A 72,089-nucleotide genomic window follows, 5' to 3' on the forward strand; every position below is an offset into this window, starting at 1 on the left:
GCCAACCCCAACCCCCTAGTCCACCCCCCCAACCTGTCCCCTTTGCTAATTTTTAAAAATTTTTTTTAAACTGCAGTTGATTTACAATGTTCTGTCAATTTCTGCTGTACGGCAAAGTGACCCAGTCACACACACACACACACACACACACACACACACACACGTTTTCTCACATTATCCTTCATCATGTTCTATCACAAGTCATAAGTTTGTCTTTGAAGTCTGTGAGTCTGTTTTCTGTTTTGTAAATAAGTTCATTTGTATCACTTTAGATTCCACATATAGCAGAGCTTCCTTTCCTGCCCGTTTGCATCTCTCACAAGCGTCATATCTTAACAAATCTATTTCTTGCCTAAAAAAAAGAGATTTCACATATAAGTGGTATCTTATGATATTTGTCTTTATTTGACTTACTTCACTTAGTATGATAATCTCTAGGTCCATCCGTGTTGCTACAAATGGCATTATTTCATTATTTTTCATGGCTGAGTAATATTCCATCAAATGTATGTACCATGTCTTCTTTAGTCAGTCCTCTGTGGATGGACATTTAAGTTGTTTTCAAGTTTAACTATTGTAAATAGTGCTGTAACGAACACTGGGGTGCATGTATCTTTTCAAATTACGATTTTCTCTGGATATGTGCCCTGGAATGGAATTGCTAGATCACACGGTAGTTCTATATTTAGTTTTCTAAGGAACCTCCAGACTGTTTTTTATAGTGGCTGCACCAATGTACATTCCCACCAGCAATTAACACTCTTGACAGATGCTTGGGTGTCTGCTCTTCCGTGCTGGGCTCTAGCCCACCAGCAACTCTTCTTCCAGGCCCAGATTTTTCTTCCTTCTGATGGCAGAGGCCGCAGCAGACGGGATGACCAGCCCAGAGTCATCTTGTTACAGGGAGGGACTTTCAAAGTGTTGGAACCCCAGCTCTCTGGGTCGGCTCCTTTGAAAGCTAGCCTGGCCCAGCCCCTCTGGCCACGGGAGCAGGCCCACTGGCTCAGTGGTAGGGGTGTCTCCATGAGCATGCTTTTCTTTTTGTCTTTTTTGACCATACCCACAGCATGTGGAAGATCCCAGCCTAGCTGTCAATTCAGACCTGCAGCAGGTAGCCTACACCACAGTTACAGCAATGCTGGACCTGAGCAGCATCTGAGACCTACACCACTGTTCTCAGCAACACAGGATACTTAACCCACTGAGTGAGGCCAGGGATTGAACCCTCACCCTCATGGATACTAGTCAGGTTCGTTACTGCTGAGTCACAACGGGAATGCTCATGAGCGTGTTTTTAAAGTAGTGGCCACAGTCCTGCCGCAGCAATATTTAAACTATCGCTTGCCTCTAACTGGCCAAGGGAAGGGGGTTTTTAATGGGGCCATCAGAGCCTGTGTGCAAAGAGAGGTAATTCTGAGAAAGGAATTTCCTTTGAGTGGCTGGATTTCCAAACACCAGGGAGATGTCCTTTCTGAGTCCTCCTTCTTTGTCTGTGCACACAGCTGTCTCCTTCCATGCTTGTTGTTTAGGGCTAGACTGTGAACAGGAATGCTAATTGTTCAAAAAATTTTTTTTTATTTTTAAAAACTGAAGTATAGTTAATATACAATATTGTGTTAGTTGCACAGCAATATATATATTCTTTTCCATTAGAGGTTATTACAAGATATAGAGTTCTCTGTGCAATACCGTAGGTCCTTGTTGTTTATCTGTTGTATTTTATTTTACTTTATTAAAAGAACACTTTTTTGTGTGTGTCTTTTTGCCTCTTCTAGGGCTGCTTCCCATGGCATATGGAGTTTCCCAGGCTAGGGGTCGAATCAGAGCTGTAGCCGCCAGTCTATCCCAGAGCCACAGCAACGCGGGATCTGAGCCGCGTCTGTGACCTACACCACAGCTCACAGCAACTTGGGATCCTTAACCCACTGAGCAAGGCCAGGGACCAGACCTGAAACCTCATGGTTCCTAGTCGGATTCGTTAACCACTGCGCCATGGCGGGAACTCCTAAAAAACACTTTGGATCTCCATTGTGGGCTCAGTGGGTTAAGAACCTGACTAGCATCCATGAGGATGCGATTCAATCCCTGGGCTCACTCAGTGGGTTAAGAATCCTGCAATCTGTTTTATATGTATTAGTTAATCCCAAACTCCTAATTTATCTCCCCTCCCATCTGCTTTGTTAACTGAGTATGTTTTCTACGAGTTTGTCTGTGAGTCTATTTCTGTTTGGTAAATAAGTTCATGTGTACCATTTTTTTTTTTTTTTAGATTCCACATGTAAGTGATCTCATATGATATTAATCTTTTTCTGTCTGACTTACTTGACTTAATACGATAATTGGTCCATGGACCCTATGCTATAAATACTGGGAGGGCTCCCTTGTCCCACGACAGGATCCTGCTGGTTCTGGGAGGTGAGGAACCTTCTCAGGGGCTGCTTGTGGTTTTGCTTCTGCAGCTGGGAGAGATCTGGGCAAAAAAACTTCTAGTCTGAGGCTCTTGTTAGTGGGCTCCTCTGCAGGTCACCCGTAGCAGGGCTTGGAGGTGCACTGGGGAGAAACAGGATTTGTGGGACCTTCCCGTCACTTTCCTGGACCTGCTGGTTGTGTGTGCTCACCTATCAGCTGTGGACAAGGCTTCTAGCTGATATGCTCTGTGTCTTCTCTGGAGTCAATCCAGGAGAACGCAGGTCCCTGGCTAACTGCAGATGTTGGTACGATGAGGGCAGCATTTCAGCTCTGGAGGATGTTAGGGTCATGTCTTTATCTGATTCCCCCTGCTTTCTATTAACTTTGTGGCATTCTTAAGCCAGATCTGGGGCAACTAAGCTGGATAAAGCTTCTGAAGTGGTTAAACCTTGCAGACCTAGAGGGCTGGCTGAGGGTTACTCTAAACAAATGCAGTGTGTTATAGACGCACAGGTGTCTCTCTGAGAATCCATAGACATTCAGCCTGGAACCAGCCAGAGTCTTGGGCCAACACATCCTTTAGCTGGGTTTCTTGGGACCCTATTGGTCCCAGGATTCATGATTTCTTGAGAAGTAGTGAGGACAAATTTCAGGTGTCTCCTTGGAGGGGGGTGTGGTTTATAGTGTAGGGGAGGTGGAAAGAGCTGCGAATTTGGACTCCACCAACCTGAGACCTATTATGGGAGGCCGCCACCTAGTAACTCTGAAAACAGCTGGAGTTTGGATTTCCTTGTCTCTGGAAGGGGCTGATAATACTATCTGATTGGAAAAGATTTCCTGGAGAGTCAACTGAGAAAGGCGGAAAGGCTATGGAACCTGTCAAATGCTTCCCAAGTGTTGTCTGTATTACTGTCTGCTCTCAAAGTTGTTCCTTGTAAAATTTCTATCAACTGGGATGAGTTCTGTGATATTAAACTCTTCCTAGGGAAGGTCTTTCTTTTTTTCCCATGAGATACCCACAATCTCAAAGAGATGCCTCAGGAGCTCCCATTGTGGCTCAGTGGGTTAAGAACCTGACTAGTATCTGTGAGGATGCCGGTTCAATCCCTGGCCTGGCTCAGTGGGTTGAGGATCCAGTGTTGCCTCAAGCTGCAGTGTAGTTTGCAGATGTGGCTTGAATCTGGCATTGTTGTGGCTGTGGTGTAGGCTGGCAGCTGCAGTTCTGATTCGACCTCTACCCCAGGAACTACTGTATGCTTGCAAGTGTGGCCCCCCCCCCCAAAAAAAAAGGAAGAAATCAGAGTGATGCTTTGGGTCCAAGTGCCAGCCAGCAAGCTGAGTCGCTGTCCTCTCCTAATTTAGGCTAGTTTTACACTTTCTCTCCTTTCTCTTCACTTTTGTTTGAATTTGGACTAGATAGATCCCTACAGCAATAATGGCCCCAGGAAGAGCATTCTTGCCAAAGCTGGAGTATCAGACATGAGGTCAGCAGCACAGCCGCTGTCTGGGGATGCTGGTGGAAGGGGGGCCACCTTGGTTTGGTGCCTCCTTGATGAGGTGTTTCTGCAGGAATGACTTATGTATGCAAAGCAGAGGGATGGAGTGTTGAGTTTGGCTAATGCCCACTAAGGAGATGTCATAACAGCAAGGTTAGCTCATGGCTCAAAACAAGTCTTGAATATCAATTATGTCCTTTTTCTGTGAGGTGAAGCCCTATTTGACCAGTCATGCCAGGAGTGGGGGTTGTGTTTGGGGCTTTGGTATAAACATGAAAGCAACAGAGAATTGTAGAAAGAGCACTGGCCTTGGAGACTCATAACCCGGGTCGACTTGGCCCACCGCTACCTGGGTGACTTCGAGGAAATCCCTTAACTTGTCTGTCCTGCAGGTGTCACATATGTAATGGGATATTAATGTTTAGGGGTAGTTACATGTGTGACATCATATAGCAATGATGTTTTAAAAAATGAATATTGACATATCCACATATAATGTCCACTCAGAAAGCTGCCCAAGTCATAAGAGTGCAGTTTGGTGAACTACCCCTAAGTAAACACACTAGTGTAAGCACTACCCAGGTGAAGAAATGTAACATTATCAGACCTCCTCTCTGCTCTCTCCCTACCACCCCTCCAAACACCATTGACTAATATTGCCTTTGTGTGTATATATAATATATATGCAAAATCATACGGTATGTACTTTTTTTTTTTTTTTTTAATGGTCCCACATGCAGCATATGGAAGTTCCCTGGGCTAGGAGTCGAACTGGTGCTGCAGCTGCCAGCCTACACCACGGCCACAGCAACACCAGATCCAAGCCACATCTGGAATCCATGCCATAGCTTGCAGCAAGCCTTAACCCACTGAGTGAGGCCAGGGATTGAACCCACATTCTCACAGAGACTATGTCAGGTTCGTAACCCATCGAACCATAGAGGGAATTTTTGTACTCTTTTTTGTGTCTGGCTTTTATGCTGGTGTGATTCACTCATGTTATTGCAGATAGCAGTAGTTCATTTATTAATTTGCATGATAATATTTATAATGTATAAATATTATATCATATTTATAATATCCTCTGGTGTGATTATACCCCAACGTATCCATTCTACCATTGATGGAGATTTAGGTGGCTTCTAGTTTGTGGCACTTCCCCATAATGTTATGTCCATGCACTTCTGTTTGGAATATACCTGGTGAGGAATTGCTGGGTCCTACGGCATGTCTAGGGCTCAGCTTGAATTGATCTCATCAAGTAGGTTTGCAAAATGGGCGTGTCCATTTCTACTCCCACCCAGCAGTGAGTGAGTTTCTGTTTCTCTCCATCTTCTCCCGTACTTGGTATTGGTCTTCTTTTTCATTTTGTCACCTGACAAGGGAAAGTGTTGTCTCATATTGGTTTTTTTGTCATTTGCATTTCCCCAGTGGCTACTGAGGTGAAGCACATTTTTTATACCTTTATAAGCCATTTCAATATCCTCTTTTGTGAAGGGCTTGGTCAGAGCTTTGGGTCCTTTTTCTACTGCATTTAAAAACAGGTGTACATGTTCTTACGATATTTTAATCGCTCTGTATTAGTGGATATTTATTGCACAGTATCTTCTGCTTTGTGGCTTGCTTTTTCACTCTTTCATGGTATGTTACTATGAACAGAAGCTTCTAATTTTTGTTTTGTTATAACCATACCCATGGCACATGGGATTTCCCAGGCCAGGGATTGAAACCAAGCCACAGCTGCAGCACTACCAGATCCTTTAACCCACTGTGTGGGGCCAGGGATAGAATCCATGCCTCTGCAGCCACCTTAGCCACTATAGTCAGATTCTTAACCCACTGCACCAGGGCGGGAACTCCGGAAACTTCTAATTTTAATGTAATTTAATATATCAGCATCTTCCTTACCATTAGCTCCTTTTTTGGTGGTGTACTTAGGAAATCTTTTTTAAGGGTGTGAGGCTCTGTGTCCTTGAGTTGCACCCACGGCCTCCTGCAGAATAGACAGATGTGCAGGGGACCTGGGGAAGCCTCTAGGCAGCAACCTGCCAGTCAGGACACCGTCAGACCAATCCCATGATGTTTGATGCTGTGAAAGCAGCCCTGAGCTTGCCGGTCCTGCCTGACCTGAAGAACCCTGGGGGCTCTAGATTCCTGATAGGAATCAGGGGCTTGGTTAAGGGTACACAGGGCTTTATGGTGTCCAGGAACCATGTTATTTGTTCTCCTGATTTTCCTGAGCTAGCATTGGTTGGCACTTTCCTGATGTCTTTTTTTTTCGGGGCTGCACCCGCAGCACATGGAGGTTTCCAGGCTAGGGGTCCAAATCCAAAGTGTAGCTGCTGACCTACGCCACAGCCACAGCAACGCCAGATCCAAGTGCTTGACTGTGACCTATACCACAGCTCATGGCAATGCTGGATCCTTAACCCAGTGAGCAAGGCCAGGGATTGAACCTGCTTCCTCATGGATGCTAGTCAGATTAATTTCCTCTGAGCCATGGCGGGAACACCTGTTGGCACTTTCCTGATGACTGTGTTTCTGGAACCTCTGTGAAAATCAAATCTCTGACTTGGTCTATTGCCCTTAATGTATGAATTAGACACAGGAAACTACTTCCTTTGCAGGGAAACTTCTGTCCTCCCATGGCCTTGTTGGGTGCCCGGGGTCCATGTGACCCTGCTTGCCCTGTCACAGACCATTGGGCCAGGGGTTGACATAGGAGCCAGGAGTAGCCTGACTCTGGGCTGGCCAGGGAACTACCTATAGTGTCTGTGTTCTCCTAAGCCAATAAGATTTCGTCTTTGGGAATCTGAACCAGGTATCAGAAGGATTTTGCTGGTCACTGCCAGGCCCGTGTGCTGAAAGTTCCATGTAGAGTTGGGGATAAGGGGCACCACTTTGGGAACATGTACTTGCTGAAGGTATAAGGAACTGAGCCTTGGGGAAGCCAGTCAGGATGAAGAGAAGTGGGTAGTGGGAGCTGAGAGAAGAGCAGAGAGATCGTGTGTGAGTGAAGAGAGAGAGCACATCCCTGGGATCTGCCCTGCTTCAGGCCCCATTCAATGTGTCCCGGTTTCCCTCAGGACCCCTGAGTATCCTTGCAATAACCCTAACCTTTCCTTTGAGCTCCTTGGAATCTGACTCTTGCAATGAAAAGAGTTTGGGCCAAGATAGACCATATCAAAGGTAAGGAAAAAAGAGAGGAAGAGCGTTATGGGTTGTATTTTATTCAATAAACCTTATGGAATTCTAGTACAAGTGGATTCCCCTACAATTGAGATCACTGTCTTACTAACTAGATTATGTCTGTGAGTGTAACAGTGTTGCTCGTTAGCCATCGAAGGTGTTCATTCTGGAGGTGTGAGCAAAGAGGCAGCTTGGAGTTGGATTTCGGGTCTTTACCCTGTAAATGAAACAGGACCCCCAGTGTGGAGCTTGGAGGGTAGGAGGGTTGAGGGTGGGACCAGAGGCACCTGTGGCCTCTGCGCGTGCCAGATTCCTCACCTCTGTGTATGCCAGGGAGCCTCCAAGGTTGTCAGTTTTTTTTTTTGTTGTTGTTGTTTTTGTCTTTTTTGCCTTTTCTAGGGCCGCACCTGTGGCATATGGAGGTTCCCAGGCTAGGGGTCTAATCAGAGCTGTTGTTGCCGGCCTACGCCAGAGCCACAGCAACACGGGATCTGAGCCGTGCCTGTGATCTACACTACAGCTCACGGCAATGCTGGATCCTTAACCCAGTGAGCAAGGCCAGGGATCAAACCTGCAACCTCATGGCTCCTCGTCGGATTCATTAACCACTGTGCCACGACGGGAACTCCTAAGGTTGTTAGGTTTAAAAATGGTTACAACCTCAATGGCCAAGGATAGGAGAAGAGTGAAATAAATTAATGGTCGCCAAATGAGGGAGAATTTATAGTCATTAAAGATGATGTCATTAATGAGGTTTTTTAATGGCATGGGAAATTAATTGTATAATAATATGTAACAACTGGAAAACAAAAGGAAAATGTTCTGTCAACCATGCAGGTTGATCTGAATCTTAGCATAAACATGGGAAACTTGTGACAGAATATATATATATATATATATATATATCTGTATTCTTTAACTTATAATTTAAACTTATAAGTTTAAATTATAATTTATATTACATATTATATATGTAATATAAATATAATACATATAAATATATAAAATACATATTTACCTTTCTGTATTTTCTATAACTTTTAAATTTTTTTATTAAAGTTTTTTACTATGGTTGATCTACAGTGTTCAGTCAATTTCTGCCATACAGCAAATATGATAATTTTTATAATCAGAAAAAGTAGTTTTAAATTAAAATACAAATGAAAAATTAGTTTACTCAGATCCTCAAAGTGTGACACGAAGTCTGTTCTGGAGTTTTCTTCAAATATCCATTCTTGGTTATCAATCCCCAAACCCTTGCTCTCCAAAGACGAAGGGATTTGGACCATTTGCAATGAAAGACAGACTTTCTTTCTTTCCTTCTTTCTTTATTTGCCACACCTGAGGCATGCCAAAGTTTCCAGACCAGGGATCATACTCGAGCCACAGACAACGCTGGACACTTAACCTCTGATCCACCAGGGAACTCCCATGAACAGCTCTTTGATGACCTTCCCCCGGTAGCCCACAGCTGGACACCACCTTCAGGATGTGTGAAGATGCTGATGGCTCCATTTGTCCAGGGTGTGAGAGAGATGACACTTCAGCTTGGCAATGACAGAGCCAGTCTGGGGGTCCAGTTTGTAAAAATCAGTAGTGACAATGCTGGTATAATTTCTGTTCATATGGTCATGGAGCCAAGGAAAATCGTTACAAGATCCTTCTAGGTAGATCTTTTTTTTTTGCAGCCTGGGGGTCCCTGAGGATCGGGGTTGGGGGAGCGGGTATCGCTAGCAAGTGGCCATCTAAAGGCCCTATTCAAGACCCTAGTCCCAGGGAACTTCTTGCAATAGAATTGCACACCACTGGAGAATGGACTGTTCTCTCAGCCAAGGCAGGCTCCTTGGCCTCAAGGGCTGGCCCTGGATCTGGCTGGATGGAGTGGGCCTAGAATCAAAGTTAACAACTCCCCTTCCCTGCGGTGGCCACAGGTCTTATGTCCTTGGGCCAGGAAATTTGGTCTCCCACTTTCTTTCTTCCTGGACCCACCTGCCCACGGGTGCTGTGTCCATAATATCGGCAATCATTGACAAAATACAAGTTCCCAGGCCTCGCGTCAGCACTGCCCTGCACACACGCAAAGACCTTTGAGTCGGCCGCTCTGTTTTATAAGGTTGCTACTTCCTGCCCTTGCTTTATTACATCTGTTCTTTGGGGCACGGTGTTATAAATTGGGTATGTGAGGATGTGTAATCACTAACTGAAAAGCCAATACATTTTCCCAGTACCGGCAGCAAGACAAATAAAAGGCAAAATGAAAGCCTTGTGCTCTTTTGACAAAGGGAAAAGCACACAACACACATATTAAAGGGGAAAAAAATCAGAATGCAAATTGAAAATGTTGTTATCTTAGGGGGCTGGTTTTCTTGGGGGTGGTCTGGCTGGCGTTTGCCTCCTAGGAGTGGAGTGCCTGGTGGCTGGGAGGTGGGGAGGGTGGAGGACGATGTTTTAGTCCTCTTGGGGAACACATTATTATTAGACTTTGTAAACCTCAGGCTATTGCTCCCAGCATTATGAGATCTAATTCTGGGCAGCCTTTGATTGAGGACAACTGGTCTGTGGTCAGAGTGTATGGGACAGGGAGGGCCAGTTGGAGAGAGAGGGAAACAGAAAAAGAGAAGCATCTGTGTTTGAGTTTTTTTGCTTGTTTGTTTGTTTGCAGCCCTGTGGTATTTGGAGTTCCAGCCAGGGATCAGATCCAAGACACAATGGTGACCTACGCTGCAGCTTCGGCTATGCAGGATCCTTTAACCCACTATACTGGGCTGGGGATTGAGCCTGCGTCCTGGTGCTGCAGAGATGCTGCTGATCCCATTGTGCCATAGCGGGAACTCCTCATGTTTCTGTTTAGATGGGCGTACATCATAGAGCACCCCCCACCAGTAGAAGTTCAGTAAACACCCTGGATGGTATTAATCTACACAGGACAGTGTGATGCATATGCTCAGGGCTTAGTAAACCCTGATTCTATGTCTGCTCTGATTCAGTGCTTTCACACAGTAGGGACTAGATGGGAGGAGGGTGTTTGCACAGATGTTCAAAAGCTTTTAGGAAAGAAGTCATCCTGCCAGTTCATATTCAGTAAATACTAATATTTATCCGTCTTCCCCTTCATGACCCTGCAGAAATATTGTCTGCAGGCTGGGGAGGTTTATTTTGCTTTGCTTTTTTTCTTCTCCAAAGTCTGGAGGAAAATGCAATAGAAATGGGGCTTGGGGGATAGTTTTTCGAAACTGATTAAAGGATAATAGGAATAATATATATTGTCAGTGTATAAAAGGATTAGCCAGAAAAAAATAAAAGAGGAAAGAAATCTTTAGGCTTGCTAGCTAATTATGTTCATGCACTTAAGATGAATATATAGATAAGAGATAAAAGTCCTTCTTCTTCTTCTTTTTTTTTTTTTTTTTGCTTTGTAGGGCCACACCTGCAGCACATGGAAGTTCCCAAGCTAGGGGTCGAATTGGAGCTGCAGTTGCCGGCCTACAACACAGCCACTGCAACGCCAGATCTGATCGGCATCTTTGACCTACACCGAAGCTCATGGTAACCCACTGATCGAAACCAGGGATCGAACCTGAATCCTCATGGATACTAGTTGGGTTTGTTGCTGTTGAGCCACAACAGGAACTCCAAGAGTCCTTCCTTTGTGAAGAGGATCCAAATGTGTGAACATTCTAGAAATTTGGACTTCAGTAGTTCTTCCAACACATTGATATCCTAATAAATAACAATAGCGACAATAATAATACCAATTGTAATAGCCTGGCTACATTCTTACATTTATAGATTTATACTACAGGTTTATAATAGGACACTGGGCTGAAAAACCTAAGGACCCATGCAAATAAGCAGTGCCCAGTGAGCTGGAGGGGGCCTACGGCCACGTTGCTTATCGATACAAATCTGTTCTTTCTGGGGCCCTCCAACTATTTTCTGGGGCCAAGCCAACACTCAGCAGATTAATTTTCACAACTCTGTCATTATTTAGCTCATTTGGTTTTCTTCAGAACTCTGAGAGAACCAGGAAAAGCATTTCTGTCATTCCAGAATTATAGATGGAGAAACCACGACTCAAACAGGATGCATCCACAGTTGCCAGGGGCAGAGCCAGGACCTGGCCAAGGCCTTACATCACCTCCAGGCCATCTATGAGGGGCTGCGGAGGAGCCGAGACCACCCAGCCAACAACACCAGCACATCCTAGGTCACCTGCAAGCCCCAAATATGGCACCCAGTTTCAGGTCCGAAGCCTTCATGTTTTGGCCACACTGGTACCTAAGGAGTCCCAGATGTGACAGCATGGGGTGGCGTCGGGGGCTCCCGAGGGACTGGTGAGCAAGCTTGGCTCATGTTAGGCTGACCTCTCCTAGTGGCAAAACCAAACACACCTTCCCTGTTTGCTGTGGTTGAATTCTTGCAGAGGGTAAACAGAACACTTCTCTTTGGGATGCGATTTCAGAATCGAGGATCATTTTCTGAGATGAAGAAAAAGAAAGTTTCTCTCTCTCTTTTTTTTTTTTTCTTTCTTTTTAGGGTCTCACCTGCGGCATATGGAAATTCCCAGGCTAGGGACTGAATTGGAGCTGCAGCTACTGGCCTACACTACAGCCACAGCAATGCTACATCTGAGCCTAATCTGTGACCTACACCACAGCTTGTGGCCAGATCTTTAACCCAAAGAGCGAGGCCAGGGATCCAACCCACATCCTCGTGGATACTAGTTGGGTCCTTAACCCGCTGAGCCACAATGGGAACTCCCTGGATGCTGGTTTCTTAAGTTATTGAACATAGACCATTAAAGTAACACCAGTGATGAATTCGTATAACTATTACAATATTTTTTATTACTCGTTTCTGCCGCTCACTCCCCAATCTGAATGTAAGATCTGTGAAGGCACGTTTTTTTTGGGGGGGCGGGGGCCTGCTTTTCCCACTTAGGATCTCAAGTGCTCAGAACAGTGCCTGACATATGTAAGTGCTCAACGATTCTTTGTTGTTCAAATGACTGAATGGTAAAATTAAGAGAAAGCAGCATAGGCTGACCATCTTAAATGATATGTTCATGTCCAACAAAGGTAGAAAGATGTCGCTTGCTGAAAGTCTCCAGTTCAAATAGAGAAAAGAAATAAGAGGACAGAATTGCCACATGGCCCAGGGGACCACAGGCACCAGAACCTAAATGCACTCCCTTAGAAGGTATTTTGCTCAGATCCTGCTTTTTTCATATCGACTCTTTAGCAGCAATTGAGTCGTAAATAGGCAAAAAATTTGTTCTGTTTAATTTCTTTTCAAGGTTAAATTTTAGAGTGAATGATGGGATGGGCCGGTCCATAAAAATAATAAATCAATAGTTAAGAGCGAAATTCGTTGTTAAAAGGCAAAAGGCCAAATGATGACATAATAAAGATGATGGATGAAATCAGGAGTCAGCAAACTCTGGCCTTTGGGCCAGATCCTGCCTGGCACCTGTTTTCGTAAATAAAGTTTTGTTGGAACACGGCCAGGTCCATCCATTAACCATTGTCTCCGGCTGATTTCATGCCACCACGGGAGAGTTAGTAGTTTGTGACAGAGCCCATATGGTCTGCAAAACCTAAAATATTTACAATCTGGCCTTTTAGAGAAAACATTTGATGACCTCTGGATTAAATGATGGTCCATCATGTTAAAGTCCAAGGAATCGAGCTGACAATGGAGCTGAGGGCTGAAGCAATGATATCTCTCTGCTGGTGAGCCCAGCATGGGGCCTCCTTTCTACAGGACATCATTATCCATCACAGTAAGTTAACACGGTTAATTTGAATTTTATTGGTTTGGGAGTTTTAATTGTATTTATTCTATAAATTTGTTTTTATTTGAGATTTGCATAATTGCTAGAAGCATAGGATTTATATCTCGGTGAATGTTTGTATATATTAACTTTACCATAAAATAACTTAAGTCAACCCTGTGGGGACTGGTGAGATTTTTTTTTTCCCCTTGATTTTTCTTTTTTTTCTTTTTAGGGGATACCTGTGGCATATGGAAGTTCCCAGGCTAGGGGTCAAATCGGAGCTGCAGCTGCCGGCCTGTGCCACAGCCACAGCAATGTGGGATCCAAGCTGCATCTGTGAACTATGCCACAACTTGCGGCAACACTGGATCCTTAACCTACTGAGTGAGGCCAAGAATGGAACCTGCATTCTCACAGAGGCAATGTCAGCTCCTTAACCCACTGAGCCACAATGGGAGCTCCCCCCCCCCCCAATATGCTTTCATTCTTTACTACTTAAGTTAGAAAATTACTGGCTTAAAGGCATCTGGTAGGAGCTCATATCTAGGTTTTGCTAAGTTATACCATAGTCTCTGTTAACTATCCTGCTCTAAACTTGTTTGTTCAGGGGAACAGCATCACTAAAATTTCTGTCCTTTCTAGTTTAACTTATTAAATGTTTATCTTATACCTTGGAGAATTCAAAGAAAAGAAACTTTACCTGAGTCCTTCTGTTTTGTTCTTCCATAGTTTTAGGATGATTGTATTCTGATCATCGCCCCCATTATTCCTCATCTTTGAAACTGGGAGGCATATTGTCATGGTTATTGATTTAAAAGTTTGTCTTCTGGAGTTCCAGCCAGTTAAGGACCCGACATAGTGTCCGTGAGGATGGGGGTTCGATCCCTGGCCTTACTCAGTGGGTTAAGGGTCTGGTGTTGCTGTGGCTGTGGTGTAGGTCTGCAGCTCTGATTCGACTTCTAGCCTGGGAACTTCCATATGCCACAGGTGTGGCTGTAAAAAGAAAAAAAAATTATGTCTTTTGCTCTGAGCCAGACTCCTAGGGCCCAGAGGACCTGTGTTTGGGGACCTGGGGGCTAGAAGGCTTTTCTGTTGTTTGTTCTCTGGAATATGTCTGACCGTAAATTCCCAGAGCTTGAAGTTGACAAGCATTCAGTGTCTGATATAAATACGTCTGTCACGTATAGAATCTCTGCATGTCATGGCCTCATAAGATTGTAAAGTCAGAGGAAAGACTGAAGTTCAAAGAAGTTAAGACTTTTGCCTCAGATCACAAAGGTGTAAGAGGCAGAACTGGGATTGGAGCAGATGCATTTAGGAAACAAAAGACAAACTAAAGCAAACCATAAGGAACCCTGGACAAAACAAAATGGTGGTTATCTTAGCTCGGAGGGTAGAAGGTAAAAGCACATGGTGCTACAGAGCTAAAGACATTAACTCTGAAACGTTAGACATAACATTGACATTGTTAGATGACATTAACTCTGAAACGTCATCTATTTTTATCTTCAGAAATGCGCTTGGATTTTTGTCCCAAGCTGATTTTCATAGCTCATGTTGTAGAACTTCTTCTATCTAGTCTTTGTTCTAGAAGTCTGACAGCGGCCTTTGATGGTGAGCAGTCTAATTCTGACTTCCCATTGGTAGCAAGTAAATATTCCCATGAAGACACACCATAATGCCTTATGCCTGCTTGGCCCCTGATCTGAACACAAAGCTCAGCCTCCAGGCCACCTAAACTCAGCCTGGTCTTCAAATCCACATAGGATTGAGACTTTGTCACACAGCCCTGAGCACATCCCTACCTTCCCTGCTGAATCCTTGTGATGGCTTTCCCTAGCTTCCTAAGGATGGAGAGAAGCTCCCTGACTTGCTGGTTCAGGGCCCCCATTTCTCTGGTCTTCTCTGACAGCTGCTTCCTTCACTTCCTCTTCCACCCCAGCCATGTCAGCTGCCTCCAGATCCCGGCCCCACTGCACAGTCATCCATCTAGCTGGTTGGCACTGTTCCATTCTTGGGATGCCCATTCAGGTCTTCAGGGAAGCCTCCTCTGTCCTGCCTGACCCAGACAGCTCCCCTTCTCATGGGACAGTGCCATGCATGCCCCCAAAGCTCTGAGTCACTGCTGCAGTTCATTCCATTTCGTTTATTTGTGTCCAGTGAGCTCTGTGAGGCAGAAACAGCATCTTATTCTCAGTTGGATCCCCAACCCAGTGCCTGACACCTACAGAGGCTCAAGGATACTTGCTGACCCCTGAATGAATGAATGAATGAATGAGGAGTTCCTGTGGTGGCTCAGCAGGTTAAGAACCCAGCTAGTATCCTTAAGGATGTGCGTTTGATCCTTGGCCTCACTCAGTGGGTTAAGGATTTGGCATTGCCATGAGCTATGGTGTAGGTTGCAGACATGGCTCAGCTCTGGCATTGCTGTGGCTGTGGTGTAGGCCTGCAGTTACAGCTTTGATTCAACCCCTAGCCTGGGAACCTCCATATGCTACAGGTGCAGCCCTAAAACTAAAAATCAGTAGTTCTTTTCTTCCTTCACTCAGGGAGACGAAGCCAGGGAGGACTTCCTATTTTGGAGAGGGACTCTGCCGACCTCAGACAGCTGTGGTCCCTGGGCTCACCCAGGGTTTGGAAGCTGATGGTGACACACATAGGCAGAGCCCCTGGGCAGAGCCTGGCTTCAGAGGTGGCTTGGCAGGCCGGGGCTTGGGGAGCAGATGAGCCAGACTTGGGAGGATGGGGTTAAAACAGGAGCCACTTACGATGGGCCCTTGCCGGGGTGTACCCGTTCATCATGATCAGTGTCATAGTAAAATCAATTCTCTGTGTACTTTTGGGAATTACAACGATCATTTTGGTGTGATTTATTTGGTGTATAACACGAACACGGCCATTTCTTTCATCATTCTGAAAGTTCATCTAAAATTGCTTTGAGTTTCTGGTTTTTGGGAGTGACATGGCCAATTGTTATCATCTTTCCTACGAAATATGGATCAAAGGGGGATATATGGCTGCTGGCCTCGTTTCCTTCCCGTTACCTACCTCAGGGGGCAGGGGAGGTTTTATGGCTTAGATTTCTCTTCTCTCATTGCTCTCCTCATGCAGGAATTCCTCTTCAGGTCAACACAGGGTTAAACCCTGAGGCCTTGCTTCCTGCCAGCCCTTGGGAACTTCTTTGTTCTTCGAGGAAGGGAGATGATCTTGGAAGAGTCCCAGGCTCTCCACCTGCTCCTGCAGCTTCCCCTGGGGGCTCTGTCCCTCACACCCAGCCAGGGACCAGATCTGGCCATTAAGCCTATTTGCTCCTGGACCTATGGTTGAAAACTGCCCTTGAGTCCAAATGGATGGGTTTGAGGGTTTTCTCTACCCATCAACTGGCTGTATGACTCTAGGCAATTCCCTCAATTTCTCTGAGGTTTTTCATCCATAAAGGGGAGATTCTGATTAAGGGGAGGAGTGCATAACGGAATAGCCTTAGCTTGTATCTAGGACTAAGCTAGGGTGCAATCAATGTACCTGTTACCTTTATCATCACCCCTGGTTTCTGCTTTGAGCTATAAGCTCAGTGACTGCAGTCTCAGTTTCCCTAATTGGAAAATGGCCTTTGAGGTGAGGGGCAGACCTGCAGGAGGAGGGGCAATGGAAAATATGGAGTAATACGGCCGCCCTGGTGGGAGACAAGCCTGGAGCAGAAGCTCTGGGCATTGCTGTCTTGCTGTTTCTCCCGCCTCTGATTTGCTGACAGAGGTACGTGGTGTCCGGGTCCCTGGGCAGGGCTTTAGGGGGATCCAGGGATGCTGGGAGCAAGCAAGGTCAGAATCCCCCCAGTCTTCCCATCTGGCCGTGACATCTGCGGGGAGGCCTGTGGTTTATTCCTGACATCTTTTTACAATAATAACACCACCCACCACGTATCACATGCACAGACCCCTTAAAAATCAGTGTCGGGATATTCCCCCCTCTCCACCCCCCGGACACCTGTTCCATTTTCGGGAAATGGAGCAGCTATCTTTGTAGAAATTCCTCCCGACTTTTAGGTCAACACCTGGCCCATCCACAGCGTGCTGTCATCAGAAACACTCCGTCACGCTCTCCCTCTCCGGGATCCTTGCATTTTTAGCTCTTTCTGTGAGAAATGTGCTGTCCCTGTCGCCTCACAGACAAGTCTTCTCATCCTTCAAGATTCAGATGTCACCCCCTCCGAGAAGCCCTCCCTCCTTCTCCTCGTGGGTTAGGGTCTCTATTACTGGTACTAAGGCTCTCCCCAGCCCACCTGTAACTTCTCTCTCTCCCCTTGGAGCAAAAGAAGAGGAGACAGAGAAAGACAAATTGCCCTTTAAAAAAAAAAAGTTGACTTACGATGTTGTATTAGTTTCAGGTGTGCAGCAAAGTGAATTATACATGTATAATTATACATCTTATACATCTCCATTCTTTTCTCCCATATAGGTTATTACAAACTATTGAGTAGATTTCCCTGTGCAATACAGTAGGTTCTTGTTAATTATCTTTTTTTTTGTCTTTTTTTTTTTTGCTATTTCTAGGGCCACTCCCGCACGGCATATGGAGGTTCCCAGGCTAGGGGTCCAATCGGAGCTGTAGCCGCCGGCCTACGCCAGAGCCACAGCAACGCGCGATCCGAGCCGTGTCTGCAACCTACACCACAGCTCACGGCAACGCCGGATCGTTAACCCACTGAGCAAGGGCAGGGACCGAACCCGCAACCTCATGGTTCCTAGTCGGATTCGTTAACCACTGCGCCACGATGGGAACTCCTAATTATCTATTTTATACAGTAGTTGCATCTGTTATTCCCACCCTCCCAATTCCTCCCTCCCCCACTACGGTTTCGCCTATGGTAACCATAAGATTGGTTTTGAAATCCGTGAATTTGTTTTGTTTTATAAATAAGTTCTTTTGTATCATTTTTATTAGATTCCACATAAAAGTGAAAGCATGTGATATTTGTCTTTGATTTACTTCACTCAGTATGATCTCTTCAAGGTAGCCAGGGACCCCCTGCCCCATGGTGCTTAAACAGGCACTGTTGACCTTCAAAAGGTAATAATGCAGGTGTTCCCCTTAACGCCATTCACTTGGGGCCCCTCACTTGGGGCTGTAATTAGCACTCACGCCTGTGACAGGTGTTTGTCAGCAAACTCTGGCAGGAGGGTCAGCGCCTTGAAGCTGCTGAGTCCCTGACCTGAAGGCAACACTTGAGGGTTGGCCAGCGGCCAGACTCCAGTGGGCAGCAGAGGCCTCAGGGGAGGGCAGGTGGGGTGGGCTCAGGGCAGCTTGGGGAGCTGGCAGTGCTCACGCTGGGAGAAGGGTTTCAGGCCCAACTCCTCCTGGTCCCTAAGGGACTCTCTCCTCTCTGTCCTTCTCCACCTAGGCCCTTCTCCAAGGGTCGCAGTGGTGACCTGGGCCTTCTGGCTGGGGGACAGCTCCCGGACACACCCAGGATGCCCCAGATGCCTGTAGTTCTGCTTTTTGTAGATGGGCCTTGGGCAGGCAGGGGGTCCCCAGGGTCAGAGAGCCTGTGACTTCAGCTCCTTCAGGCACCATGCCCCAAGGGTGCCACCCTGGGTGGGTGCCTTGCCTGCCTGGGACCCTTGACCAGACAAGCTGGGGAACCACCTGGATGGCACCGAGATCTTTGGATCAACAGCAGAGGACAAAGACAAGTGTTTGTTTGGCTTTCTTCTATACCTTGCAAGAAGGGGTTCTGGGGAAGGTGTGTGGTTCCACCCACTGACACTAGTAGAGACAGAGAGATCTGGATTCATGATTTCTCAATTTTTTTTTGCCACCCACTCTGCCAGGAGCAATCATCCCAAGTCGTTTTTGTCACAGCAGATGTGGCTTGAATTCCCTGTACCTCCTTTGCCCTTTACTCTGGGGACTAATAGCAACAGTTATAATGGAAATGGCCACATCGTCCTACCGATCACTCCACTGTGTGTTGGTTGATTACGTGCGTGTGGGGAGTTCTGGGTGCATGATGCCAGTTACTGATTGTAGTGGTGCTGGGAAGTCAGTCTTTATTGATGGGGCTTAGAGGTGATGGGCCACCTGCTCAAGGCGGAGGACCTGGGGTTTGAACCCAGGTCCACGTAACACTTGGTGCACTTAGCCACTGCCCTCGAGAGCTCAGACCTGCCTCGGCTTACGACGTAGTTAGTCCCGATAAACCCATTTAAGTTGAAAATATTGTTAATTCAAAAATGCATTTAATAGATCAAACCTACTGGATATCCTGTGAGCCTAGCCCACCTTAAAAGCACTCAGAACACTTCTGTTAGCCGATGGCTGGGCAAAGTCATCCAACACCAGGCTTCTATTATCATCCCAAGTTACATCTCTGTTGTAATTGATTGAATACTGTGCTGAAAGTGGAAAACGGCCAATGGTTGTCTGGGTGCAGAACAGTGGTAATTGCATCTGCTATTTCCTCTCATGCTGGCAGGGCTGACTGGGGGCCATGGCTGGGTCCCCTCCCCAGCACCCCAGATCAGCTCACTGCAGATCGCTAGCCTGGGAAAACTCAAAATTCAAGATTCAAAGCATGGTGTCTACCAAATGCATATTGCCTTCACACCATCGTAAAGTTGAAAAATCGGAAGTTGAGCTGTCGTTAAAGTTGGGGACCATCTGTGCTGTTGAGAGTGTGGTTTGTCACCTGCTCTGTGCTCCAGGTCAGGAGAGATTGCCGAGCCCCACAGATCAGAGAACTGAGCCAGAAAGGCAAGTGTCCACAGCTGGCTGGCAGTTGAGCTGATGCTCATCATTTTTTTTTTTTAATTTTTAAAATTTTTATTAGAGTACAGTGGTGTGTCAATTTCTACTACATAGCAAAGTGACCCAGTCATACATATATATACATTCTTTCTCTCATATTATCTTCCACTACGTTTTATCCCAAGAGATTGGTCATAGTTCCCTGTGGTGTACAGCAGGACACCATTGCTTATCCATTCTAAATTTTGTCTCTTTTTTTTTTGTCTTTTTAGGGCCTCACCAGGTTCCTAGGCTAGGGGTAGAATCAGAGCTGTAGCTGCCGGGCTACACCACAGCCATAGCAACATCAGATCCAAGCTGCATCTGCAACCTACACCACAGCTCATGGCAATGCCAGATGCTTAACCCACTGAGTGAGGCCAGCGATCAAACATTCGTCCTCATGGATGCTAGTCAGATTCTTTTCTGCTGAGCCATGATGGGAACTCTCTGCTTATCTATTCTAAAGGTAGCAGTTTGCATCTATTAACTCCAAACTCCCGATGTTTAACCCAACTTTTCTTTCTAAAAGATCTGGGAAGAAGTCCCTATGTCCCCCAGGGACACCCGGGGCTTGTTGGCGTCTGGGACCCCGTAAGCCTGTGCTGTCTGCTAGGAAGTCTGTACCCCAGAGAGAAGCACCTAGGGCTTTGTCCCCAGATGCTTAGTTTGGAAAAACTATGAGGCTCCTGAAACCATCCCTCTTCTTTTGAGATGCAGAAAATCCCTGGCTGGGCCTCTCATGTCCTATCCGGGTGCCAGGCTACGCCTGTAGGTATGGGACATGCCCTTGCTCACTGTTTACATAGTGACCATCATCCACCAGACCCAGGGAGGTAGGAGCTGTTTTCCTTACTTTACAGACAGGGAAGCTGCAGCTCAGAGAGATCACACGCTCCAGGGAGGCTGAGCTGGGAACATAACCAGGCAGAATGGGTCTGAAGTCCTGGCTTCGTCCACTGTGCTAGGCCACTCATCCAGAGGGGCTGAGGCCGGCTTGGGTCCCTGGGTCCTGGGCAGGCTCTGTGAGCCTAGGAGAGTGTGTGTGTGTGTGTGTGTGTGTGCGCGTGCATTCCTGTGTGTACGTATGTATATGAGAGAGACGAACTTTGTCCAGGCTGATGTGGAGACTTTTTTTTTTTTTGTCTTTTTGCCTTTTCTAGGGCCAATCCCTCGACATATGGAGGTTCCCAGGCTAGGGGGCCAACCGGAGCTGTAGCCACCAGCCTATGGGCCTAGGCCACAGCAACTCAGGATCTGAGCCGCGTCTACAAACTACACCACAGCTCACAGCAACGCCGGACCCTCAACTCACTGAGCAAGGCCAGGGATTGAACCCGCAACCTCATGGTTTCTAGTCAGGTTTGTTAACCACTGCGCCACGGTGGGAACTCCTGATGTGGAGACTGTTACGGTGTTTGGGTGACACTGAGAAGACCATGGGTCTGGTCACACAGAGAGGGCTTAGCACAGAGCCAGACCTGAATTTGTGTTCTGATGCAGCCGCTTATTAGCTGTGTGACTTTTGGCCCTTGGCTTGAGGTCTCTCAGTCTGGATTTCCTTGATTGTAAATGGAAGGGTGTCTACTTCATAGTGTTGCTATAGAGATGAACTGTACTCCTTTAGGCCAGTGGTTCAGGGCAATGCCTAGCACATGGTAGGCTCTAAAATAAATATTTATAATCATTCCTGGCAAGCTGAGAGGTGGAAGGAGTTGGCTCTTTCCTCCATTTTCCAAAATATTCTCTCTGCCTAGGTGCTTCGTCCTGTCATTTGCCCACTACAAATGGCAGTTTCATTCTCACCAAAGGACCACAGGCTTTATGTAATATCTCTCTCATCAGTTTTTACATTGAATAAAGGAGAAGTGTGAGAGAGCCATGCTTAAGCCCAAAGCATAAGGCCTTAGAAAGGGTAAGACTCCCTGGTGCCTCCCAGCTGCCCCCACCTGTTTATTCTGCCTCCAGCGAGGCAGATTCTAGAAACGCTTCTCCATTCCCTGTCTTGGGAAATGGGCTAGGAGGCTCTCCTCAGAGCTCACGCTCTCCACTTTGTCCCCGGGCACCATCCCTGGCTCTGGCCACCGTCCTGGCTGAGCTGCTGGGGGAGCTGTCAGCACCAGAGCGCGTGCTGGAATGCCGGCCTGGGGGCTTCAGAGAGGAAAGGTGCAGGACGCAGGCAAGAATGTGCCAGGCTGACTTGCATCACCTGCCAGCATGGAAATCGCCTGTAAATCAAAGTGCATAGCTGAGGGTGCCCGGGAGTGGTAGTGGTGGTGGGGCATTGAGAGGGGAATTGGGGGCTCTCATGTGGGCAGGAGCAGGCTTGGCTCTCAGGCTAGGAGGTGGAAGCTCTGGGTGGGCTGCTTGTAGCTCAGGGTAAGAACAAAACAAAACAAAACGGACAGAAACACTCTACTGTGTATAAAATAGATAAACAACAAGGACCTGCACGATAGCACAGGGAACTAAATTCAACATCTTGTAATAACCTATAATGGAAAAGAATATGAAAAAGAATATAAATAAAAAAGAAATAGTGAATAAATAGATAAAACTGAATCACTTTGTTCTGTACAGCAGAAAGTAACCCAACATTGTAAATCAACTATACTTAAATTTAAAAAAATGATCTAACACTGGGATAGTGTTAGATAGGTAACTGACACTATGAAGGTAGTGAACGCCCCGTTCCTAGGAGGTATTCCAGAGCCTGATGCTCACCCTCGGGTGCTGTGGTTGGAAGGATTCTTGTGCTGGAAGAGAGATGGTTCCTTCCAAACTTGGAGTCCCCAAGCCTGGGAGTGGATTCCTGGCTTGTGATCTTAAAACTGGAGGAGATAGGCATTTACTTTCGTTTAATTACATGTACGTTGTAATTGCTACGTAGTGGCTAAGTGCCAGGCTCTGTCCTCATCGCTTACACGTATTGACTCATTTAATGAGTGTGTACCATGAGGTAGGTGCTCGTGTTTCCATTTCACATGTGGGGAATCTAAAGCCTAGAGAAGGAGCTGGCCCAGAGGGGTCCAGCTGTCAGTCTGACTCGAGAGTCTGTTCTCTTGTCTGCTCTGCTGCTGTGGTCCTGTCTGGGGGTGTTTCCAGGAGACCTGGTTGCAGCAACTTAGTCTAGGCATGGCTGGGGGGTAGCTGGCAAAGTCCAACAGCAGACTCTGCCAGGAGTCTGTTTCTACAGGCATGTCCTTTTTTTTTTTAACAGCTGTACCTGCGACATATGGAAGTTGCCACAGCCACAGTCACGGCCACAGCCACGCTGGATCCGAGCTGCATCTGCAAACGACACCTCAGCTTGTGGCAACGCTGGATCTTTAACCCGCTGAGCGAGACCAGGAATTGAACCCATATCCTCATAGATAATTATTGGGTTCATTACCACTGAGCCACAATGGGAACTCCCTTCTCTGGATTCTTTTTTTCACTGTGTGGGGTGTGGGGACTTGTTCGGAACCACAACATTCCTGGTTGTAGGGAGCCGTCAAGGTCATGCTGTGTCCAGAGGGGCCTTGCCTGGTGGGTGTGGATTTGAAGCCCTGGCCTCCAGGAGGATGGACGCAATGACCTGGGCAGGCCCCCAACCTCCCTCTTCTTTAAAGCCTCCTTGAAGGAGGCATGTCTCCGGCAGTCCCTGGGGAACACATTACAGTATTTCCAAATCCTCCCTGCCAGGAAGCTGTTCTTAATGTTTAACCTTAATCCCTCCCGCTGTAATTCAAGGCCCTTTCCTCTTGTTGAGTGCAAATGGGGAACAGCTGCTCGGTCCCAGGGTCTGACATCAGCTATTTCTCAAGATGACCCTGTGAGACGGGCCAGAGTCATCAGACCCAGCTTGATGCTTAGTATCTATTCCGGCCAGTGTGGCCGTGGATGCGCTGCTGGGCCCATGAATGGCTACCAGTTTCTGGGGGGATGTCTCTCTTTAAAAGTTTTTTTAAAAAAATTATAGTTGATTTACAATGTTCTGTCAATTTCTTCTGCATAGGAGTTCCTGTAGTGGCACAATGGAAACGAATCTGACTAGTATCCATGAGGATGCAGGTTTGATCCCTGACCTTGATCAGTGGGTCGGGGATCTGGTGTTGCCATGAGCTGTGTTGTAAGTCACAGATGTGGCTTTGCGGATCCTGCGTTGGGTTGCTATGGCTGTGGTATAGGCTGGTAGCTACTGCTCCAATTTGACCCCTAGCCTGGGAACTTCCATATGTCTTGGGTGCAGCTCTCAAAAGCAAAAAAAAAAAAAAAAAAAAAAAAATCTGCTGTACAGCAGAGTGACCCAGCTATACATATACATACATTCTTTTCCTCACATTGTCTTTCATCATGTTCCATCACAAGTGATTGTCTATAGCTCCCTGTGCTGTACAGCAGAGACTCATTGCTTATCCACTCTAAATACTAGTTTGCATCTACTAATTCCAAATTTCCAGTCTATCTCTCCTCTCTTCCCTTTGGTAACCACAAGTCTGTTCACCATGTCCATAAATTCGTTTCTGTTCTGTAGATAGGTTCATTTGTGCCATATATTCGATTCCACATATCAGTGATATCATATGGTATTTCTGACTGACTTCACATAGTATGAAAATCTCTAGTTCCATCCATGTTGTTGCAAATGGCATAATTTTATTCTTTTTATGGCTGAGTAGTATTCCACTGTATATATGTACCACATCTTCTTAATTCATTCATCTGTTGATGGACATTTGGGTTGTTTCCATGTCTTGGCTATTGTGAATAGTGCTGCAGTGAACATATGGGTGCATGGATCTTTTTGAATGAAAGTTTTGTCCAGATAGATGCCCAGGATTGGGATTGCTGGATCATATAGTAGTTCTATATTTAGTTTTTTGAGGTACCTCCATACTGTTTTCCATAGTGGTTATACCAATTTACATTCCTGGGGGGTTTCTCTTAAGACGTGTGTCTCCTGATGTCTATATCACACTACAGATCCCAGAGAGCAAATACTCCACCCGTTTGGCTCTCACTGAGAAGGCCTATAGTGGCTCTCCATGGCTGACCTGCTTCCCTGAGGGCAGTAGCCTTCTGGAAGTGGCTGAGACTTAAAGTTGAGGCCACCCAACCCAGGGATCCTAGTGACACCATCGGGCTCCTCCTTTGCCTTGGAAGTGGCTCTGTCTTGGGGGTATCTTTCCAATGGGCAAAGCTGGGGTTGGTTGCTGTGGGAGGGCATACGATGTCCTGCCCTTCCCGGAGGCCAAGTACAGGGCGAGAGGAAGAGCCACAGGCATTCTGTGGCCACGTGGAGATTGTTCTGCCTTCTGTCCTTTCTGAAAGGAGGTGGGGATGAAAGCTAATCTAGCCCTTCGCCACCCCCGGCATCTCTAAGAACAACAGCATGTCAACAAGAACGAGAACCCACGGCTGCCTGAGCGGAACGTGCCTTTGTCAGTTCCTGTCTTAGCCGGCCTCCCTCTGGTCTATGTTTAGAGGAACGTGGGTAGCATGTTTGGAAGAACAGGTGAGCAAGTGTGAGGGCATTTCGGGGGCCCCAGGCCAGCGGGCCACCCCCTTCCCAGTTGCACTTTTGATGGGAATGTCACATCTCTGTGAACAGTGTCACCTAAGGTTGGAGACCCCCGTTCCTGTGCCCTCTCCCAGAAGGGCAGACTCACCCGGCCAGAGGCTCTGTTTGATGAGCAGACTGGAAGGCCCAGCCTGCCCCAGGCACCCCTCCCTGGAGGCTGCATTCCCATCCATAAAACTCCTTCTCAGGGGCTTAGAGTCAGGCTGTTCCTGATGTTTATCAGAGGCTTGGATCAAAGCTGCCCGGGTCGTAAATCTTGGTGGCTGTCAGGCCCCAGGGCAGCTGAAGATGGTTGACAGCCCTTTGGGCCTCAAAGGAAAAAATTTGCCCTACCCCACCCACTCCCATCTCTGCCAAGAAACTGTCCTCTGTGGAGCCGCTGTGGGGCCATTCCATCTCTGGATCTGCTTCTGGAGATGGGATTGTTTGTGGTGGGGGAGAGAAAGCAGGGAGGGGTGCAGGAGTGGCCAGAGAGAGAGAGAGCGAGAGTGTGTGTGTGTGTGTGTGTGTGTGTGTGTGTGTGTGTGTGTGTGTGTGAGGGCTGCTCTGTGCTTTCCCCTGTGGGGCTGTGAAATGCTTTGTGGTGCCTTCACAAGTGGGCAGATGGGGTGAAGAACCCAGAACCCTTGAACCCAAGCCCCTCATTCTTCAGAAGGGCCGAGGCCCAGGAGGACCAAGAGTTTGCTCAGAGCCCCACGACTCCGGCTCGTCAGGGAACCAGGGCTCAGAGCCCTGCTCCCAGCACCTGCTCATGAGCAGAGCATCAAGGCCTCAGGAATCATCTGTCAGGATTTGAAACATCAAGAAGGGGCCCCTCAGTTTTAAGAAACCTCTCTTCACCCTTCTCTAGTGTTCTTGGAGGCAGTGACAATGGGTTTGGGGCTGGGTGACTGACACTCATGGGAAAGTGGAGGTTGGGGGAGAAAATGAAAGGAAGCTGGAAGATCTCAGAAACCTGGGGATGGCGGGGAACCGGCGAGGGTGCCCCCTTCCCAGACAGACTCTGTGGTCCTGGTGTGGCGGCTGCGGGAACTTCCTGTCTGGACACGTGGGTGGCTTTAGGGCTGAGGTTTTAGCTCTCCAGGAAGGCCAGACTGTTTATGCCAAACTCACTTCTCTTTCCTCTGCAGGGTTTCCCTGAGAATCAGAGGGGCCTGCGAAGGAAGGGATGGTAGGAACAGCATGGCTTAACCCTTTCCTTTACCACCGAGGAAAAGGAGGCCAGAGAAGGGAAAGGATGAGCGGCAAAAGGAAAGCCATTGGCCCAGAGATTGCAGGGTCTCAGGTGGGTCCCCAGGAACTTAGGCTTGAGCTGGAACCAACGCACACAAGCATGGCTGTCGACAAACCACCGAGGTGCGTGTGTAAAACACATAATCGTATACGGCCGTGATTTTGGAAAAATGCCCCGCAGATAAAAGTAGCTTTAAATTCCCTATAAAATGTTAAAGGCTTGTCCTTAACTCCTAACAGCTCAGCGGGCTTTCAAAGGCAGCTCAAGTGTTGCGTTCAGCATCTATGTGTGTGAAGGGGAGGCAAAGGGGAAGGAGTCAGGGGTCAGGAGGTCTCGGTGACTGTTGATCTTGGGCAGATTCCCTCAGTTTCCTGATGTACTTGCCTCGTAGGGAGTCGTGTAGGGATGAAAGCATATCGGTTCTCAGAGGTCTTCTGGGGACATGGTATGTGCTCAATTAATGTTCCCTTTTAGGGACACCTTGGGATCTTGGTCCAGGTCACAATGAAAAGGACCTCCTCCTGGGAGGCAGAACCAAAGAGGATCTTGCCCCTTTGGACAGTATGTGGGCACTCAGGGTCTGTTGAAGCCTGGGGACAAATCACCAGCAAGGTGACACAGGGCCAGGAGTGCTGGGTTCAATTAGTTCAGATTTATCTCAGCTCAGATGTTGCCAGTGGACTGGAGGACTTTTAGGGCCTTGGTCCAGTGGGGGGGCTCACCACGTGCTGAGATTTAGGCCTCTGTTTTGGGCTGGGTTGTGTACCCCCCCCATTCATATGGACACAAACCAGCCCATAACAGAGCTCTCAATCTCTGTCCTAACATATTCATATTCCTGTCCTAACCCCTAGTCCATCAGAATGCGACAGTATTTGGAGGTGTGGTCTTTAAAGAGGCCACAAAGTTAAAATAAGTTCATGGAATTCCCGTCGTGGCGCAGTGGTTAATGAATCCGACTAGGAACCATGAGGTTGTGGGTTTGATCCCTGCCCTTGCTCAGTGGGTTAAGGATCCGGCGTTGCCGTGAGCTGTGGTGTGGGTCGCAGACGTGGCTTGGATCCTGAGTTGCTGTGGCTGTGGCATAGGCCGGTGGCTACAGCTCCTATTGGACCCCTAGCCTGGGAACCTCAAGAAAAGGCAAAAAGACAAAAAAAAAAAAAAAAATAAGGTCACTAGGGTGGGGCCTAATAGAGGACATTTGGACACAGACAGGCACATAGTGGAGACCCAGGGAAGACCCAGTGGAGACACTGGAAGAAGACACTGGAAGAAGACAGTCATGTACAAGCCAAGGAGAGAGGCCGCAGAAACTGCTGTGCTCACCTGGGGACTCAGAGCTTCTCATCACTGGAACTGTGAGAAAATACATTCCAGTTGTTGAAGCCACTCTGTCTGTGGTTCCTAGTAAAGGCATCCAGAGCTCACAAACTTGGCTTGCTCCCAGCCTTCCTCCTGTGGCCTTAGGAGCATCAGTGACCACCTTTCCCCGCTGTTCAGATTCTTTGTCTGGCAGAGGGAACAGGACCAGGGACCAGCACCTTTCAGACTTGTGTGTGTGTATTTTTATTTATTTATTCTTTTTACAGCTGCACCTGCAGCATATAGAAGTTCCCAGGCTAGGGTTTGAATTGGAGCTGCTGCTGCCAGCCTACGTCACAGCCACAGCAACACAGGATCCTGAGCCACATCTGCGACCTACACCACATCTTGCAGCAACACCAGATCCTTAACCCACTGAGTAACTGCAATTGAACCTGCATCCTCACAGAGACAACATTGGGTCCTTAACCTGCTGAGCCATAATAAGATCTTATGTGTGTGTGTGTTTTAATTGAAGCATAGTAAATTTCCAATATTATATTAGCTTCAAGGGTACAACATAGTGATTCAATATTTTCATAGATGAAACTCCATTTAAAGTTATTATAAGATAATGACTCTATTCCTATCCCATACAGTATATCCTTATAAGCTTATTTGTTTTATACATAGTGTTTGTACCTCTTAACCCCATACTCCTATCTTGTCCCTCCCTTCACCCCTCTCCCCACTGGTAACCACTAGGTTCTTCTCTGTACCTATGAGTCTGTTTCTGTTTTGTTATATTCATAGGTTTATTTTATTTTTTAGGTTCCACATGTAAGGGATAATATACAGTGTTTGTTTTTCTCTATCTGACTTATTTCACTAAGCATAATACTCTCCAGGACCACCCACATGGTTGCAGACAGCAAAATTTTACTCCTTTTTATGGCTGAGTAATATTCCATTGTGTATATATGTACCACATCTTCTTTATCCATTCATCTGATGATGGACACTTAGGTACCCTCCATATCTTGGGTAATGTGAATAGTGCTGCTATGAACATGGAGGTGCATATATCCTTTTGAATTAGTGTCTATTTTTTAGCTTTTGGAGGAAACTCTTTACTGTTTTCCACAGAGGCTGCTATTGTCAAACAGACCATACATAATGAATGTTGGTGAAGATGTGGGGAAAAAGGGAACCTGAGCATACTCTTCTTGGGAAGTAAATTGGTGCAGCCTCTATAGACTTTGGTGTGTTTGAACATCTCCCGCAGGGGCACCTGTGAAGGATGCAGTCTCGGCGACCATGCCCCTCCATTCAGTCATGTCTGGGAGGTGCCCTGGGAAAGTGCCCGGTGGCTCTGAGAACAGGGTCCATCCTGGCCTCACCTTCAGGTCCACCCAGGCCTGCCTTCCTGGGGGTGGATGCTGCGGGGATATTGGCAGGCATGAGCCCTCAATCACCGAGGAGGCTGGAAGCTGCTGGATCTGTGGGAACACCCGGCCTCCCCCATCTCCCAGTTCTTCCTCATCCCTTTTCCTGGTTCTGCCGGCAGCTAGAGGCCTGGCAGCCTGGGGCTGAGAGAGTGAGTGGAGATAGGCCTGGCCTGCAGGTCATGCTGGGCGGGGAGCTTCCTGGGTTGGCTGCTGCGCTGGGCGTGGGGAAGGTCTGAACTCCTCAGCGTCTCACTCCTGTCAGCTTCCAGCGTGACAGACGCACAAAGGTACCTTTTATAGGTGGGAAATTATAGGTGCTGCCACTTCAAAGGCCTTGGCAACCAGAGCTCTTCTTTGATAGATGACAGTATTATTAATGGTGATTTATTACTGGGGCCATTTTGACAACAGAAATAACCAGTTTCCCCACCTTCTTGGCCCCCTCCCCCACACCTGGCTGGATTTTTCTTTCTTTCTTTTTTTTTTTTTTTGGCTGGGGGTGGGGTTACCTCTCTGCACAAGGAGGCTGGGGCATCTGTTGAACGCACACGGTGAGGTATCTGGCCTATTAACTTGTCATCGTGTGTCATAAAGTTTAGTTGAAATGCTGGCAGATTGTAATCCTAAACAGAGCAATGACCCTATTATTAAAGCGGCTTTCTCTCTCTCTCTCTTTATTCTTCTTCTCTCTCTCTCTCCTCCACCTCCTTTCCCAGTTGGGTTTGTTCTTACCTCTGTCCTACGGGCTTGATTAGTCACGAGCAGGAGCCTCCTGCTTTGCAACGATACTAGAGGCAACTGGGCCTTGGCAGCAGCAAAAAGCAGGGGTGGTGAGGGGGTTCCTGGCTGTGGCTAATGAGAGTTCTTTAGCACCCACCGCCTCTGCAGATCACTTGGCTTTCTCTCCTCATTCATCTCCCTCTGCCTTTCCCTAGCTCACTTTCAGATCTGGAGGGCACGGTGGCAGGGGGCGGGCAGAAGGCGAGTGATCACTCCATCTGAGCCGAATCTTGGCCGCCTCATACCTGCTGTAACTCAGCCAGGGACTCAGTTTCTAAATCTGTACAATGGGAGTGATAATTCTTACCCTGTCTGGTTCGCACAGATTTAGAGAGGATCAAATCAGATAATGGATGTGAAAGATGATGGTTAACAGCAAATCACTCGACAAATCTGGGGGATTAGTGTAATTTCATAGGTGGCATTGCAGGGGTTTGTTTCATCTCATTGAGCCTCCGCTCCAGTTATTCCAAAGGATTGTAAGCATGTCGGGCTCCACTTCTGTTTCTGTTCTTCAAGGTGGTGATGACCTTGGTTTCTAAATCAACTTGAGAGGCATTGTTTGATTTGTGATCTGAACAATGGGGATTTTTAGGCACATTCATGGCAAACACTTGCTCCATGTACAGTGTAAAAGAACATCATTAAAAGTACAGGTTAAAAGTAAAGGACTGGATAGGCTTGGAGCCAAATGGAAATAATTGAATCACAGTTGGCCAGATCTTGAAAGGACCGTAGAGAATGGCTAGTTTAATGGTCCCATTTTATTTATTTTATTTTTATTTATTTTTTGCTCTTTAGGGCCACAGCTGCAGCATATGGAAGTTCCCAGGCTAGGGGTCAAATCAGAGCTGCGCCTGCCAGCCTATGCCACAGCCCTAACAACGTGGGATCCAAGCTGCATCTGTGACCTGCACCACAGCTCAGGGCAATGCCAGAACCTTAACCCACTGAGTGAGGCCAGGGAGTGAACCTGCAACTTCATGAATACTAGTTAGATTCTTTTCCAATGCACCACAGTGGGAACTCAATCATCCCATTTTATAGATTTGTAAATTGAGGCTCAAAGACGTTGAACAACAGTCCTAAAGTTAGCAGAGCTGGGACAGAGATTCATGCCCCTGACCCCTAGTCCAGTACTTTTTCCATTGAAAGACACTCCTTAAAGACCTCAATTCTCATTGCTCCTTCTCTTCCGCTGTAAGATTTCACCCCTCTCTCCAAATATCCTCCTCAATGAGCTCTCAGGAAAGGACCTGTGGGTAGTCGTTTACACCCTAGTGTGAATTTAAGTCAATATTTAGCTCCCGTCAGATGTGCTTCCTTTTGTAGCCTCTTTCCTGGCTACACAGAACTGGACTTTGTTCCCCGTCAATTTCTAGCCCTGGTGAGAAGAGAGGCAATGCCTTTTTGATTCTTCTGAAATCCTAGTTGCCTCCTCTGCAGAGAAACACTGCTTCCTGAATTACACTGCTCTGGCCAAGACCTACATGTCCAGGAGTTCCCATTGTGGCTCAGTGGTAACAAACCCAGCTAGTATCCATGAGACATGGTTTTGATTCCCCAGATTTGCTCAGTGGGTTTAGGATCCAGAGTTGCCCTGAGCTGCAGTGTAGATCACCGACGTGGCTCGGATCTGGCGTTGCTGTGACTATGGTGTAGGCCAGAAGCTGCAGCTCTGATTCCACCTCTAGCCTGGGAATTTCCATATGCTGCAGGTGCAGCCCTAAAAAGACAATAAATAGTAATAATAAAAAAAGATCTGTGTGTCCAGAGTTCAGAGCGTGTTTGTCAAGACCTGTCATAGAGTAAGTTTGGGAAGATGGATGGAGTCAGACAGATTGAAAAATGGAAAGAAGCCAGGTTAGGAGTGGAGGTGCTCCCTAAACCTGCTGCCCCTCCTGGTTCTGCTTTCTTTCCCAAAGTTGCAAAACACTAGAAGCAGAACTAGTGGTAGGAATTGTAGGTTCCTAGTGCCTGTGTGGGGAGTTTCTGAGTCCCTACTGTGTGCCAGGTGGGTGAAGAAAAGAGATACCACCCAACCTCACAGAGCTCAAATCTAGATCAGGGCCATGGGCAAGGGAAGGAGGGGGCTCCCCAAGACAAATGTGCTGGCCTTCCGCCTGTGCCTGTGAGGGGAACAGAGATGCTTTTCTGGAGGCCACCTTGAGGCTGGTAGGATGCAGTGAGGTTTAGTGCTGATAAAATGATAGTGGCAACTTTCGGTGGTTGGAAATACAAAGGGGCAGAGAGGATTTAGAGATGATGAGAGAGGGAGGGAGAGAGAGGCGCAACGGCGGGGGTGGGGGCGAGTGGAACGACAAAGGGCACCAGCATCCCTCTTGTTTTAGGCATGTACCTTATGGTGAGGTAAGGCAGCCACACGTAAATGTCCTTATGGCCTTAAAGAAGGAGTCTGGAGCCTGGGACAAGGGCAGAAATGGCCACGCGGGGCCTCAGCCTGGAGGATATGGGTGGTGCCTGATGCCGGGGGAACAGGTGCTGTCCCCATGCGGAGAAGGAAATGAGCAGCCCTGGGTCTGGTCAAGGACAGCCTGAGCAGGTGTGGTGAGTGGCAGTGACCTCTGCACTCAGTCCTTGTTCTGCTGTCCTTTGAAGGTGTGCTGAGGTTGACCAGCTGCCCCTTTGGTCCTGCACATAGAGAAGAGTGGAGGATGCAGACGGGCCAGGGCCAGGCTACTTCTCTCCTCCTCCCCCAAGTCCAGGATGTGGTTTTGCCCTCTGTATGTGGTCCTGTCGGGGACAAACTGGCTCTGACTCCCCTGGGGCTTTGCCAGGTCAAGATCCCCCTTTGGCCTCCGAATTCAGAGAGAGAAGACCTGTAGTCTCCCATCTGTATTGGCAATTCCAGATGGACCAACCTAATATATGTCATTAACTAATTGTGTGATCTTGGACAATTCACCTCATTTCCCTGTGACTCACCTGAAAATGAGCATATAACACCTGTCCTGCTGACATGGATGGATTGTTGTTGTGAAATAACAGCTAATGAGATAATGGACAGTAGGTGTTTTGTAACCTTTATGGGGATCTGCACAGGCTGGTTCCCCATGATGACTTTTTTTTTCAAGTGAAGTATAGTTGATTTACAATGTTTCAGATGTACAGCAAAGTGATTCAGTTCTCTATATCTCTGTATCTGTATCTATATTCTTTTTCAGATTCTTTTCCATTATAGTTCCTTGTGCTGTATAGCAGGTCCTTGTTGTTTGTCTACTTTATATACAATAGTGTGTATATGGGAGTTCCTGTTGTGGCACAGTGGTTAACGAACTCAACTAGCATCCATGAGGACACGGGTTCGATCCCTGGCCTCACTCAGAGTGTTAAGGATCTGATGTTGCCGTGAGTTGTGGTGTAGGTTGCAGACATGGACTGGATCCTGAATTGCTGTGGCTGTGGCATAGGCCAGTGGCTACAGCTCCAATTTGACCCCTAGCCTGGGAACCTCCGTATGCTGTGGGTGTGGCCTTAAAAAGACAAAAGACAAAAAAAAAATAAAAATGTGTGTCTGTTAATTCCATACTCCTAATATATCCTTCCCCTCCGCTTTCCCCTTTGGAAACCATAAGTTTGTTTTCTTTTTCTTTTTTCTATGTAAAAATTTTAAAATTAAGGTGTAGTCAATTTACTATATGCCAATTTCTGCTGTATAGTAAAGTGACTCATTCATACATATATATATTCTTTTTTGTATTATTTTCCATTACAGTTTATCCCAGGAGATTGGATATAGTTCCCCATGCTGTACAGTGGGACCTCATTTCTCATCCATTCTAAATGTACTAGTTTGCATCTACCAACTCCAAACTCCCAGTCCATCCTACTGCCTCCCCCCTCCCCATTGGCAACCATCCATAAGTTTGTTTTCTATGTCTGTGAATCTGTTTCTGTTTTGTTTTGGTAGCACCTGTGGCATGTGGAAGTTTAGGGTCAGGGACTGAACCTGCACTGCAGCAGCAACCAGAGCCACTGCTGTGACACTGCTGGATCCTTAACCTGGTGCAGCACAAGGGAACTCACTATTTCTGTTTTGTAAATAACTTTATTTGAATAATTTAAAAAGACTTTTTAAGAGTTCCCATCGTGGCTTAGTGGTTAACAAATCTGACTAGGAAATATGAGGTCGTGAGTTCGATCCCTAGACTCGCTCAGTGGGTTAAGGATCCGGTGTTGTCCTGAGCTGTGGTGTAGGTTGCAGATGTGGCTCAGGTCCTGAGTTGCTGTGGTTGTGGTGTAGGCTGGCGGCTACAGCTCTGATTCGACCCCTAGTCTGGGAACCTCCATATGCCGTGGGAGTGGCTCTACAAATGGCAAAAAGACAAAAAATAAATAAATAAATAAAAAGACTTTTCAGATTATCACATATATGTGATATCATATGATATTTAATCTTTGTCTGACTTATTTCACTTAATATGAGAATCTCTAGTTGCATCCATGTTGCCGCAAATGGCATCATTTCATTCTTTTTTATGGCTGAGTAATAGTCCATTATATATACACACCACATCAAAATGGATTAAAGACTTAAATGTAAGACCAGATACTATAAAACTCCTAGAGGAAAACATAGGCAGAACACTCTTTGACATCAATCACAGCAATATATTTTGGATCCGTGATGATGACTCTGATTCTGTTACCTGGACCATTGACAGGCTATCCCTTCCTCTGGGGAAGCTCCAGGGGTAAAAGCTCCTATTCCCAGGCTGCCTGGAAGGACTTAGGTGCCTGGTTCACAGGGCCGAGTAGGTCCCTCCTTTCAAGGATCCGGGTGGTAAAGGAGAATGTCCTCTTTGGGGTGTCTACTGAGAGCCATCCATCTCTCCTCCATGTGAGTGGCAGCACCTTGCTTGGCCCCAGGGCCAGCTCCATGTAGCAAGGCCTCAGAGATGTCAGACCTGAAAGGCAGCCGGCTGGCCCTGGGGGCACTGGTGCTGACAGGCATCTGACAGGTATGTTAGCTAGAGCCTGGAGATAGGCAGATAAGCTCCTTTCCTCCTGGAGTTGATAATTGTAGTGCAATAGCAGCTCTGTAATTGCTTAATAAAACCTCTTGCCCCACCATGATGGATTTACAGCTAAAACACCTTATCTGAACTGAGAAAATGCCATGGGTGTGTGTGGGATGGAAAGGGAGCAAAGGCAGATCTGAGAACATTTCCAGCGGTGCTCAGTAGGTTCCCACCCCTCCTCCCTTCCCTCAAGAATCATCCAGAAGCTCTTTCTGGATCTGCCAGAACTTAGAGACCTATGGATCTCCTCTGGAACTTAGCACTGTGTAGACATCGTAGGAAATTTTTACCTGAGATGATGATAATGTTGAGGAAGACAGTGTGGCCTGGAAGGGGACTAGGTTTTTGACAAGTTTCATTTAATTCAATTCAGCAAATATTTCACTACTACTCGTTCTTTTTTTCTTTCTTTCTTTCTTTCTTTTTTTTTTTTTTGTCTTTTTAGGGCTGCACCCACGGCATATGGAAGTTCCCAGGCTAGGGGTCAAATTGGAGCTAGGATACTTAACCCACTGTGTGAGGCCAGGGATCAAACCCACATCCTCATGGATACTAGTCGGGTTCATTACCACTGAGCCACGATGGGAACTCCCACAACTACTCATTCTTGCCCAGGACTAGGAAAGCTACTATTCATATCTTGGCCGGGGGGGTGGTGGGGGGGCACGGGGAGTGGTGGTGGGGGGAGGAGGGAAAGACACTGGAAATACAAGAAAAGATGGCAGAGGTTCTTTTCTCTAGAAACTTGACCTCTTTTTAAAATTTTTAAAATTAGAGTTGATTTACAATCTTCTGTCAAATTCTGCTGTACAGAAAAATGACCCAGTCACACACATATATACACCCTTTCTCTCATATTACCTTCTATCCTGTTCCATCACAAGTGTTTGGATATAGTTCCCTGTGCTGTACAGCAGCACCTCATTGTTTACCCATTCTAAATGTAATAGTTCGCATCTACTAACCCCAAACTCCCAGTGCATCCCACTCCCTCCCCCTCTCCCTGGACTTGTTTTGAGGGGCCAGGCCCTGTCAGCCTGGCTGGGTAGGAGTGGGATGGGGGCAGGTGGAGTAGGGGCTGTAACAACAGACGGTCCTGAGTATTCTTCAGGAGGCAGACATGCCTGGTGTGATCCTCGCTCGGTCCCTCACTCTCTGTGGAATCCTGGGTTAGTTTCTTGTCTTTGGGGCTCTTCAACTTCCTCACCTCTAAAATGGAGACAGTGATATTCCCCAGCTCCCAAGTTTGATGGGAAGGGTAAGGGAGTCGGTGTCTGGGGCAACTGGGTCAGTAGCGCCAAAGGCAACATCGCCACTGTGGTTGTGACGATGGGGAACAGGATCTGCTGACAGAGCAAATGACCAACAGCCCAATGACTGCCACCAATTCAGGGCTCTGTGCATGCTGGCTACACCATATTTTGTAATTTTTTTGGGGGGGGAAGTTTGGAACCAGTTTATTTTAACAGGTAATATACATCCCTGTGTTTTAAAATTTGAAAAGAACATAGAACAGGAAACTTGCAGCCTTCTCTGTCCCCTAACTTCTCTCTTCCTTCTTCCCCGAGGCAGCTGCTGCCACAAATTTCCGGGGGATCAGCATAGAATGATAATGATAATGATGATAAAAATAGCTAATACTTGTGCCATGTGCACAGCATTATTTTAAATGCTTATAATTAGTTCATTTAATTCATGTTAATATAGATATGCATATTCCTATACGCAACATATAAATTCTTTGAATCCTCACAACAATGGCTTCAAAGGCAGGTTCTGTTAGCACTGCTTCTTAGAACATATAATTGAACATTTTTACTCTATTTTTTTCCATTGGATACCTTAATTTATGGCTCTCCAATCTCAATATATAAGGAGAATTCCCTAAACAACACTGATAATTAGGGACAAGGAAGGGACGAGGAAGGGCAAAGGTCATTTGGGAGACTTCATGAAGCAGGAGGCTGGGAAGGATGGCGAGGGATATTGGTTGAGCTATTGAACATCTACAGAGAATTTCCCGAGTCTTGCGGCTGTTACTCCATCTCCCTTCCCCCACAGCAGGGGGAGGCAGGGGTGACCATCTCTATTCTTACCCACGAGAGGAGAGAGTTCATAGGAGCGAAGTGACTTGTCCCAAATCTCACAACTGGTCCCAGGCTGGCACTCAGCCCTCTCAGGCCTCCTGACCCTTAGCCTAACAATTTTTTTTTTTTTTTAATGGCTACACCCATGGCTTAGGAAAGTTCCTGGGCCAGGGACTGAATTCAAGCCACAACTTCAACCTACACTGAAGCTGCAGCATGCTGGATCCTTAACCCATTGCACCAGGCTGGGAATTGAATCTGTGCCACGGCAGCAACCTGAGCCACTGCAGTCTGATTCTTAGCCCACTGAACTGCAGTGGGAACTCTTTTTATTTATTTATTTATTTATTTTTAATTAAAAATTTTTTTATAGCCTAATGTTTTTGCCATTGCAATATGGTGGGGGGAGGGGTCAAGCATGAGTAAAAGTGGGGGAGGGAGAGAGCAGGGAGGTAGTGTGGAGGCCATACTGTTGAGTAGGCATTCATGGCAGGAAGAACAGGAGAGGGATGGAGGTGAGACAGGTAGGCTTCATGGTACATCTTTTGCACGTTCACCTTCTGGCAAGGAGAAAGTCTATGTAGAGATGCCATCCTCTGGCCTCTTGGCCTTTTGAGTCTCCCTCATCCAGCCCCAGCAGGGACCCAAGGGAGTGGACCATTTCTACAACCTTCTCAGATGGGCCTTGAAAGATTTCGGACTTCTTACAAGGGGCAGAGAAGAGGTACCACTTTTCTCATCCAGGCTACAAAGGAAGAGACATACTGGGATTAATAACTGGATAGCTGCCTTGTCAGATTTTGTAAGTCAACCTCAGAAACACAAGGTGGCCCGAGATGCATGCATAGTGATTTCACAGCAAAGTCTTAATTTCTGTAGCTATTTATTAAAACCTATACATAAAGAAGGTGTGGTACATATATATACACAATGGAATATTATTCAGCCATAAAAAGAATGAAATAATGCCATTTGCAGCAACATGGATGGACCTAGAGATTATCATACTGAGTGAAGTAAGGCAGACAGAGAAAGACAAATATCAGTTACATGTGGGATCTAAAAAAAAATGATGCAAAAAGACTTATTTATAAAACAAAACCTCACAGATTTCAAAACCAATATTATGGTTACCATAGGCAAAACCAGTGAGGGGAGGGAGGAATTGCATGGGTAGGAATAACACATACACAGTACTGTATAAAATAGATGATTAACAAGAACCTACTGTATAGCACAGGACAATCTGTTCAGTAGTTTGTAATAACCTTTATGGGAAAAAAGAATGGATATGTGTATATGTATGACTGATTCCCTTTGCTGTACACCTGAAACTAATGCAACATTGTAAGTCAACTATACTCCAATAAAATTAAAAAATATATATACATATATATGTATCTATGTGTGTATGTGTATCGATACAGACACACACACACACACACACACACACACACACACATATATATCCTTCCCTTCAAAAAGTTTAACTTGGATATACCACAGTGAGCAATTTAGATCACATAATTAAATATATCTTATCAAAAAGTGCCCTAGTAGGGAATGGACAGGTGTTATCATGTGCCCATTGGCAGAGCCACCAAATCTAGCTGATGTCAACAAAGATGCTCAGAGGAAGCCACGTTGAAGCTGAGGTCTGCAGAGTGAATGAGAGAGTAGGGGTCAGGGAAAGAAGGTAGAAGAGTCTTCTAAGCAGAGGGGGGTCTGGGTGAGAAGGATTACATGTCACACACGGAAAGACATTTATCAAGGCTAGAGATAGGGTGCAAGGCAGAGGGCCACTGAGCCCTGTAAGCACCACCTTGAGTAGGGGCTGAATAATTATCTGTTGAATGGATTAGAGATATGGCTGGAGAGGTAAGTGGCAAATTGTACATGGTGTTGAAGACCACATTAAGGCGTTTCGCTTTTGTCTGAAGGGCAATATGGAAAACCCGTCTACAATCCTGTAGGATTTCCTCTACCTGTGCTTGCTGATCTCAGTGTAGCTACAGAGGGGTCAGGCAGTTGGGTTCTCTGGTTCCGGGTTTGGCCAGGTGTGTATGATGCAAGGACCTTGGATAAGGTCAAGATGTCCAAGGGATGCATGTTGGGTTAGTCTGGTTGGCAAGAGAAGTTGAGGGGATGACCTATGGAATCTGGGCTGGAGGGAGAGGAATTGCAGGCAGACAGAGAGGGAACAGGGAGAAAGTAGCAGATGTGTGTTTAAGGAGTCCCCATGTTGGTGGGGTCAAAGATCCAGAGGCTCTGGGAAGGATAATGGTAAGGATGATAGGCTGTGCATCTCTGATTCAGGAATGGTGCTTTGGGAAAGAGTAGCTAAAGAAGAGTGGATGAAAAGGTCACCAGAGCAATGGAGTCAAGGAGGTGAGTGACCAATTTGGAGAATGAGTCACCCGGGCAGAGATTAAAGCCACCCTTGAGGATGGCAGCACTTTGGGTGGAGAGAGACTGGAATTGGGGCCCAAGACTTCAATAGGATGGAGGGTATATTGTGGATGGTGTAGGATAGTGGTTGATAAAGACAAGGAGGGGAAAGTGGTCCAGGTGCTAGTCTTGGTGGGAAGGACAGAGGTGCATCAGATCCAGTTCTTATGCTTAAGGGGACACCTCCTCACTAGGGGTAACCCATCTGCCTCATCTGGGGTCACCAGGATGGTCATTCCAGATACCAGGTGGACTAATGGTTTGTAGGTTGGAGACAGCTACCACTCAGTAAAGGGCTTGCCATCCCTGGGATGGTCTTGCAGTGGAGATGGAGGTGAAGGGCAGAGGTCTGGGAGCCAGGCTGAACTGGATTTGAATTCTGTACTGTACTTCTTGGCTGTGTGACCTGGAGCAAGTGCCCTCCCCTTTCAGGGGAGATTTCCTCATCTGTAAAATGTGGGGCCCATATATCAGAGTCGTGGTGAGGATTAGATGAGCTCATCTACATAAAGCCTAGGACACAGATATGTGCAAATAGACATCAATGGTTGTTGTGCTTATTATATTACTGAGGAGATAGAATTTCAGAGAGGTTAAGTGAGCTGCCCAAGGTCACACATCTAAGAAGTGGCAGCTAAGATTCAAATCTAATCAGATTGACACAAAAGATTTCTGCACAACCCTGGGTAAAAACTGAAGCTTAGGAGAAGCCATCGACTTGTCCTAGGTCACCTGCTAGTAGGTGGTGGCCTTGGAGCCTTGGTCAGAGTGACTTACTCCTTCCACTGCCTATTTTTTTTTTTTAATGGTCAGATCCTCTACATATAGAAGTAGTGCTTGAATCCGAGGCACAGCTTTGACCTGTGCTGCAGCTGCAGCAATGCCATACCCTTTAACCCACTGTGCCAGATGGGGATTCATCCTGCATCTCTGTAGTCACCTGAGTCGCTTCAGTCAGGTTCCTAAAACACTGTGCCCCAGCAGGAGCTCCATCCACTGCTTTTTAAATTTTATTTTATTGGAGTATAGTTGACGTCCTATGTTGTATTAGTTTCAGGTGTGCAGGAAAGTGGATCAGTTAAATGTACAAATATATCCATTCTTTTTTCCCATATTTCGCTGCCCTTTTTTGGCCACATCCATGGCATGTGGAAGTTCCCAGGCTAGGGATCAAACCCATGCCATAGCTGCAACCAGAGCTGTAACAGAGGGTAAATCCTTAACCTGCCAGGCCCCTGGGGAATTCCTCCAGTGTTTTTCTGTCTCATTTTAACTGGCTTCTAAGGGAATGGGGCCGGAAATTAACCCTTAGTAAATAGAGAAAATAGGAAGTGGGGACTCTGGGCTTTGGGCTGCTTTTTTGTTTCCAAATCTGGAATCACAAGGGCGTGGGAGCTGAGCGCAGTGCCCTTAGCGTGGCGGGATGGGCACACCTCTCAATTTCCTCATCTGTAAAAGGGGAATGATAATTGCCTTGAGTGTCTCCAGAGATTGTAGTGAGGCTCAAATTAGATGATGTAAGGAAAATGTCTTTGAAGGCAAAAACACCTTGTCATCAGGTTCTCAGAGAGATGTCCTTTACCTGGATCTAGAAGGCGGACCTGTTACCAGGAGTTGGTCTTTTTCTCAGGGACCCCCCACCAGCCCCTCATTCCCAGCTGGGAGGTTGTGTGTTGAGGGTTCAGCTTGGTCTGAGGACAGAAGTTCTGACTCCTGGAATAAGCTGAGAGTGGCCTTTTCTTGGCACTGGGAAGGCACCTGCAGAAGTGTGAGAGACGCCCAGGAGCTCCTCAGGGGGAAGAGAAATCATCTCATGAATGCCGAGAAGAGATTGGATGTTATCTTTGGGACTTGCCTGCTCACCATGTCAGAGAGGCAGAGGTGGGAAGAGGCTGGGGCCCCCGATCCCAACCCGGCCCACATGGGCTAAGTGACAGACCTTTGTCAGGGTCTGATGACAGAACAGAACCTTCACTCTTGAGGTGGTGAGAAAGGGAAATACTGGCTAGGACCTCGGGCTCAGTAACACATTGACTTTCCGGTGACAATTCTGATGGTCCTGCTGCCTTCAGAAAAGTCACCCAGCCTCGCCGGCAGTCGACAAGCATCTCATCCATGACATTGCATGTGAATATCTTTCTCTTTTCCATTTGCCTTTCTGGTGTAAATCATTGGGGTTGTACTGCCCTCTCTGCTTTCTTTCTCTTCTGCTGCTTAACCCAGGAGGAGGAACTGGGACCTGAGAATAGCTGTGGGAACGAAAGGGGATGGATGGAGGAAGGAAGCTGAATTTATCTGAGTACCTACTTCGTGCCAGTTCCAGACAACATTTCATCACTTCTGGTGAGATCTCAAAAAAGAATCATGTCTTAGAGTCTGAAAACATTCTAACAGGAAGGGATGTTAGAGACCTTTTACTCTATTCTCTTTTTTATTTTATTTTATTTTTTTTGCATTTTTAAGGGATGCACCTGTAGCATATGGAAGTCCCCAGGTTAGGGATTGAATCAAACCTGCAGCCACTGGCCACAGCCACAGCAACGCCAGATCCAAGCCACGTCTTCGACCTACAACCAAAGCTCACGGCAACACTGGATCCTTAACCCGCTAAGTGAGGCCAGGGATGGAACCCACATCCTCATGGATGCTAGTCAGATTCATTTCTGTTGAACCACAAGAGGAACTCCTTCTATTCTCCTTTTCTTACTGATAAGGAAGCAACTTGCCCACAGTTCCAGAACTTTCTAATTCTTTTCTTTCTGGAAGAACAATTGTCCTATCATAATCCTCCTTTACAGGAAAAAGTTTCATGATACACCTGTCTCACTCGCCAGTGGGGTGACTGCTTCCATGGGCCCGTAGGCCATTAGAGGCCAGGACACCAGGCTGTGGGGGACATTCCCTCTTCAACACTGATCTTCCCAGTTCGCTCGTGTTATACCCCCTGCCCCCAGTCCTAGGACTTGTCACTGCCAGTTTTCTCCAGCATTGCCTCTTGGCAATTCAGCCCCCTCAGGACTCAAAGGGTTACTAACCTCAGTGGTCAGCGGTTCCTGCTGAAGTGCCAATGGGAGAGGTTTAGGAACACTTCCAGGTAGGAGGAACCTCACCTGGTATTATGGGATGAACTCTCTCCCCCATATGTCCTTCACCTGTTGGTGTCCTAATCCCGGACACCTCAGAATATGACTCTCTTTGGAGATAGGCTCTTTCAAGAAGTCATTAAAATGAAGTCACTAGGGTGGGTCCCAAGCCCATATGACAGGTGTCCTTATAAGAAGAGAAAATTTGAGCACAGGGACAGGGAAGAGGGTGGGAAGATGCAAGGAGAAGACAAGCCAAGGAGAGAGGTCTCGGAAGGAACCAACCCCTCCCACACCTTGATCTTGGACTTCTAGCTTCCAGAACTGTGTGACCACACATTCCTGTTGTACCAGCCACCCACCCACCAGTGGTGTGCTGTTACAGCAGCTCTAGCTCTCTAGCACACCTGGCCTCCTCTGCTGTCACCTGGCTGGGAACGCTTCCAGCCAGGAAGTTCTGAGACCAGGTAGGGGTGGGGAGCTCCTGGGCAGGGAGGTTGTGGGTACCGGGGGGTTAGGGGGGGGCTACTGTGGCCTCTCAAATCCAGGGCACAATAGCCTGGCTACTGTGAATAGAATGCGTCAATGGGACCTGGTGTGAGTGAGGCAAGCTTAGTGCCAGGAAACCTGGGCTTTACCCATGGCTGCCTGGCTCTTCCCATTGCAGGATTTTCTGCAAATGCCTTCACTTCTGTAGGTCTCATGTCCTCATCATTGGCATGGAGTAAATAATGCCTGCCTCACTCACCTCTCAGGCAGATTAAATTAGAAATTGTGCAAGCACTTTGCCCATGTGGAGGATGAAGATGGAGGTGATGGCATTGAAGATGCCCAGCCCTGGTCTCGCTCTGCCTTTGAGGAGGAATGAAGGCTCTCCTGGAAACATGGGGGTAGCTGTTGTATGTGGCATCTGGGCCTCGTGCAAAGAAGCCCAAGCAGGAGTTCCGTCGTGGCTCAGTAGTTAACGAATCCGACTAGTTACCATGAGGTTGTGGGTTCGATCCCTGTCCTTGCTCAGTGGGTTAAGGATCCGGGGTTGCCATGAGCTGTGGTGTAGGTCACAGATGTGGCTTGGATCTGGTGTTGCTGTGGCTGTGGTGTATGCCAGCAGCTACAGCTCTGATTAGACTTCTAGCCTGGGAACCTCTATATGTGGTGGGTGCAGCCCTATAAAAGGCAAAAAAAAAAAAAAAAAAGAAGAAGAAGAAGCCCAAGTAGAGTCCAGACCCCTCTTGTGAAACCGTTTCTCTTCCTTAAGGAGAAGGATCCAAACCAGCATCCCTGGGGTGGACCGTAAAGCATTTGTGCATCTGTGTCCATTCCCCCTCATCCCAACCTTAGTTTCCTTAAATTACAAATGCAGTAATGCATTTGGTGGGAAAATTAGAAAGAATTAAAAAAGCATTATTTTGAGTTCCTGTCATGGCACAGTGGTTAATGAATCCGACTAGGAACCATGAGGTTGCAGTTTTGATCCCTGGCCTTGCTCAGTGGGTTAAGGATCTGGCATTGCCGTGAGCTGTGGTGTAGGCTGCAGACACGGCTCAGATCCCGAGTTGCTGTGGCTCTGGTGTAGGCTGGTGGCTACAGCTCCGACTGGACCCCTAGCCTGGGAACCTCCATATGCCACGGGAGTGACCCAAGAAATGGCAAAAAGACAAAAAAAAAAAAAAAGCATTATTTTTTACCACGATCAACACCAAATATATATGTCCTCTCATTTTCTTTTCTTTTGTGTATTTTCACAAAATGAAATCTTTTATGTAGAGTTTTATACCTTATTTTTGTTTGTTTGATTAGGGCTGCCCCCACAGCATATGGAGGTTTCCAGGCCAGGGGTCTATAATCAGAGCTGTAGCTTCTGGCCTACACCACAGCCACAGCAGCATCAGATCCGAGCCATGTCTGTGACCTATACCATAGCTTGAGGCAATGCCAAATCCTTAACCTACTGAGCAAGGCCAGGAACGGAACCTGTGTCCTCATGGATGCTAGTCAGATTCCTTTCCTCTGAGCCATGACGGGAACTCCTATACCCCATTTTTAAGGTTGACAATGTATCACAAACATCTTCTCTCCATGTTGATCCAGATTCATCTCCATCATCCTGTTTAAATTAAGATCTGTTCTAGGAGTCCCCATTGTGGCGGATCAGGTTAAGAATCCAACTAGTATCTGTTTGGAGGATGCGGGTTTTCTCCCTGGCCTCACTCAGTGGGTTGGGAATCCAGTGTTGCGGTGAGCTGTGGTATAGGTCACAGATGAGGCTTGGATCTCGAATTGCTGTGGCTGAGGTATAGGCTGGTGGCTAAAAAAGAAAAAAAAAAGCAAAACGAAACAAAACAAAAAAACTCTGTTCCAACAGGCAGTTCCAGAGACCTCTGAATTTGTGAGAAGAAAGATTTGCTGGGAAGTGACTTCTCTCCTGTGGCCAGTGTTTGTTTCTAGGTGAGTAGTCACCTGTGTCTTCCTGAAGGCAGGTGGAGTTTGGAGAAGACTGAACTTGGGGTCAGATAGGCCAGGAGTCCAGCTGCAGCCCCACCACTTACAAGCTATAGTCAGAAAAGGAAAGGGCCCTGGGTGACCCACTTATCATTTCCAGGCCCCTATAAAGGGAAGAGCATAAGAAAAAGAGCTTTGTAAACTGGCTGCAGTTATTAATACAAACTCAAGGATGAACACAGGCGAATTTGTTGCTTTAGCAGGAGAAAATCCAATGTCTTGGGGAATCATAAAACACCATGAATGAATGAGTCTGGCCTGTGGGAAGGAGGAGACCTCGAGAAAGAAAAACGAAAAATCATATTTTAGTTTTGAGAAATGATTTGGACTTTGAGAACAGACTTATTTAGTAAATGAAGATGTGGGAAACTTGATTTGGAAGGAGAGAAGAAGAGATGAATTTTTAGGAAGCCAGAAACAAAGGTTCCTAATAAACAGTAAGTGATGATGATGATGGTGATGATGATGGTGAGGATGGTGAGGATGGTGATGATGGTGAGGATGGTGATGATGATGGTGATGATGGTGAGGATGGTGATGATGGTGAGGATGGTGATGATGATGGTGATGATGGTGAGGATGGTGAGGATGATGGTGAGGATGGTGAGGATGGTGAAGATGGTGATGATGATGGTGAGGATGATGGTGATGATGGTGAGACAGTGTGCTAAGCCCTTTACAAATATAAACTTAGTTGGTCTTCTGTACATCCCTATGGGATAAATACAATAATTATTCTTATTTTACAGATGAGGACATAGAGTCACAGAAAGAAAGATTAACTGTGCCCCACACAGCTGGTAAGTGAGGGAATCAGGATCTGAGTGCAAGGTCACACATTTTGTAGACTTAACATACATGGGACCAGACACCAGATCAGTAGGGCTGCAGAGCCGGGGCGCTCTAGACAGATGGACTTTGAAGACATAAGTGCTGTATCTAGTTGTCATTGTCTATTTGGAGACAATTTGCAGTGGTTGAGTAGTTTCACTTAGACTCAAGGAGACCAGCTGGAAGGCATTTTGGTTTGTGACAACTTGGGAAGTGGAAGGGCTAAGGAAGTAAGTGGGAGGTGCCTGTATTCATTATTCCTCCGGAGCCCCAGGGAGGTGACGTTGGGAGGGAGTGTCCTCTAGGATGCTGAGCCATGGCATTCTTGACCGTTGGCCTTGCCCAGGAGGGGCTGAGATTGGTAAGAACTTCCCCTGTGGTTTGAGAAGGACTCTGGATTGAAACCTTGGGGCCCCACCGTGGGCGTGCCCTTAATTCACTTGGAATCACAGTCCTCCCTTCTTCCCCTGCATTCCTCCTCTTCTCCTGCTTATCTGTTCTCCCTCCTAAGCATAGGCTTGCTGGGGGGAACTGTGGGTGGAAGGGAGTGACCTCTTAGTGGGGGGCATGGAGGACCCCTGAGAGTTGCTCTGAAGCCCTGGGGAATTTTGGAGGAAGTTCTGTGTTCCTTCTGTGGCAGCATCCACGTGGGGAGGAAAATGCTGCAGCCATCGTCAGGGGCCTGGCTGTCCAGTCCTACCGTTGTTGGAACCTGTCCAGAGAGGTTGACAAGGAAAGGACCCATCCTGCTGATGGTGGGCAGGCTGGGCTGCCCCAAGTGTGAGCACCTGTCCGAGTCACCTGCGTGTACTTGGCAAAAATGGGTCCTGAAACCCCCCCAAACTCCCGAGAACACTTAGTAGAGATGCTAGTCTCCTGGGATGGGCAGACACTCTGTGGTAACAGCCTGAGAATAGTGCAAGATGAAGGAGCTGGAAGCTGGGGAGAGGCAACCACAGAGCAGATGAGTGAGTAGCTTTGTGCAGTGGACTTTCTGATTCAATCAACAACGTGCTATGTGCTGTGCTGGGTTCCTAGGACCAAGGTCCCTACCCCACACTGCAGCCCTGCACGCCTAGGGCTGGCAGGAGCTGGCAGGTAAACAATGAACTATCCATGCGTGAGCTAATTGTGAGCCGGGGGACCTGGGGGCGCTGGTCTCTGTGTGGAAAGATCTTCACAGACAGGGAACCCCTGTGCAGAAAGCTCTGCTCTGCTCACTGCTGACTCTTTTCTAGGAAAGGGTACCTTTCCTGGATGTTTGATTATATATATAATCTATCTATATATATGTATGCATGGATGCACCTGTGGCATATGGAAGTTCCCAGGCTAGGGTCCAGTTGGAGTTACTCCTGAAGCCTATGCAACATAGTGCAAGCTGCATCTGTGACCTTCGCAGCAGCTTGCAGCAATGCCAGATCCTTAACCCACTGAGCAAGGCCAGGGATTGAACTCACATCCTCATGGAGACTATGTCGGGTCCTTATCCTGCTGCGCCACAACAGGAACTCCTGGTAACCTATTTTTAAAACCAACGATGTATCACAAACATCTTTTCATGTCGATCCAAATTCATCTCCATCATCGTTTTTTTTTGTTAAGTCCCTGTACCGATGGGCAGTTCTGGAGGCCCCTAAATGTGATAGATGGGGAAGCGTTCACTGGGAAATGATTTCTCCTCTCTACTCATGCATGTACATGCACACACAGACACACAACACACAGACAAACTTCATGTGTACGCTCACACACATATTTCTAAAACCCATGTACTTTATGGCTCAATAAATGCATTTTGTTTAAAAAATTTAGTTTGGAAGATTTCAAACATACACAAGGTTAGGAAGAAGAGCATAGTGAATCCCCATGTTCTCATCTCCCAGCATTTGCAGCTATCAACATTTTGCTGATTTTGTTTCGTCCATCTCCCCAGTGTATTATCAAAACCAGCCATAATTCCCTGTATTTCATCAATACTTCAGAATGCCTCATCTCATGCTGTCCTCACAGCAGTCCTGTTGAGTTAAGCAGAGTGGTTATTATTATCTTCCTTTAATAAAGAGAAAACCAAGCCTCAGAGAGGTTAAGGAACTTTTCCAAAGTCACACAGCTAGACAACTCAGGACTTCAAATGCCTAATCAGTTGCCAACTCATGGGATCTTTCAATCTGCATTTTAGGATGTAGGCAGGGCAGGCGGAGGCGAGGGGATGGGGGGGTAGGATGGGGTGGAGGGGCATAGCTCATTTGGGGGAGGGGCCCATGAAACTCAGCCTACAGGGCTGCCCAGTCTAAGCAACTTTTAGACTGCCCAGTCCTTTTAACCCTTGGCTTGCCCCTCTGGTTGGAGGGGCTGGGGGCAGGGGAGGACGAATTAAGCTCTCAGGTTTTTTAGTGGTGGCTTCCTTGGGTCATGGCCGCAGGATGTTTATAAAACTCTGAATCAATTTGAGGCGCAGAAATTTTCAATCAGGGAGGCGGATTGCGCTGATAGGGTCAAAAGACCTGTCGCCGGCGAGGATCACAGCATCTGACATATTAATTTGAGCTGTCAGAACCAATATATGTAGCTGAGGTGTGGAGGCACGGGCCCTGTTTCACAATATGAGTGGGAAAAAGAAAAGAGGGGGGACGTGCCACCCTGTGATGGACTAACATGTCACAGATTCCCATAGATCTAGTCCTGCCAGCCTGTGACCTGGGCGCATGCCCCTGGTTCCTGGGGAGGCAGAGGGGGGCAGGAGAACTGGAGCCTGTTCCAGGAGATGCTGGCCGAGTCACTGGGACCAGGGGGCCCATTGCCCTGTAAGTAAACTCTGCCCGGCTTTGTGCAAACACCCACTCTCTGTCTCTTTCCTCGTCCCCACACCTGCAGAGTTCCAAAGCTCTGCACAGCAGCAGGAAGTACATTTGTTACTGAGAAGCCTTTGATATCTAGCCTTCGAGCCGTCTGCAGCTGGAGTTGGCTCCTGGCAGGAAATCACCCCAAATGCTGCCTCTCAGGCTCAGCCTGCCTTATGTCTATCACCCTTCCTCCTCTTTCCCACCCTCCCCTTCCCTGATCTCCTTCTTGGCCCATCCTCACTCTCCCCACCCCAGCGCCTTTGGGTAATCCTGACACCCCCTCAAGACCCTGCTCCTTCCTCTGCTGAGATCCGGGTGCTGACGTTCTCAAATGAACCTGCGTGAACCCACGATGGGGAAGGTCTACGCAGTCCTGGGCATAAAGGGTTCATACCGCTTTTCCGGGGACCCCATCCTCCTGAAGCAGGGTAGCCTAGTAGTCTCCACGCTTCTTATACCATGTGATCATGAAAAAATGGGAACACACTCGTTGTGGCCAAGACACCGTAGAGGCTCTGTTATGGAAAGGGGGCCCCTTCCAAGGCCTGAGCGTGGGCTCTTGTCTAACATGTTTGTCTGAGGAGACACATGTGCTGAGAAAGCAAGACTTTTGGGAAGGGATCCTTGGGTGCAGAGTGGCAGGCTGAGGGAACCCAGGAGAACTTTCTGCCACTCGGCTCGAAGTCTCAGGTGTCATGGGAATAGGGTTAGTTTCCAGGTTCTCTCTGGCCAGTCATCTTGCTTGGCCCGTACTTGGTCTGGCTCAGGGTCCTGGCAGTGTGCGCATCTCTCCGCCAAGATGGATTCCAGCGTCGAGGATGCTGGGAGCTTGGTCCTCTCTTCCCTCCTACAGGTCCCTCCCAGATTCTCCTGATTAGTTTTCAGGGCAGCCCCTGTTCCTTATCAGGGCCTCCTACTGTGAGACAATTCCCATAAGTGGCTATTATCGTGCCTGGCCAAGGTGAGCGTTTCAGTCAAATGTCCCCTAACAGTTCCATTCCTGCGAGCCCCCAGGAGCTTCTGGGCCATGAATGAGCTGGTGACCTGTGTCAAGTAAAGGAAGAGTTATTTCCCATTCAGTGGAAGCAATGAATACAGGCAGACCTGATTTTACTGCATTTTACTTTATTGTGCTTCATGGATATCGTGCTTTTTACAGATTGCAGGTTTGTGGTAACCTGGCCCCAAGCAAGTCTATCAGTGACATTTTCCCAATGACATTTGCTCACTTGGTGTCTCTGTGTCACATTTCAGCCATTCTCCCAATAGTTCAGACTTTCTCCATATTATATTTGTCATGGGGGATCTGTCATCAGTGACATTTAATGTTGTTACTACGACTCATTGAAGGCTCAGAAGATGGGCAGCATTTTTTGGTAATAAATATTTTTTTTTTCTTTTTTATGTCTGCCCCGGTGGCATATGGAAATTCCTAGGCTAGGGGTCGAATCAGAGCTGCAGCTGCCAGCCTATGCCACAGCCACAGCAACGTGGGATCCGAGCCAAAGCTGCAACCTATGCTGCAGGTTCTGGCAACACAGGATCCTTAACCCACTGATCGAGGCCAGGGATTGAACTGGCACCCTCAAGGATACTATGTCAGGTTCTTAACCCACTGAGCCACATTGGGAACTCCATTTTTCCCTTATGAGAAGCACATTTGATCTCCATAATAACCCTATAAAGTATTTATTGTAATTATTCAAATTTTACAGATTCTAATAGCTGACACTTATTTAAAATAGCTATGTGCAAGGCATGTTCTAAGTATTTTGTATATATCAACTCCCTTATTCCTCTTGGAAACCCCACGTAGTAGGTGCTCTGATTACCCTACATATTATAAACTAGGAGACTGAGGCCCAAGGAAGATAAATAACTTGCTTGAAGTTGTGCCAGCCACCCCAGAGAGTGAGCCTCTGCTTGTCTCCATTTCTCTGGCCCCCCAATAGAAGAAAATGAAAAGAAAGAAGTAAAATTTAGAGAAAAATAGAGCATTTCCCTCTTATTGTTAAATTCCTTGCTCTCTTCCTCCATGCAAAGAAACAAACCACTCTCCCAAGTCCAAGGTGGGAAACTTCTTGTCCAGGAAGGAGGGGAGGGGTGGCAGACTAGAGGCTAGGACCTCACGCAAGAAGGGAACATCTGGTGGGAGGGTGGGATGGGCAGAATCCCAAAATGACCCCATGGCCTGTACCCCCAGTGTTACCCATATGGCTATATTATGGGATGCAGCCAAAGAAGTTTTACAGATGTAATTAAGGGTACTAATCAGATGACCTTAAAATTGGGAATTATCCAGGTGGGTCTAACCCACCTTTCATGTCAGCCCTTTAAGAGCAGATAATTTTCTCCAGAAATGGTAGAAAAGGGCATCAAAGAGACTGAAACAAGAAAGGGATCTGATGCCAGTGAAGTCCTCTGTTGGGGATTTTGAAATTTTATTATTCCTTTCCCACTTATTTGTCAGAATCCTTCCAGAAAAAAAAATTCCTTTCCTCATTAACTATGTGGTTAGCTTAACAGAGTTCATACAGGAAAAGCAGAATAAATGTTTGATTTCCCACACCCCCCATTTATCAATTTTCAAAGTTTTTATTTGGAGTTCCCATTGTGGCTCAGCAAAAATGAATCTGACTAGGATCCATGAGGATGCAGGTTCGATCCCTGGCCTCACTCAGTGGGTTAAGGATCTGGCATTGCTGTGAGCTGTGGTGTAGGTTGCAAATGCGGCTTGGATCCAGCATTGCTGTGTCTGTGGCCAGCAGCTATAGCTCTGGTTCAACCCCTAGTCTAGGAACCTCTTTATGCTGTTGGTGTGGCCCTAAAAAAAAAAAATAATAATAAAAAAATAAAATAAAATAAAAGCAAAGGTTTTTTTTTTTTTTTTTAATGCCATCATGACTATCAAAGGGCTGAAGTCCAGAGAATGGATAGGTCACAGAGTACTAGAGCCCACATTTGAATCTATGCTTTCTCATGGTCCAGCTTGCAGGCTTAACCTCTACATCCCAGGGCAGCCCAGAAAGAAAGGAAATGGTCATGAGATAATGTTAGGCTAATCATGGAGAATATGAAGGCATTATCTTTATGACTCTATTGGGATATTTATAGATTTATAGGAAAATATGGAGCTAAATACCCCACAATTTCACAATCCCTGAAAAGGTTAACAACAAAAAGCGTCCGGAATACTTGGATTCCTCTGTTTCTGGTCCTTTCTCAAATGATGCTGAGAAACTATAGGAGGCATTACATTCCTTTTGTGCAACAAGCAGGGCACTTTTCCTGTCTGCAAAAGTCCCTGCCATCTTTGTCCTTGTGTGCTGGCAAGCATCAAATGGGGGAGCTTGGAAATGTCTTTCTCTAGAGAGAGAAGGGCTGTATCACCATCCCTCACTTCACTTACTTTCTGTGGCTCCAGTAGGTGTAGTTTGGTGTAGAAGAGTCAGATCTGGCATCAGATCATTCAGGTTATGCCTTGGCTTAGCCTCTTCCTAGTTGCGTGACCTTGGATGAGTTAACTTCTTTGTGCCTCAGTTTACTCATCTCTGAAGTGGGTAGGGTCATACTGCTGACTTCCTAGGGTTTTGGAGTGTTCTGTGAGTTAACAGAACTCACAGATAAGATGCCGGCCTTAAAAAGTACGCAATGCACAGGAGTTATTCTTATGCAGGCGAGCCTAGAAGAATCACTGCTTCTGGATGGTTTTGCTGTTACGAGATTGTAAGGAAGGACAGCTTCTTCCGGTGCCACCAGGATTGCAGCCAAGCCCGGGCTCTGCCTTGCTGAGACACATTTTCCTCCATCCAATTTACCTTGGCACAAAAGGATAATTCATTGGTATGTCCACATCCTGGTCCTCCACATAAATCTTCCTTGCTTGTGCATGTGGTGACAGCTCCGCAGGTCTCCTGACTTTCTTCTCTGAGTTTCCCATTAAGGCTGTCTACATGAAGAAAGACCTGATATGTTTGCCTTTCCCTGAATCCATCCTTCTTTGGAGAAGAGAGGGTAGAGGTGAGGTGCGGGGGGCTTGAAGAGGAAGGGGGTGGGATAAAGACCATCCCAAGACATCGCTTGACCTTGAGATTTGGGGGGAGGGGGGTTTGAGAGCATCCTAGACTAGAAATACCCAGGCCAGCTACCTCCCAGCAAGGCTTTCCATGCACCAGCCCAGTTTTCCTGGAAGACAGGGGAAGATGGGTCTAGAATGAAACTGGTCCTGCCCTGGGAAGGGGTGAATGGTGATTTGTGAAGCTAGTTCTTGTTCTGATTTTTCCTCTGAAGTGCTTTATTTTCTTCCTCGTCACCAGACAAGTGCATGCTGCTGAGCGATTTGCAATCATTCCCTGCCCTAATCACATTATCTGACATACTGGCATCAACAACTCTCTCTCTGGGCTCCTATTGGGATTTGCAGTTGGGATCCCCAGGAATGAGGACAATCATTCTACTTCCTTCCCAAATTTTTGGACTCAGGATCAGAAGCCACAGTGGGATGGGGAAAAGAGAAAAAAATTCTTTTTTTTTTTTTTTAATGTCAACCTTTTATTTCAATTTTTTACTTTTGGCCACCTTTTGACATCCGGAGTTCCCAGGCCAAAGATCACATCTAGGCCACAGTTGTGACCTATACAAAGCTGCGGCAGTGCTGAATCCTTAACCCACTGTGCTGGGCCTGGGATTGAACCTGCATCCTGGTGCTGCAGAGATGCCACTGATCCTGTTACACCTACCACAGGGGGAGCTCCAATGAAGCAATTCTTTATGAAATGGTCTTGGTTTTGGACATGACTCCAGGTGTGTTAGGAATGGAAGTGAAGTTTTCTCCTTTAGTCATTTATTCATTCATTGGAGAAATATGTATTGCTTCTTTCAGATAGAGCTTTACAGATTTTGTTTTTAGCAGCAGAATCCCTGTTTAATATAATCTACATAAAACACAGTATATAAGTATCTGAACCGAAGTTCAGAAAGATGCAGCAACTTGCTGGAGGCATCTGAGCTCGTTAATGGGGGTGCTGGGTGACATCCAGATACACTCATTTCTAACCTTTAGGTCAAATGTACCCTTGTTATTTGGAGCATTTATGGAGAAGTACAGGCAGTCCTACACTTACAAATAAGTTCTGTTCCAAAAGTTCACTGGAAAGTCAGTTGCCTGGAATACATTTCCCTATAGAAAGAGAGGTACAGATGGTGGCAAGGTTCCCAGACTAGTCCACAAAAACCCATTTAATACACAATGTGTTGGAGTTCGAGAATGCATAGTTCTCTGTTAACTTTGTGCTCCTAACAGTGCTATGGAACTTGTGCACCTACTGCTGATGGGACAGTAAGACCTCGTGTGTGGGGAACTCAGCTGTCTTTCAAGCCCATCCATGTGGAACAGAGTAAGGGACCAGGTAGTGAGCAAAACCAGCCTTTGTATATTAAGAATAGATGCCGCCAGTTTTCTTCAGTCCCAGTAGAATGTAAACCCTGCAGAGGAAGAAAATGACTCTGTGAAGGTTTGCAGAGTCAGATTCACCTACATGGTACCCTGCACAATATGGCCTTAAGCCAAGGGACCCATTTTACAGTAAAGGAGAGTGGGCAGTGGGCTTGTAACCATACTACAACTGGTTGTATTACATAGCATAAGATCCATAAGTTCCTGGCCTGATAAAAGATGGAAAAACCTTTTGAAAGCTTAACTGAGGTGCCGATGAAACTGAAACTCTGGGGGATAAAGTAATTGCCTAGGAAATGGTACTGTACCCTAAATTCATGATCATTTTGTGGTGCACGATAGGTAGAAAACAGATCTTCCCTGACTTATGACGAGTTTACATCCTGAAAAACCTATCGTAAGTTCAAAATATCTTAGGTTGAAAATGCATTTGGGAGTTCCTGTTGTGGCTCAGCGGTAATGAACCTGATTAGAATCCATGAGGATGAAAATTCAATCCCTGGTCTTGCTCAGTGGGTTAAGGACCCAGTCTTGCTGTGAGCTGTGGTGTAGGTCATAGACTTGGCTTGGATCCCTCATTGCTGAGGCTGTGGCGTAGGCAGGCAGCTGCAGCTCTGATTCAACCACTAGCCTGGGAACCTCCATGTGGCATGGGTGCGGCACTAAAAAAAAAAAAAAAAATTCCCAGGAGACTGGATATAGTTCCTGGTGCTCTACAGTAGGACTTCATTGTCCCCTGTCCCAGTTTTGATGGACAAGCAGCCCTAACCTGAGAAGGGCATAGTGACCAGGGCCTTGGACTCCTTAGAGATGAGGGTCTGGGAGTTCCTGCTGTGACAGAACAGGATTGGTGGCATCTCTGGAGCGCTGGGATGCATGTTCAATTCCCAGCCTGGCACAGTGGGTTAAGGATCCATGGTTGCTGCAGCTTTGGCTTCAGTAAAAACTGTGGCTCAGATCTGATCCCTGGCAGAGTAACCCCCTCCATGTGCTTTGGAGTGGCCAAAAAAGAAAAAAAAAAACAAAAAAAAAACAATGAAGATGTGGGTTACACCACCAACTAAGCCTCCTAAGCAAACAGAAGTGCTAATGGAGGGGGAGGGGACTCTATGGAAGGGAGGAAGGGCCCGGAGATGTGTCAGCTACACCCAGGCCAGTTGTAGTGGCAGGGGCTGTAGTTTGATTTCTCTGGGAAAGGAGACCAACCAGAGTCCCTCAGGGGCTGTCCCCAGCTGGTGTGAACTGGCACTAAGCAATGCATGCTGGCCACACAGTGGGTGAATGCTGGTGGATACTGGGGTGTTCACTCTGGCTGGGGAACTCTGCCTCTAGCCGCTGGTCTGTGCACCACTGACGGCTCACAGCTGCGTCTCACCCTCGCAGAAATGTGGCGCTGCCTCCTCAGGGGCATCCTGCATCCCATGACTGGTTGATGCAGGTGGGCAAAGGCCTGGCTCCTTCCTTCAGTGACCTTGCTGAGGGCCATCCCAGCTTCAGAGCTCCCACCACATCAGCTCAAGATGATGCTGTAACTGCATCCTGGTAAGACTATCTCCCTCCATCCCATCCTGCATCCCTCACCCCATCATACGTATTGATCTTGAGAGCACTTCTCTGTTACTTTGCACCCGGTGCCCCATCTCAGACCGTTTCCTAGAGACCTGGCTTAGGATAATGCTGTCTGCAAACTGATTCTTCACCTGGAACAGGGCTGACCTGATCAGGATGGACTAACTGCTACAATGAACAATGCCAAAATCTCAGTGGCTTGATCCCCCAAACAGCGTATTTATCACTAATGAAAAACCTGCTGAGGTTGTTTCCGGTTGGTTGTCTCACTGAGCCCTTGGGGGTGGTTGTTGGGCGCCATCTTCACCGCCCAGCCCCACGGTCTCTGTGGAGGAGCATGTGGGGGACTTAACCACATGCGCTGAGCTGGACGCAGCCCTTTGGCTCACGTCGCATTGGTGGGAAGAATCCCAGGAACTGATGCACGGGATGGGGAGAGGGTGTGGGAGTTGAAAGTTGCAAATGGGGCAGCCACTTCCCAGAGACAACACCACACTAGGTCAAGGGGGGCATGGACCCTGGGGTGGGGGGGATTAGTGGTCTTTGCACACCCCTGAGCAGAGATGAGAAATAAGTGAGGTTTGTTTCCGACTCCATTTAACATGCTCCCCCACAGCCTCCCAATTCTGTGACTCTTTCCCTTTCCGAGCACTGACCTTGGGTTATTCCTTGAAGACTTGCTCACAGAGCACAATTCAGTGACTAAGTCATTGGCTGATAACCAGTTATCATTGGCTGATATCCAGTTATCATTAGCTGATAACTAAGTCATTGACTGATAACCAGACCGTGGGTTCAATACCTAGCCCTTCCTGGACTTTCACCTTCTCTCCCATCTTCAGCAGCTCCTTATTATTATTATTTTTTTCAAGGGCAGCAGCCATGGCATATGGAGGTTCCCAGGCTAGGGGTCGAATCAGAGCTGCAGCTGCCGGCCTACACTACAGCCACAGCAACGCCAGATCTAAACCTCATCTGTGACCTACACCACAGCTCATGGCAACGCCAGATCCTTAACCCACTGAGTGGGGCCAGGGCTAGAACCTGAGTCCTCATGGATATTATTCTGGTCGTGAACTCGCTGAGCCGCAATGGGAACATCCAGCAGCTCCTTCCGCAGCTCCATGCCTTTGCCAGGGCCATCACCCCCCCTGGAGCACCATTATCTTATGGTTGGAAAAGGATAACTCTTCTCATCCTTGAAGATCTGGCTCCGAAGTCACCTCTTCAGGTGTTCCTCACCCTTGAGTACCGTTAGATTAGCATTTATCACACTGCAGCCTAAAGAACTGTGTGCCCATGAGTCTTTGGCTGAACATGATGTGTGTCCATGTGGTTATGGATGCCAAGAATAGCAGCTCCATGGGGTTAGGATTCTTTTTCACTCTGTGTCTCCAGGGGCCAAGGACAGCCCTTGGAGCAGAGTAGACACTGGGTCAGCATGTGTTGAATGAACAATCCTTTGTCACCCTTGTGCCCTGGCGCGGTGCCCAGCAGTAGCTGAAGGACAGTGTTTGCAAGGTCACCCAGCAGTGGCTGAAGGACAGGGTTAGCAAGGTCAGAACCATTTGCAATCATCTCTGCCAGTGGTGGGGTTTCAGATACTGTATTTGAAAGATGGTTCTGATGCTGGGAAATTCTGGGTCTGGCTGAAATTACGCCACGTAGACACGCACACACAACCCTTTATTCCCAGGTCCTCCTTCCAAATCCTTTTTGAAGATGGAGGCCCAAGGAAACGAGTTCTTGTAAAACGAGTTCTTGTAAAACCATTTCCTTATTTTTCTACCCTGTTGAGCCTGTGCCTGCATCCCGCCCACCCCAAGCCTGGGGCCGCACCTCCAGGGCTGGCTTCTCATCAGACGGAATGATTCCCACAAAGGCCCAGAACTGGAGACTTAAATTGGATTTGCCTGTGGCTTTGGTGCTCTCCTTTGTTTTTGATTTATCGTTTTAATCAGTTGTAGTCAATCATTCCCTCTCTGTCTTGCTTCACCATAAACACAACCCTTTGCCAAAAAAATTATGACTGTATTAAATGATTTTATGACAGTAAACTGCAGATTGTACAGTGTAAACACAGGTGTTGCTCAAACCCCACACCCTCCCGCTCTGTCCGGACCAGCGCGGGTGCCGCGGAGGGAGGGAGCTTTGGGGACCACAAGAAAGGAGCTGCCTCTGAGGGTCTGCAGTCAGGAGGTCCTTCGGTTCAATCCTCCAGATAACGAAACGGAGGTCTGGGAAGAGAAGCCCCCGGTCTCAGGTTGCACAGATGCCCCATGGCAGAGCCAAGGTGGGATTTGAAGTCACTGAAGTCCAAGATCCCTTCTAGGCTGCTTCTGCTCTCTCCTCCTCTTCCCCAAGTTCGTTTTAGGCACATGTCACCGTAGCACAATCGCTTGGGGAGGGAATAGGAGAACATGAGTGTTGTAACTCATCCGAGGCTGTCTACACCTACACCCTGGGTCTTGATCTTTTTGTCCTGCCGTTGGTGTAGCTGGGGAACTCGGGACTGACTGCATGGATGTTCTCCTGCCTCCCACCCCAACAGGGAAGCGGTGGAGACTTCCAAGCTCTGGCAGAATCAGGCACTGCTGTGGGGACAAGAACCAAAAGTCCCCCGGGAGGCAGACACAACAAAAGGAGGCTTTTCTGGGGATGAGGCTTTGGGGAGGCTGCCCAGCCCTGCACTTCTGGGTGAGGATGAGGAGAGCTTTGCCTGCGATGGCCTGGCCCTTCTGGAAGGCTTGGGAAGCCTGAGATTCCAAGGTGATTCTCTTCAGAGCCTGCAGAGCATGGCGTTGAGTCCCTTTTGGTGCAGGTTCGGGGGGAAGGAAGAAGAAACACTCGGGGGTAATTTCACCATGGGAATCACCCCCAATGTTTTTCATTCCAAACCACGAAAAAAGGCGTTTTCCAAACAGATTATTATTTTTTTTAGGGCTGCACCTGCGGCATATGGATGTTCCCAGGCTAGGGTTGAATTGGAGCTGTAGCTGCAGGCCTACGCCACAGCCACAGCAATGCCTGTGACCTATGCTGCAGCAACCCCGCACCCTCAACTCACTGAGCGAGACCAGTGTTCAAACCTACATCCTCTCAGACACTAGATCCTGTTCTTTTGTTTTTTTTCTTTTTGCCTTTTCTAGGGCCGCTTCCAGGGCATATGGAGGTTCCCAGGCTAGGGGTCGAATTGGAGCTGTAGCCGCCAGCCTACGCCAGAGCCACAGCAACGCGGGATCCGAGCTGCATCTGCAACCTACACCACAGCTCACAGCAATGGATCCTTAACCCACTGAGCAAGGCCAGGGATCAAACCCGCAACCTCATGGTTCTTAGTACCATTCGTTAACCACTGCACCATGGCGGGAACTCCACCAGATCCTATTCTTAAGCTACCAAGCCACAACTGGAACTCCCAAATAGATGATTTATCAGATGGCAGAGTGGATTCTAAAGAGACTACTTTTTTGGGACAACCCACTGATGATGTCAGGTCCCACTGGGACGTTTCGTAGCCTAAGCTTTCTGGCCCTTTGGGAACCACCACAAGTATGCATGTGCCCCCTGCCCCCACTGGTGCACAGCACGTGTATGATGTCTATTCATGTATAGTTTAGTCTGAACATTGGCTGTTTCCCCTCCTTTCTGTTTGTTTCTTGCTTTGGGCTCACCTGGGCCTCTGCAGGAAACAGATCCAATATTTACCAAGCAGCTCCAAAGGTTCCATTCGCTTCCAAAAGTTTTTATTCCTCCTTCGTTTGGTTAAGTTTCAGCTCACATGAGGAGCTGTTTTTGCTGAGCCTGGGCTGCATGAGAGGCAGTAACACAGGCCCATCTGGTGGAGATGGGAACATAAATAGCCCCCTTTAAAAATAAATCTCCGCTTTTAACTCTGCAGATAAAAATATCTGAATAAAGGACAATTCTTAATCTCTACCTTCTTCCCTGCTTGACTCAAGCACTTCTAAGTGGAGTTTTTTTCCCCCTTCTCCTTTTACAGGTTTCATTTTGGCTTTGATTCTAGCGAGTTTACTGACAGATTACTTCATTTTAACTATATGGCTTTTCTGTCTAGCGGGAGGCATATTTCTAAGTATCATATTTATCAAAAGAGCTCTGCAAAACAAGGGCCAGAATTACTCTTTTGATGGTTCCCCCTCCAACCAGAACCACAATAAATTTTGTAAGAAAGAATGCTCAACTGGGGACCTTTTATGTTAAAGCCGAGAACTGGGGTTCAGACATTGTCACTTTCAAACCGCCATCAGTCGGGCTGTTTCTCCCCCCGCCTCCCTGGGCAGAAATCTCACATCTGGTCTCACTTGCAAGGCTGGTCTTGGGCTCCCAGGGGCTCCATATTTTTCCCCCTATAACTTTAAATCAGAGGAGCATTTCAGTAAATCACAGGGAACACTTATTTATTGGACATAGTTTTGGGTCTCTTAAAGCATGGAAAATAAATTTAATGGAGCATTCGGAGCATTTCTCCAATCTTTTGAGGGATTACTTGGGGAATTTGTCAACTGCGCCAAGCCCAGCAGCCTGATCCAGAGAGATGGGGAGGAAATGATGGGAGAATCCTCTCAGAGGGCCCAGGTAGATCCTAAATCACCCCAAGAAATATGACTAAGAAAGGGGCCCTGTTGCCAGCAAGGTGGATTGGCAGCCTCGCCGCTTAGTTCATAAACTATCATTTCAGCTGGATGGTGACTTTAATCTGAATTACATTTTGGTTTTGTCATCCACGCTGGTTGTGTAATTTATGGGCAGCCAGAGGATGCTTCTTAACCTCAAACAAAGAAGGAGGGAGGTGAAGATGGGGCCGAGGGGCGGGAACAAAGGAAGACAGTGAACTCAGGGGTACGGATGGCTCTGGGAGGCTTGGGGTCGACCTTGAGGACCCTTGGAAGAGCAGCCAGAGTGGGATGGGGTGTGTGGGGGTGGTGAGGATCTCAGACCAGCAAGCGCCTTGCCTAGTGGAGTCTCAGGTCTCGGGGCCAAGGTGTGTGTGCTGAGGGGCCGTGGGGATTGGGTTTGGGAATGGCCTGGGCCGGGGAGTTATTCACATCAAAAAGTGAGGCCTTGGAGTTCCCATTGTGGCTCAGTGGGTTATGAACCCAACTAGTATTCATGAGGATGCAGGTTCGATCCCTGGCCTTGCTCAATGGGTTAAGGATCTGGCATTGCTGTGAGCTGTGGTATAGGTCAAAGACGTGGCTCGGATCCCACGTTGCTGTGGCTTTGGCGTAGAGCAGCAGCTGTAGCTCTGATTCAACCCCTAGCTGGGAACTTCTATATGCTGAGGGCGCAGCCCTAAAAAGAAAAAAAAAAAAAGTGACAGATCAGCACCAATGAATGGGTGGAGGATGTTCTCCTGGGACAGGCAGTTGCTCCTGGGTGGGCAAGCTTTACTCTTGGGGCCCTTGAGCAGGAAAGGAGAGTCGTTGGGCTGGTCTTTTTCCCTGGAGGGAAAACAGCAGGGAGGAGGTGTATGGGGCTTTAGGAGCCTGGAGCCTTGAGTTCAGGGTGGTGGGGGTGCCTCTGTAGGGACGAAGATGGAAGGTGGCTGCTGCTGGAGCCCCAAGGAGGATGTCCTTTCCTTCTGATGGAAGCTGCTGGAAGTACAAAGAACCGTTCATGGGGGCAGATGGGCTCTGACTGTGGAGGCAGAGTAACAATGATGTTATTGTGTCATGATTGGTAACCACGTCCTTCCCCCTCCCCCCACCCCATGTGTTGGGTCTTAGCCTTCTGCCTTGTTCTCACCTCAGTCTCTGAAGAAGGCAGAGGGCTGGCATCCTTCTTTGTAGGTGCAAATGGGCAAAATGAGGTGTCAGCTTGGGATGGAAGAAGGAGCAAAGGTTGGTGGAGATGTTCAGGTCCCAGGGGCACCACAGGAGGATGGGGTCACAGAGGCAGCCCTTTCCAGCTTTCATGCCATCAGGATCCCTGGGAACTGGAGAGAATTCTACTCCTGATGCCAATTTTCTTGGCGTTTCTCTGATGTCTTGGAGAGACTGGCTTTTCTGTCTAATTTCCCATCCTTGGCCATGAGTGCTTTCTGCCCGGAGATCCTCTCCCTCTTTGTTGCTTCTTTTGGATTTGCTTTTTCAGCCTCTCAGAGCAGCCCTTGCCTGGGACCTGCCGGAAGTCCATGCGCTGGGGCCAGGAGGGCTCAGGAAACAGGAGGCAAGATGGGGAGTTGGGATGGGCTGATGGGCAGGTGACCCTGCAGCAGCTGTGACCATCTCAACTCAAAGATGAGCATCATTTGGGATCGCAGCCATCTGTGGGGTACCTTTAGATGGATTTTTAGGTGTGAGTATGGAGTTTAGAAAATTATAAGACTGGGCCTCCCTGGTCAGCAAGGGCCGAAGCCCTGACCTTCACGTGATTCTCCCTGGCCTTGTGGACGTTTTCCAAGATGGCATGAGATCCTCCATGCTTCAGCCAGTGTTCAGCCTTGGTCCCCTCTCCCCCCATCTCTAAACGCTGGGCCCTCAGGTCTCAGGGATACATCAGCCTCAAGTTTACCTCCTCTCTTGGCTTCTGCAGCCCTTTTCTTCCTGTCCATCCATCCGATCTACACACGCTTCACGGTCAAGATCCAGTTTTGTTTCTTCCTAGTACATGTCTCTGACCGCTTTGCTTTCTCTGACCAACCTCCAGTGGCCACCACGCTCTTCAGCATGAATTAAATACTGTTTCATTTTTGCCTCTGATTCATGGTTTCTCTAAATAGTCGCATTTTGCCATTGAGTCACCATTTCTCTGAACTGTCCCATTTTCCTTGCTGGTAAATGAAGGGTTTCGATGGAACACGTCTAAGGTCCTTGGCAGTTATAATAGTCTAGGATTCTAGGTCTGCTCCTCTTGTCTCCTCATTTGGACTGTAAGCTCCAGGCAGGGAGAGTGTCTTTTCCTCGTTCTGACTTCCTCAATCTTCCAGCTCAGCACTGTGCCCCGAGTGGGTATTCCCTAAGTCTTTTGTTGACCTGATCTTTTGGCATACTTTTTCCTACTGGAAATGGAAGGAATGAAAGCCTTAGAAGCCTGGTCTTGAGGTCTGTCCCAAAGAGAAGTTGTTCTGTAATTTGCGGATATGGTGAAAACTGCTGTGATGTCTTAATACTGAGTGTCCTCTGTTGCAGGAAATTTACCCTGGGGACTCTGCCCAGCACAGGAAGACATCAGATTAAAGGGGGTCAGGGGGACCCAGCATACATATTTGGTAGCAAAGTAGAAAAGAATTCTTCGCTTGGTTCAGACCTTGGTTTGGCCGCTCCCCACAATCACTTGTATGAGGCTGGGTTGCTCACCCTAAACCCAAACCAAAACAACCACTGTGCTAGCTGCCCTGTGATGGGAGTTAAAGACTTGTGAAAACATTCTGTAAATTGTGAAGCTAATAGCAGTAGGTGTGAAGTGGCCTTGGAGGCGTGACTTAACATCTCAAAAGTCAAAAAGTCAAATGCAGAAACACAGCTTCAAAAGAGTAGCAAAGGGGCTCTCTTTCTCTCCCTTTTTCACTCTTGGACAAAGACCCACTTCTGTTCTCTGGATGATACTCTGTAGAGAACCCTCCCACCAACCTCCGCCAAAAAAAAAAAGAAAGAAAGAAATTAAAGTTCAGGAGTAAGAGGGAACATCCTGGTATATTCTGAAAGTTGACTCCGGGAAGAGAGGAAAATATGAGCAAACAAAAGCTGTCACTCACTGGCAAGCTGCTTCCTCTGGGGAATAATCACTGTGAAGAAAAACTAAAGATCTGAACGTGGCCTGGAGCCGGCTGTGGCTGGTAGAACAGGAGCCCCTGCTTGGGGCCTGCCAGCCCATTCTCAGGGTTTTAGCAGCTCCGAGGGCTGCTGGTTAGGAGCCTGCCTGCTGTCCCCTGAGCGTCATGTCTCTGGTTCTCCAGCGTCCCAGGAGCTCTCATGAACCTGGTGTCAATGGTAGTGCCAGCCTAGCCACTGACCCCAGCTGGAAACCCACCCACCCAAACACCAGATCCTCACCCTTCTCTTCCCCCTCCCCTGTCCCGAAGTCTTCTCTCTTCCCACATCCATCCTCCTTGCCTGTCAATTTCCACCCCACGAATCAGAAGTCAGAGCCGTCCCCCTGCCCCAAAAGCTGGCAACCGAGGCTCCAACCTTCTCAAAACCTGTTTGTGTGCAAACAAAGGCCGCCCCCCACCCTCCTCAACACACCATCGCCTGACTTTCCAAGACGATGATTGAGTTTTTCCCCTGTTCTGCTTGATATTTCTGCCAAAGCAAGAAAAATCCTCGTTGAAGTCTAGCAGGAAATCCAATAAAAATTCTTCAAAAGATGGGCTTGACATTGAAAAACAGCAAAATTATAAAATAGGCCTTAGAAAAGAGAGCGGAGAGTTATTATATCTGGCACCAAGCAAAAGCCCCGAGACCCGTCCAAATGAGCCATCACAGACTGAAAGTGTTTAGCTTCCCGTTGATTAAATATGGAGAAGGACCCAGGGCTGCCAAGCCTCGGGGATCCAAAGTTTGTTTTCAGTCAGAATGTGTTTTCAGTCAATGGAAAAAATGGTCGGCCCGCGCTGGGCTGTGTAACCGAGAAGCCCCGGGTTTGGGCTGAAAAATGGCTGTGAAGCAGAAAACCATGAGGGTAGTTAATCATCCCTCCCAGGCCCCTGTAATTTAACTCAGCGACTCATTCCACTTGCAAAGCCCCCCCACCCCACCCCCTTCTTTCTTCTTTTCTCAGTTCATTTTGCTCCAAGGGGAATAGATGAGTGGCTCTGAAGCTTGTTTCAGTTGCTCAAACTCCTCACCCCCGAGACATCCCCTCCTGGGCCGTGCACTCTTCTCGCGTCACCCGCTGTTATGTGCACCTTGAGCCGTGAGAGCAGAGCCAGGGATGCCTTCACGCGGATGGGCTTCCTTCAGGGAGATCTCTTTGTCCTGGGAGCTTCTGGGAAGGGGGCCTGGAAAACGCTCCTCCTGCTCCGCTGCCTTTCCAGGGAAAGCTTTTGGTCAGAGGTGTTTACTGACATTCTTTAAAACAGGGTGTTCTTTACTCCAGATTCACAGTTTTCTCTTTTCTTGAGTTCTTATCTGGCCCAGCACGTTCCCTGACACTGAAGAGGAGAGGATATGACTCAGCTATAAAAAAGAATGAGATGTGGATCTAGAGATGATCATACGAAGTGATATTCGTCAGACAGTGAAAGACAAACATTATATGATATCACTTATACGTGGAATCTAAAAAAAGGATACAGGAGTTCCCGTCATGGCAAAGCTGAAACGAATCCAACTAGGAACCAGGAGGTTGCGGGTTCAATCCCTGGCCTTGCTCAGCAGGTCAAGGATCTCGTGTTGCCGTGAGCTGTGGTGTAGGTCGAAGATGCGGTTTGGATCTGGCGTTGCTGTGGTTGTGGGGTAGGCTGGCAGCTGTAGCTCTGATTAGACCCCTAGCCTGGGAACCTCCATATGTCACAGGTGCAACCCTAAAAAGCAAAAAAAAAAAAAAAGGATACAGGAGTTCCTGTGGTGGCTCAGTGGTTAACGAACCTGACTAGGATCCATGAGGTTGCAGGCTCAATCTCTGGCCTTGCTCAGTGGGTTAAGAATTCGGCATTGACATGAGCTGTGGTGTAGGTCGCAGATGTGGTTTGAATCTGGTGTTGCTGTGGCTGCGGCTGTGGCCAGCAGCTGTAGCTCTGATTTGACCCCTAGCCTGGGAACTTCCATATGCCTCGGGTGTGGCCCTAAAAAGCAAAAAAATTAAAAAATAATAAAAAAATTTAAAAAAGGATATGGGAGGTCTCACAGTGGCTCAGTGGATTATGAACCCGACTAGTGTCCATGAGGAGGCAGGTTCGATCCCTGGCCTCACTCAGTGGGTTAAAGATTGGTGTTGCTGTGGCTGTGGTATAGGATGGCAGCTGCAGCTCCAATTCAACCCCTAGCCTGGGAACTTCCATATGCTGCAGGTGCAGCCCTCAAAAAGCAAAATAAGTAAATTCTAAAAAGCATACAAATGAACTTATTTGCAGAATAGAAATACAAACAGACTTATGGTTACCAAAAAAACCCAAAAGACCTTATGGTTACAGAGGGGACAGGTGGAGGGCAGGGGATAGACTAGGGGTTTAGGATTGGCATATGCACAATGAGGTATATGGAATGACTGGCCAACAGGGACCTACTATATAGCACAGGGAACTCTACCCAGTGTTCTATGATAATCTATGTGGTAAAAGGATCTGAAAGACAATGGATATGTGTACATATATAACTGAATCACTTTGTTGTATAGTAGAAATTAGCACAACCTTGTTAATCAACTCTACTTCAATGAAACTTTAAAAAAACAGAAAACAAACAAACAAACAAACAACAAACCCCACAACTGAGGTGTTCCTGTTGTGGCTCAGCAGGGTAAGAACTCAACTAGGATCCATGAGGATTCAGGTTCTATCTGGCCTTGATCAGTGGGTTAAGGATCTGGTGTTGCTGTGGCTGTTGTGTAGGCCAGCAAGCTACAGCTCTGATTCGACCCCTAGCCTGGGAACTTCCATATGCCACGGGTGTGGCCTTAAAATGACAGAAAAAAAAAAAAGAGAGAGAGAGAGAGAATGAAATAATGCCATTTGCAGCAACATGGATGGACCTAGAGATGATCACACCAAGTGAAGTAAGTCAGGCAGAGAAAGATAAATACCATATGATATCACTTATATGTGGAATCTAAAAAATGATACAAATGAACTTATCTACAAAACAGAAACAGACTTAGAGACACAGAAAACAAACTTATGGTTCCCAAAGGGGAAAGAGGGAGGAGGGATAAATCAGGAGTTTGGGATTAACAGATACACACCACTATATATAAAATAGTTAAAACAATATTGTCCAACGGTGTGGCACAGAGAACTATAGTCAATATCTTGAAATAAGCTATAAGGGAAAAGAATATGAAAAAAATGTGTATAGCTGAATCACCTTGCTGTTTATCAGAAACTAATACAACCTTGCCAATCAACTATAGTTCAAACATTTTTAAAAAAAAGAGTATATGAAGTGTGTTTTTTGGATGTCATTAAAAGCCCCATGAATGAGGAGAGAGAAAGAGAAAGAGATGTCAGGAGTGGGGTGGGTGGGGGACTGACAGCTTGTGGAGCTGGAACTTTGAGGAAAGCCAAATGCCTCCCTTGTCACATGCAAACACCTATTCTATTTTCCATTTCAAGTTTTATACCTGGTGAGAAGCCTTAAGAGAGCAAGATGCTTGTGCATTTCTGATCCTCTTTCTTGTGCTCCCATGGCCAGCCCTGGCTCTGTGTCTTTCGTGTCAGCTTCATCTCTCCAATACCTGCCATTCACAGGTTCCCCTCCCACTGAAATCTCTGGAAAAATCACAGGGGATGGGCCCAGCTGGGCATTCTTTTGGCTTTTCTGGTTGTTGCACAGTGGTGGTTGCTCAGCTGCAGCCTCACCTCAAAGCCCAGGCCGCTTGACACCTTTCGGCCGGGCACCCATGTTCAGTAACAAGAAGTCAGTCCAACCAGATATTTTTTGAGGACTAGGCAAATAAAGTCAAGACAATGAGTAGATCTAAACGGCTTGAAAATGGTGACGTGGGAGATGCCCACTGGTTCAGTGGAAACAGAGCAAGTCTCATGAGCTCAGCCAGCAAATCCCTGGATGACCAAGGGGGAAAGAGCAGGAAGACTGGTCCACGGGGCTAGGGGGTCCCACAGAGAAGCTCTGGGCAGGGAGAAGGCCAAGTAAAAAGCTGTGGATATGAGATGGCTTGTGGGGAGTGTGTGTGTGTGTGTGTGTGTGTGTGTGTCTGTGTGTCTGTGTGTATGTCTGTCTCTGTGTGTGTGTCTGTGTGTGTGTGTCTGTCTCTGTGTCTGTGTGTGTGTGTCTCTGTGTGTGTCTGTGTGCCTATGTGTGTGTCTGTCTCTGTGTGTGTGTCTGTGTGCCTATGTGTGTGTCTGTCTCTGTGTGTGTGTCTGTGTGTCTATGTGTGTCTGTCTCTGTGCATGTATCTGTGTGTGTGTCTCTATGTGTCTGTGTGTCTGTGTGTGTGTCTATCTCTGTGTGTGTCTGTGTGTCTGTCTATCTTGTGTGTGTATCTGTGTCTGTGTGTGTGTGTCTGTGTCTGTCTCTGTGTGTGTCTGTCTCTGTGTGTGTATCTGTGTCTGTGTGTGTGTGTGTGTGTCTGTCTCTGTGTGTGTGTCTCTGTGTCTGTGTGTCTGTCTATCTCTGTTGTGTGTCTGTGTGTGTCTGTCTCTGTGTGTGTGTCTATTTCTGTGTGTGTCTGTGTCTGTGTGTCTGTGTGTGTATCTATCTCTGTGTGTGTCTGTGTGTCTGTGTGTGTGTGTGTCTGTCTCTGTGTGTGTATGTGTCTGTGTGTATGTGTCTATGTGTGTCTCTGTGTGTGTGTGTCTGTCTCTGTGTGTGTGTGTGTGTCTGTGTGCAACCATTCTGGAGAGGGAGCTCAAGGAGGTTATCATAAGAGAAAGAAGGACAGAAAAGAGTCACAGTTGTCCTTGCGTCCAACCTTCACCTTTATATAATCCTCCCCACCCCCATAGCTGTCACTTACTGAGTCATTCTAACAGGCCACCCTTGTTCCAAGAGCCTTATATGTTACCTCAGGCCATCCTTCCACCAGCTCCCTGGACCATGCCCTTCCTCCCTCCTTCCCAAGAAGGAATCTGAGATTCTGGGTCTGGAAGAGCACACATCTTTGAAAGGGGCAGAGTTAGGATTTGAACTCGGGTCTGTCTGGCTTCATCCCCTGAACCCCCAAAGGTGGTCTACAGGGCCGGCTGAGGGAGGCAATGATTCCAAGGCCCAGCCATTTGGAGAGAACCCTAGTGGGGTCCACATCGAAGATTCTGCTTCACCAGGGGAAGAAAAGCAGCAGCCCCATCAGGTGGGGAGACCTCATTTCAAAGGCTGTGGAGGCTGTTGAACGCCTCATGGGCAGAAGCAAGCCCAGGCTGGAAGGGTCAGTGACAGGTCACTGTCACCATCAATCACGCGCAAGGCCTTTGTCCCTTGGGATGAGTGGGAGGGGCCGGATTTGGGCCAAGCGGGTAGTCCACAGCATTCAGGGGTCTCTGCTGGTGGCAGGAGATGGGAGGGGGCAGTTAGAATTTTAAGGGGAATCTTCACGGTTTGGGGAATATCCTGATGGGAGAAAATGTCTGTTCCTGGGTCCTAGAACAATGCTGATAATCAGCATTCCAATAACAAGCGAGTTTATCCCTGATGCTAAATCACCAGCTAAGACCAGCCCTCCATTTACACAGCTATCCATCCACTTCTGGACACCTCCATGACTCACATCACCGCTGTTCTAGAAGTTATGGGGAAACACATTATACTTGCCTTCAGAGAAACTTACAACTGGGAAAAATATATACATGAAATGTAATAGGTAATATTACATAATTGTACTCAGTAAACATAGATACACAGGCCTCATGTTATTGCATTCTGCTGTATTGAAATTTGCAGGTACTGCATTTTTTTTTTTTTTTTTTTTACAAATTGCAGGTTTGTGGCAAACTTGCATTGAGGAAGTCTGTTGATGCCATTTTTTTCCAAGAGCATCTGTTCACTTCATGTCTCTGTGTCACATTTAGGTGATTCTTGCAGTGTTTCTAACTTTTTCATTATTATGATATTTGTCACGGTGACCTGGGTGATCTTGAAATTTGCTCTTATGACTTGCTGAAGGCTCAGAGGATGGGTAGCATTTTTTAGCAATGAAGTATTTCTTTAACTTTATTTTTTTATTAAAGTATAGTTGATTGTGCCAATTTTTGCTGTACAGCAAAGCGACCCAGTCACACACACACACACATATATATATACATTCCTATTCTTATATTATCTTCTATCATGGTCTATCCCAAGAGACCGGATATAGTTCCCTGTGCTATACAGTAGGACCCCATTGCTTATCCATTCTAAATGAAATAGTTTGCATCTACTAACCCCAAACTCCCCATCCATCCCATTCTCTTTCCCTCCTCCTTGGCAACCAGAAGTCCGTTCTCTATATCCGTTTTGTAGATAGGCTCATTTATGCCATATTTTGTATTCCACATTTAAGTGATATCATATATTTGTCCTTCTGACTTAATTCACTTAGCATGTGAATCTCTAGTTCCATCTATGTTGCTGCAAATGGCATTATTTTGTTCTTTTTTTTTTTTTTTTGGTCTTTTGTCTTTTTAGGGCTGCTCTCACGGCAGATGGAGGTTCCCAGGCTAGGGGTTTAATCGGAGCTGTTGCTGCCGGCCTATGCCATAGCCACAGCAACGTCAGATCCAAGCCACGTCTGTGACCTCAGGGCAACACCGGATCCTTAACCCACTGAGCAAGGCCAGGGATTGAATCCGCAACCTCATGGTTCCTAGTCAGATTTGTTTCCACTGCGCCACAACGGGAACTCCTATTTTGTTCTATTTTATGGCTGGGTTGTATTCCATTGTGTATATGTACCACATCTTCTTAACTCATAGAAATGAAGTCTTTTTTTTTTTTTGTCTTTTTAGGGGGACATATGCGGCATATGGATGTTCCCAGGCTAGGGGTCGAATCAGAGCTGCAGCTGCCGGCCTACACCACAGCCACAGCAATGTGGGACCTGAGGTGCATCCGGTCTGTGACCTATACCACAGTTCATGGCAACACCAGATCCTTAACCCACTGGGCAAGGCCAGGGATTGAACTCATGTCCTCATGGATACTAGTCAGGTTTGTTACTGCTGAATCACAATGGGAACTACAATGAAGTCTTTTTAAATTAAGAAATGTACATTGTTTTCTTAGACATAATGCTACTGCATACATAATAGACTAGAGTATTATGAAAACATAACCTTTATGTGTACTAGGAAGCCACAAATATTGGTGTGACTCACTTTATCTCGATGTTTGCTTTATCATGCGAGGGTGGAACTGGACCTGCAGTATCTCTGAGGGCTGCCTGCATGTGTGTGCTGTGGGCAGGCACTAGTCTGTGGTTGTGTTGGGGGAATCCTAACAAGGGCTGGCTGAGGCCCTTCTTTTCATATGAAGAGACTGAGGCACATGAGGGGAAGAAATTGCCGGTGTGGCCAGTGAGTGGTGAGGCCAGGATTCAACCCCAGGCTGTCGAGATCCACGAGAAGGCAGGCCGTGATGATGACTACAAAAGCAGCTGTGACTCAGACACGGGTGGTCAGGGAGTGGGTGGTCAGGGAGTGAATGCAGGCCCTGTGGGCAGGAGGCTCTGGGGAAGGGGGCAATTGGGCAGGTTGTAGGGTGGGGCCCCAGGAGCAGAGGCTGGGGGCAGCCTTGTCTTGCCATTTGCTGGGAAGAGGGGAAGGTGACTGGGGAGCAGGGCTGTCAGCAGGGGGCAGTTAAGAGTACAGGTCGGTGGGCAGGTGGTCTTGCGGCCTGGTAAAGTCTATTCCCTTTGTGGGGGTGGCATTTTCCCCGGGAGAGGGGGTGGAGGTGTGGGGGGGGGTGGGGGGTGAGGATTTGGAAACTAGAGCTGGCCCAGTATGAAGGACAAGGTCCTGGAAGACCTCAATTCCAGGGCTGGCTCTGCCTTTAGGTGTCTTGCTCCAGGTCACTCAGATGAATTATCATCTGTCTGCATTCCAGCTAGCTCATTTGTAAAACAAAAGACTGAGGCTGGAGGAATCCCTCTGGCTGTAAAGTCTGCTGTGACACCAGAAGAATCTAGCAGAAGAATCTACTAGAGCTTTGGAGGAGGATGGAGGGGTGGAGGATGGAGTGGAAAAAACTGGAGGCAGATGGAAAACTGGAATCAGGAGTTCCCATTGTGGCTCAGTGGGTTAAGGACCTAATGTGATCTCCGTGAGGATGCTGGTTCAATCCCTGGCCTCACTCAGTGGGTTAAGGATCTGGTGTTGCCGTGAGCTGCGGCGTAGGTCACAGATGTAGCTTGGGCTCCCACGTCGTTGAGGCTGTGGCGTAGGTTGGCAGCTGTAACTATGATTTGACCCCTAGCCTGGGAACTTCCATATGCCTCAGGTTTGGCTGTAAAAAAAAAAAAGAAAAAGAAAAAGAAAACTTGGAATCAGAGAATACAGAACGAGGTTTTCTTTCTGCTCTGTTTTACAACCGGGGAAACTGAGGCACAGAAAGGTAAGTGGCACCCAAGCCACACAGCTCATTACTGTAGAGCCCAGGAGACAATCCTGCCTCTGACTCTTACCTCC

The sequence above is a fragment of the Phacochoerus africanus genome, chromosome 3 (assembly GCF_016906955.1).
Source record: "Phacochoerus africanus isolate WHEZ1 chromosome 3, ROS_Pafr_v1, whole genome shotgun sequence".
Classification (NCBI taxonomy): Eukaryota; Metazoa; Chordata; class Mammalia; order Artiodactyla; family Suidae; genus Phacochoerus; species Phacochoerus africanus.